Source organism: Columba livia, unplaced genomic scaffold (genome assembly GCF_036013475.1).
Source record: "Columba livia isolate bColLiv1 breed racing homer unplaced genomic scaffold, bColLiv1.pat.W.v2 Scaffold_134, whole genome shotgun sequence".
In the NCBI taxonomy this organism is placed as follows: Eukaryota; Metazoa; Chordata; class Aves; order Columbiformes; family Columbidae; genus Columba; species Columba livia.
In genome coordinates, this window is record NW_027043030.1 from 20,172 (window position 1) to 90,228 (window position 70,057).

General features: G+C 51.2%; 2 protein-coding genes and 1 long non-coding RNA gene across 3 annotated transcripts; 1 reads left to right on the forward strand and 2 right to left on the reverse strand.

Annotated features, from left to right (window-relative positions):
- Positions 1-8,037: 8,037 nt before the first annotated feature.
- Positions 8,038-9,826, reverse strand: LOC135577705 (uncharacterized). The gene is made up of 3 exons (XR_010469347.1): positions 9,412-9,826; positions 8,631-9,051; positions 8,038-8,543 (listed from the first exon to the last, which is right to left on the reverse strand). It is a non-coding gene; the product is annotated as an uncharacterized LOC135577705 (long non-coding RNA).
- Positions 9,827-12,594: 2,768 nt separating this feature from the next.
- On the reverse strand, positions 12,595-14,649 carry LOC135577712 (uncharacterized). The gene is made up of 6 exons (XM_065047829.1): positions 14,578-14,649; positions 14,357-14,436; positions 14,149-14,263; positions 13,735-13,824; positions 13,233-13,337; positions 12,595-13,000 (listed from the first exon to the last, which is right to left on the reverse strand). The coding sequence occupies exons 1-6, from the start codon at positions 14,626-14,628 to the stop codon at positions 12,719-12,721; spliced, it is 723 nt and encodes a 240-aa protein (XP_064903901.1). The 5' UTR covers positions 14,629-14,649; the 3' UTR covers positions 12,595-12,718.
- A 968-nt stretch (positions 14,650-15,617) lies between these two features.
- LOC135577688 (olfactory receptor 14J1-like) lies at positions 15,618-42,547 on the forward strand (the record flags this gene model as incomplete). The annotated part of the gene is made up of 2 exons (XM_065047809.1): positions 15,618-15,684; positions 41,820-42,547. Coding segments are annotated over exons 1-2 (795 nt in total), but the record flags the coding sequence as incomplete, so codon positions are not given.
- Between the last annotated feature and the right edge of the window lie 27,510 nt (positions 42,548-70,057).

Below are 70,057 nucleotides of genomic sequence, written 5' to 3' on the forward strand. Positions count from 1 at the left end.
TGCTCCAGCAGGGGGATTGCACTGGATGAGCTTTCAAGGTCTCTTCCAATCCCTGACATTCTGTGATTCTGTGATAATAACAGCCTTTCCATACCTTCTTGGACATCAGCAAGATATCGTCCCTGGCTTGAGTTTGGCTTCCTTTGTATTCTCATAAGACCTTTCTTAGCTTTTGACCATGGAGATTCCTTCCTTGGTCAACTATTCCATTGATCTAATACCTCCTTCTGTTATCTGGAGTGCCTTGTAATTCCTGATATTCTGATGTTGTCAGGGACACTACAAATCTGGTAGGCCATCTGTACAGACATGTTAATAGCTGTCCAAAGAGAGGTTCATTCCACGGGAACCTGGAGAAACTCTGGGATTTGTCAATAAAAGCCTCATGAAATTTTACAAGGAGAAGTTGCTAGTCCTTTACTGGGGGCAGAATAACCCCACACATGAGGGCAGGCTGGGACCTGAACAACCTAGGAGCAATTCTGAGGAGAAGGGGCTGGGTATTACGAGGGATGCCATACGAGCCAGTGGTGCATGCTCACCATGAGTAAGGCCAAGGGCATGTGGGGCTGCGTTAGGAAGAGTGTGACAAAGCAAACAAGGGAATTATCGTCCCCCTTGAATCAGTGCTCCAGTGGCCACATCTGGGCTAGTGTGTCTGGGTGTGGGACTCCCTGTTCTGGAGGAATGGAGAGGAACTACAGAGGTTCCAGAGATCTGCAAGGATGGGGTTTGGGGCCTTTGAGAGAGGCTGAGAAACCTGGGCTTCTTGAAACTGGTGAGGTGGAGGCTCAGGGCACTACAGCAGTAGCCTGCAACTGCTTGAAGTGTGGTTTCAGAGATAATGGAGCTTTTCTTTGTAGTAGGAAGAGAAGGAAACCTCCACAAATTGCAACTTGGAAGGCTGGAGGTTCAGAAAAAGACATCTCAGTCCAAGGGCAGTGCTGTGGTGCAAGAGGTCACCCAGAGGAAGTCTGGATCAGCCCATGGCTTTGGGCTTCAAGGAAAGACCAGAGAGGGTGGAGAGACATCAGTGAAAGTAGGAAATGCTGGGATGAGAGCTAGGTAGGAAAGCAAGATGGATGTCAACAGCCTGAAGGGACAAAGGTGACTAAAGGGGACAGTATCAGCAAACATGAAGTAGACATGGCCAAGGGCTCTGGTGAGGCTGAAAAGCCACACAGGACCGAGGTCTTTGTCCCCCTGGCTATGGCAGTTGTATGTGTCTCTGAGACCTAGCAGGATAAACTCTATTTTGGGGCTCTGGACTTTGATCCTCGTTGCCCCTTTTTGGGGAAGCCAGGAGGGGTTGTACAGTTTCCTGCACTTGGCCTTGCTCAAACTCACACCCCACTGCTCCAGGAAGAGCCCTGAGCCACGCATGAGGGATCTGCCTTCCCAGGGCCTGGGGTCAGGGTTTGGCCTTTAGCTGGTAAAACAAACCAAGGATTTTCTCCATAGCAGAATGACCTGTACAGTGCCTTTTCCTACCTGCAATCACAACCTTCAATTATCTTCTCTAACGAGTCCATGGAGAGGCTTTGTCAATAATGACCCTCAGTGGGGTCAATCAGTGTTTCAAGGTACTTTGAGCTGCGCTTCTGACTTCCACCTCCTGAGCGATTTGTTCATTCTCCTCTCAGTATCTGTAGTTCATGGACTAAGGGCCAAATACACCATGGGGCTCATTAAAATACAGAAAGTATTAATGAACTATTTCCCTTCCTGTAATTTTCTTCAAGTCTTCAAGACTAATTTGAGCTGTTTCATAATGTAGCAAAGAAGGAAGATTTCAAAATCACCTAGCAGAAATTATTCTGTATTTTGAAGGGCATATTATGTTCCTTTTTAGTTCAGTGAAGAAGTGGTAGTAGCATTCTCTCGTTGATAACGATCCAGAATGTCTCCTCAGTAGGTCTGGACAGGTAGGAAAAGCAGTCCCTTGAGGTTCAACATGGACAACGCTCCTCCTCACCTGCCCAACCTTACCCTTTCTCTCATTGCCCCCTGGGACTTGTTCTCACTTTTCTTTACATCAGATTTGACCACATTTCTCTGCAGCTGGATGTTACATCTCCTTTGCATCATCTCCCAAATGCTGTTCCTAGAAAGCTGGCTACACAGAGACAACGAATGATTTTTCCTAATTACAAAGAAAGAAAAGTGAAGCACAATTAAGCTTCAAAAATAATAAAACACACTCCTCCACCAAAAGTTAAGTACAAGCTGCCTCTAATGAGGTCATCTTTCAACAAGGGATAATCTTATGAGAAATGTTTTAGGTAAGCAAATGAAAGAATAAAGATACAAACATAATTAAAGAATTGACTAAGGAGACAATTAGACTACTGCAAAACAGGCAAACATTTAACTACCTGAAGTTCAAAACAGCAGCTGGCAAGTTGAGAGCAATCTGAATGAATAAAGAGTAAGAGAAAAAGAAAACTGGAGAATAATGAAAAGGGTCTTTGTCTAGAGAGTCTGCAACTGAAAACGGGACTTTAGAAACAGTCATTATATCAGGACAGGTGAAAATAGGTGAAAGATCACAGAAATTAAATACACCATATAACAGGCAGAATAGTGGCAAGGATGTTGCAGGAGATCAACACATCTTTGGAATATCCCCTTTGAAAGGTCACAGGATTGGTAGAGGTCTCTTGTGAGTGAGAAAAACCCAATGTTGCAGCCAAAAGTGCCAGCCAGGGAACCGCAAGCTGCACAAGAACACTTTGGTGAGGAGTGACCTGTCCAATGAGTCCTCTTGGGTGACATTTCTGGGCACCTAAAAGAGAAAAACGTGTCCGAAAGCCATCAGCATGGACTTAGCAAGGGTAATTAATGTCTCACAAACTTGATTGCCTTCATGATGAAGTAACTGCATTTCTGCGTGAGGGCAGAACAGTGGATGTCATTTACCTCAGCTTCAGCAAGGCTCTTGGCATGGCGTCCCTCAATGTTCTTGTACCCAGGGTAGGCCATTACAGTCGGATGGGCTGACAAACAGATGGGTGAAAAACAGTTGGATATCAGGCTGACAGAGCAGTGGTGAAGGGGTCTCATGCCCAACCTCGAGACCACTGGGACTTACCGGGGGCTTGTGGGGCAGCACAGGGGACTCTGCTGAGACCTGGGCAGTTTAATACTTCAATAATCTGTGACCTTGAGGAGACAACTCCCACCACATTTGTTGATGATGCTAAGTTGAGAAACCTCATAGGCAGGAGGGCTGTCCTGTCAGGAACATCAAGACAGAAAAGGACAAAGGGCAGGTCCTGCACTTGGCATAGACTAACCCCTGAAGATGTTGATAACTGGGAGGGAGTTCAGTGGAGGGCTGCTAAGATGCTCAGGGACTGGGACACTTGTTGGGAGGAGAAACTGAGGGAAAGGGCCTTGTTCAGCCTGGAGAAGAGAAGGCTTTGGGCATCTTGTAACAGCCTCTCTGTCCCTGCGGGGAGGTTCTACAAGCAGCTGGCAGATGTCTCAAAATCGACGACCCTTGTTCTTGTGGGTGACTTTAACCTGCCGGATATCTGCTGGGAGCTCAATACTGCACAGAAGAGGCAGTCTAGGAAGTTCCTAGAGTGTATAGAGGACAATTTCCTTCATCAGCTGGTAAATGAGCCCACCAGGGGCAAGACCCCGCTAGACCTCCTGTTTACAAACAGAGAAGGGCTGGTGGGAGATGTAGTGGCTGGAGGCCGCCTGGGGCATAGCGACCATGAAATAATAGAATTTTCAATACTCAGAGATGCAGGGAGAACCATTAACAAAACCTCTACGCTGGACTTCCGGAGGGCAGATTTTTGCCTATTCAGAAATCTAGTTCAGAGCATACCCTGGGAAACAATGCTTAAAAACAAGGGGGCCAGGAGGGTTGGACATGCTTCAAGCAGGAGGTTTGAGTGCACAGGAACAGGCTGTACCAGTGTGCCGAAAGGCTAGCCGGCGGGGAAGACAACCAGCGTGGCTAAACAGGGAGATTCTGAATGAAATCAGAAATAAAAAGAGACTTTACCGACTGTGGAAAAAAGGGCTGTCTACTTATGAAGAATTTATGGGAATAGCTAGATCATGCAGAAAAAAAATCAGGGAATCAAAAGTGCAATTTGAAGTTAACTTGGCCAGTTCTGTCAGGGATAATAAAAAGTCCTTCTTCAAATATGTTAATAACAAAAGGAGGGGCAAGGAAAACCTCCATTCTCTGTTGGACTCTGAGGGAAATATAGTTAACAAAGATGAGGAGAAAGCTGAGGTACTTAATACCTACTTTGCCTCAGTTTTTACCAGTAAGACAGGTGGCCCTCAGGACAACTCATCTCTGGAGATGGTTGGCAGAGATAGGAAGCCAAATAGGCCCCTTGTATTCCAGGAGGAAATAGTTGGTGATTTACTGAGCCATCTGGATCCTCACAAGTCTATGGGACCAGATGGGATCCATCCTAGGGTGATGAGGGAGCTAGCAGAAGAACTTGCCAAGCCGCTCTCCATCATCTTCCAACAGTCCTGGCTCACCGGGGAGGTGCCATATGATTGGAAATTGGCCAATGTTACCCCAGTCCACAAAAAGGGCTGCAGAGCTGACCCTGGCAACTCCAGGCCTGTCAGCCTGACCTCGGTGCCTGGCAGGGTTATGGAGCAGATCATCCTGAATGGAATCACACAGCACCTTCAGGATGGACAAGGGATCAGCCCCAGCCGGCATGGGTTTAGGAGGGGCAGGTCCTGTCTGACCAACCTGATCTCCTTTTATGATCAGGTGACTCACCTGGTGGGTGAGGGGAAAGCCGTGGATGTGGTCTATCTGGACTTCAGCAAGGCCTTTGACACTGTCCCCCACAATATACTCTTGCAAAAGCTGGTAGCCCATGGCTTGGACCAGTGTACTCTACGCTGGGTTAAGAACTGGCTGGAGGGCCGGGCCCAGAGAGTGCTGGTGAATGGGGCTGCATCCAGCTGGCGGCCAGTCACTAGTGGTGTCCCCAGGGGTCAGTGTTGGGTCCAGTCCTGTTTAACATCTTCATTGATGGTTTAGATGAGGGGATTGAGACCATCATCAGCAAATTTGCTGATGACACCAAGTTGGGAGGGAGTGTCGACCTGCTGGAAGGCAGGAGGGCTCTGCAGAGGGATCTGGATAGGCTGGAAAAATGGGCTGATTCCAATGGGATGAAGTTCAATAAGGCCAAATGCCGGGTGCTGCACTTTGGCCACAACAATCCCCTGCAGCGCTCCAGGCTGGGCACAGAGTGGCTGGAGAGCAGTCAGGCAGAAAGGGACCTGGGGGACTAATGGACAGGAAGCTCAACATGAGCCAACAGTGTGCCCAGGTGGCCAAGAAGGCCAACGGTATCCTGTCTTGTATCCAAACCAGCGTGGTCAGCAGGACAAGGGCAGTGATCCTTCCCCTGTACTCTGCATTGGGGAGGCCACACCTGGAGTATTGTGTTCAGTTCTGGGCCTCTCAGCTCAGGAAAGAGATTGAAGTGCTGGAGCGGGTCCAGAGAAGAGCAACAAGACTGGGGAAGGGACTGGAACACAAGACCTATGGGGAGAGGCTGAGGGAGCTGTGCTTGTTTAGTCTGGAGAAGAGGAGGCTTAGAGCTGAGCTCAGCACTCTCTAGAACTACCTGAAGGGCAGTTGTAGCCAGGTGGCGATTGGTCTCTTCTCCCAGGCAGTCAGCAGTGGGACAAGGAGCCATGGGCTTCAACTCTGCCAGGGGAAATTTAGGCTGGAGATTAGAAAGCAATTCTTTGCAGAGAGAGTGGTCAGGCATTGGAATGGCTGCCCAGGGAGGTGCTGGACTCGCCATCCCTGGACGGCTTTAAACTGAGATTGGACATGGCACTTAGTGCCATGATCTAGTAAACAGACTGGAGTTGGACCAAGGGTTGGACTTGATGATCTCTGAGGTCTTTTCCAACCCAGTCAATGGATTCTGTGATTCTGTAAAGGAGCATACGCAACCGCCCCCCGTTGCCTTTGTCCAGTTGCAGTGCATGTTGCACTGCCATCAGTAAACCAGGCATCCTTCTTGTGCTCTGCTGTTAACTCGTCGTAAGGAGGAGCCTCCTCCACAGGAGAGGTTGGGATGTCTCCTGGGGAAGAGTTTCCCCAAGTGCAGGCACATGATTAAATGATATTGTAGCAAGAAGGGTGGCATGTGGGGCAGTCACGTGAGTTTCCTGGTAAAAACCATTGCTGCAGAGAGTGTTCCACTTCCAGTGCGTAGCTGCCTGACCTACTCCTGCATGGGCCCTAACAGAGTCATCTGGTATGGGGGTGTGGACAGTCACACTATCTTGACCCATGATTTTTTTCAGTTTCCTGCAGTGCCCAAACAACAGCCAGAATCTGTTTTTCCATTGGGGTATAATGAGTAGCAGACCCTTGCAGTGCTTTAGACCAAAACCCTAGGGGTTCCTTCTGATTTTTTGGTCCAGTTGTCTGCCACAATCGCCAAGAGACTCCATCATCCAAGATCGTTACTTCTAGTTCAAAAGGATATCCTTGCCTGGGAGTATATGATCGGGCATGTTCAATCAAGGCACTTTGACAGGCATCAAAAGCTTCTTGTTGTTGTTGGTCACTGCCAACAGCCTTCTTTCTAGTTAGTTTCTGCAGAGGCCTCATTAAAATTGCCAAATACAAGATAAAGGTCCTCCAGTACCCCAGAAGTCCCACAAAGGCCTGTAACTGCGCTACCGTGGCTGGTGCAGGAAATTGCTGAACTGTCTGCTGCACTTTATTTGGTATTTCCTTAATCTGCCCATGCCAGACGACCCCCAAGAACTGTACAGTGGTACTAGGGCCATGTATTTTCCTTGGATTGATTGTCCAGGCCTGGTTCTGCAAATGTGACTGCAATGACTCAGCAGCTGCTTTAATTTCTTGTTGTGACTCTGCCATAAGCAAGACATCATCAGTATCATGTCGTACAGTAAGATACCTGACCATGATGCTACGTCAGCTGCTACCGTTTGATGGCATATAGAGGGGCTGTGCTTGTATCCTTGAATCCTGAAAGCTATATTGCTTTTGCTGCCAGGTGAAAGCAAACTGGTCCTGACTCTCTGGGGCAATGGCAATTGAAAAGAAAGCATTAGCAAGGTCTAGCACCATTTTCCATGGCAATAAGTTCTTGCCAGTTTTTTCTATGAGTGTAACCATATCTGGCACCATAACTGCAAGGTGTGGGGGGGTGACTTTATTCAATTCTCTATAGTCTACAGTCATTCTCCAAGTACCATCTGTTTTTCGAACAGGCCAGATAGGATTATTGAAAGCCGTCACAGTTTCTTTAATGATCCCCACTTGTCGGAGTGCCCAAATAGTCTCAGTAATTTCTTCCTCCCCCCTGGGATGTGATATTGTTTTATAGTCACCACCTTGGCAGGTGCAGGCAGCACAACAGGATCCCATTTTGGGAATCCACACAAGACAGTTACAGACCGGATAGCAAATCCTGTGCGCAGAGAGCCGAAAGCAAAATGACCATTTAAGGTTCCAACCGTCTGCCCTGGTAGGACATCAATACCCAGGATATATTCTTTAATTGGGGCAATCAACACTGTTCCAGTAGATGGCTTGGGATTTGCGATTGTGAGGGGAACAGCAGCTTGGAGAGCAGGGCTCAGACGTCCCCCCAGACCACAAATCTGCGATGTAGCATCTTTGTTCTTAATATCACTATGTAAAACTGTGACCTCAGCCCCCGTATCCACCAGAGCTAATGCATTCAAAATCCCCCCAGACTGCCACTCTAGAGTTAAAGGAACGTAAGGGCGTCGGTTCTTCCACAGTTCCCATACAGCAGGGGTGGCACTGGATGAGCTTTGAAGGTCCCTTCCAACCCAAACCGTCCTGTGACTCTGTGAACCCGCACTGCCCCGGTTCAGCCCGGCAGCGCCGCTGGGAACGCGGCTCCAGGACAGGGTGAAAGCGCCGGGCGGCAGCTGCTGGCGAGGAGGGGAGGGCAGCGTGAGAGATGAGGCCCGGCAGCCTGGAGCAGAGGGTCTCGCTGAAACGGCGCTGTGGAAACCCTCGGGGGATGGCGGGAGCTGAGGGCAAACAGTGGGAAACAGCTCCTGGGGCGCTGGGACCAGCCCTGCTGTATAACTGCGTGTCTTTGCTGCCCCCATGCCCGCACGGCCTTCTGCCTCCCCCTGCAGGGCAGGGCCTGGGGGCCAGCAAGCGCCCGCCCGCCGGCACCGTAACTACACCTGGAACCAGGCTGTGCTGAGGGACAGACGTCCTGCGGCAGCGGGAGAGCCCAGGAACGACACCGTCTGCTCAGCACGCTCAGGGCGCTGCACAGCTGAAGGACACCAGGGCTTTGGCATTCTCCTCCAGCTTTATTAAATCCAGCCCTCCTCCCGAGAAGAGCTGCACCTCCGCTGGGTTTAGCGGGGCCAGCAGCACAGGCCTCGCAGGGTCCATCGCGATCGTGGCTGCTCCCTTGGGTTGCCCAGGATGCGGATGGTCTGGGCTGCCAGGGAGCAGATGGAGGGTTCACTGTCCTGCTCCAAGGGCTGAAGGGCTGCAAGGGAAAGAAGCAGAACCCAGATGAGCTCCCATGTCTGCAGAGACCCCCGGGCATCCCCTCCCGACCACGCTCCCTACTCACCGCTGCAGATCTCAGCCAGCTCCTCCTCCTCCCTTCGGTCCCTCAGGGGCCGCGCAGCCAGCCCTGGGCACAGAGTTCCGTCAGCCCCTGCTCCCTCCCCTCACCAGGGCTGAGCCCAGGGGAGAGCAGGAGCCGAGATGGTGGCACCGGGCAAGGTGGCCACCAAGGCCACCTGCGTGGGCAGGGCTGGGAGGGGAGGCCAAGGCCCTGCACGGGGCAGCTGGGGCTCTGGCAGCCACAGGGCTGCTCCTTGTGCCAGAGCAGCGGCGGGGACTGGGGCCAGGCTGCCGAAAGAGGGACCTGGGGGCTGTGACTCACCGATGAACCTCACGGCCGCCTCTCGTGAGCTGGCCTGAGCATCCCTCAGGTACGGCAGGCTCTGACTCAAGAGCTCTTGAGCTCTGCTCCTGTCCCGCTCCAGCTGGAGAGAGCACAAGGGCATGGGCATGTCACTGTCCCTCCCCAGCTGGCCGGACCAGTCCCTCCTCCCATGAACCCACATTCCCCTTCCCCTCCGGCCATTCCCGTGTTACAGCCAGGAGCCCCGTGGGGCTGAGAGAGAGACACAGGCCGAGGGGTCCCAGGGGTGCTGAGAGCCCTCCCTCCCGCTGGCTGCGGGGCAGAGGGAAGAGCCCTAGGGGCTCTGTTCTTGAGGACAGGGAACAAGGATGCAGCTCGGGGCTGCAGCAGGACAGGCGAGGTACATCTGCAGAGCCCACAGGACAGACATGTGGGGCAGCCCCGTCCAGCCTGGGCCCTGGGCCTTGGGGGTTGTCCTCACCAAGCTCTCTCCAATCCGCCATGTCTGCTCTGTCTGCACCAGCTGTTTGAGCTGTTTCCACCTGAGCAGCTCTGCTGCACCGAGGAGGGCTTCCCCAGCGGCCTGTGGAACAGGAGAAGCTGGGAGATGGCACCACGGTTGGGGCAGGAGACCTGGTGTCCCCTTGCTCTGGGCTTTGTTCCTGGGGCGATTCTGCCCTTAGGGAGTGGGGACATGCCCTGGCCCAAACGCCCAGGGGTCTCTTCCCTGCATTACTGCTCAGCTTTGAAATCTGTACCTTGGCCACGCTCTGCACTTGGTCACTCATGCGGAAGAAGAGAGGGAGCAGGCCACATTGCACCGTGTTCTTCATCTCCCTCTTGTTGTTCCGCACCACCATCTTCATCAGGTCTCTGAAGAGGCTGATGGAGATCTTTCTCAGCTGGCTCAGTTCCTGGGAGGGAGCAGCACAGTAGGACCTGAGCACCAGCAGCTCTCTGCCCACGGGGAGCAGAAGCTCCTGCATGGCTGATGGGAGGGGAGACGCTCCAGGGCGGCATTGTGCACACTGCAGTTGTGGCCAGATCTGCGGCCCTGGGTCCATGAAAGGCCACTCGTGAGACTTGCTCAGGCAGTGCCTGTGCCTCAAAGTGCCGTCCCAGCATCTCCCACCAGCTTCAGCAGCCATGGTGGGGAGGAGCTGTGGGAGCAGCGGGCAGGGAGAAGCTGGGCTGGGCTGCAGAATGCAGAAACCATCCCACAAGAGCCCTGGGAGAAAGGAGAGAAGCCCCTGCTTTGAGTGGCTGGGCTGAAGGGCAGCTGTCATTGTCCAGTGCCCACCCGCGGGGCTCAGGCTTATCCATCAGCCTTGTACATCAGCCTTATACATCAGCCTTACGTCATCAAAGAGGGGCAGGAGAAATCCTGCCAGCGTCACGGCGATGGGGCTGGCCTCCTCCCTCTGCAGCTGAGCCATCACGGTTCTGAAGATGGCCAGAGCCTTGATCTTGGTGGCCTTGTTGCCGCACTGCAGGACCCACATCAGGTCTGGCAGCATGACCTTCATTTTCCTTGCCTGTACGAAGAAGAGAGTTGCCCTTTTGGGACCAGGTCCATGTGTGGAGAGCTCCCCAGGCAGCCCCCAGGCCCCACCATGGCAGGAAGGGCCTTTGGAGCAGCCACCATGGCTGCCCTTCGCAACACTCTGCTCACCATCTCGTCTGTCTGTGACAGCGTCATGATGCCCGTGAGCACCAGGGAGAGCATGGCCGGCCTTTCTTCCTTCAGAAACCTGAAGGCCATGTAGAGCAGAGCAAACTCCCGATCTCCCAGATCACTGCTGGCCAGCATCTGAAAGCAAGCCAGCAGTGAGCGACCGGCAGAGCCGCGGGGGCTCCTGGCACCGTGCAGCTCCTGGTTCCCAGGGCAGCCCAGGCCAAGGGCACCAGGGTGTTTTTCCGGTCACTCACAGCCAAGCTAACGAGGCAGTGGTCCTCCAGGTACGTGCAGAAGAGCCTGCTCTTTGGGTCCTGGAGTTGGATGAGCAGCTCCTTCAAAACGCTTTGCAGGGTCTGGGGCACGGAGAACATCACCTCCCACAGTGCCAGGGCAGTGCTGCAAGAGAGCGCTCTGTCAGCAGGGCAGCCTGGGCCACGGCAGCGTGTCCGGCTCCGCGCTGCAGGACGCTTGGGATGCCCTGGGCAGCAGCAGAGGCTGAGCTGGTGCTCCCGTGGGGCTGGCAGGAGCGCAGTGGGGGGCTCTGGGCTGGCTTGCTCAGCTGTGGCTGCTGCGGGCCTGGCTGACCCCCAGCACTGGAAAGCGTGGTGGGATGGAGGGTCCTGCTCCTCGGGGGTGTCCTGCAGGATTCCTTGGCGCTGGCAGCCAGAGCGTCTCTGGGCCCCTCTCCCCACAGGGAACAAGCCCTCATGGCTTTTGGAGCCAGTACCTGTCTCCTGGTGGTGCAATTGTCAGCAGCGTCGACACCACCTCCCCAGGGCATTTGTCAGCCATCCAGACAATTAGAGACTCCACGCTCTGTCGGGCTGGTGCCGTGTTGATGCACCCCAGGGTTTTGTGGATGCAGCTCGTGATCTTTGGCACCTGGAGGAGACACAGGTGAGGATGGTGCTGCCACTGGAGTGCAGCCATTTCCTCAGCTGTCCTTCCCATCCCTCTCTGCCGACTTCAGGTGGCTTCAGGTGTCCGAGACACCAGGATTTGAGAGGAAGAGATTGTTGGAGGGAGGAACAAGGCCTGACAGGGCCAAAGGGCAATCCAGCCAAAGGCCACTTACATCCACCAGCCAGAAATCACAGTTTCTCTTGACCACGTCCAGCATGTTTCTGGCCGCCTCCTTGTCAAAGGTGCTGGAGTCTGTCATTGCCTCAGTGAACACCAGGACCATGTCTGTCCTCTCGGAAGGCTGGAGGTATTCTTCAAAGAGCTAAGGGAGGAAGGGAGGCAGCGAAGCCAAGTCACACCGAGTGCCCCGGTGCTGCTGCGTAGGCGGGCAGTGCCAGCAGCCCTGCAGAGACGCCCGGCGGTGCTGCGGCAGTGCCCGCAGCAAAGCTGGCAGCAGGGGCGGCAGTGACTGCTGGGGAGGAGGAGAAGAGAGGCCCGGGGAGAGGGAGGAGGGTTGGGCTCATGGGCACAGGGTGCTGGCCCTGCCGCCAGCCAGGGCTTGCTGGTGGCCAGCAGGACTGGGGCTGCTGCTGGGACACTGGAGAGCAGCCCTCGCATCGTCCCTGCTCGGGGACAGCAGGAACCCTCTCAGCAGGGACAGGGAGGCCATGCCAGCCCCCTGATTGTGGAGGCCTTTGCTCACACAATTCCCCTGCTGGTGCCACCAACAAGAGTGCCCGCAAGAGCTCTTTACCATGATGTCGGGTTTTAGCCAATCCTCAGAGGAGCTGTCGGGATCTTCCAAGTGGGGCTGTCGTGCTTGATTGCTCCTGTCTAAACAGCGGGGAAACATAGAGAACTCAGTAAAGCACAGCAGCTTTGTCAGCAAGCTTCCCAAAGCACCCCAAGATCTGCCTTCATGATGGCAGGGCATAAGTGGTCAAGGAGAATTCTGGAGGGCATCAGGAACAGCTTCTTGCTCCAAGCACTGAAAGCTCTAGCCAGGAGGACTCAGAGATAGACCTGCTCTTCACTGGCAGGACAACCATGGCTTTGGGTCATGGCAATCAGCCGTATGTTTGGGTCTGGGAACCACGAAACAGCGGGCTTCAGGATCCCGAAAGGAGGGAGGAAGGAGAGCAGCAGAGAACAGATCCCAGACTTTGGGAGAGCGCTCAGCTGCTGCAGCAAAATGGCAGCTGGGATGCTATGGGAAGCAGCTGGGAAGGACAAAGGAGGTGAGGAACAGGAGCAGACCCATCGGGAGATGTCTGTGTGTAGAGGGATCGAGCCCAACACAACTTCTCTTACTGTTTTGTCCAGCCAGGAAGACAGCGAGGTGCTGCACTGCATCTCGAGCCAGAGTTCTTGCCTCTTCCCAGGAATGTTGGGAAAGGAGGAGATGCCCCAGCAGCTGTCCCAGCACTGGGATCTGGATGTCTCTATAGCTGACAGGGCCGTGTATGTCTGTCCTAGAGCGGCACCAGGCCTGGGCGAGGGAGACAGAAGAGCAGGAGGGTTGAGGGCAGGCGGCTGTGCCAAAGCCCTGAACCCAAGCGTGTGCCCAGGGCTCCGTGGGCAGGCAGGACTGTCCAGGGCCGTGCCGCTCACAGCTCCCAAAGCAGCTGGGTGGGCAACGGCCCCGCGTGGGGAGAGCTGCAGGCTGCTCTGGGGTGCAGGGAAGGGCAGACGCTCTAGCCGGAGGGTGCCTGGCTCCTTACCTCCAGTGTGGGATTCTCAGCCAACACGAAGCTCAGCCCCTCAATCCTCCCCACGGCCCTCTGCCGCACATGTTCTCTCTCGGAGCTGCTCAGAGTCAGGAGCATCTGGGGAGAGAGAAGCTGCTGGTGAGCCCTGGGAGCAGCCACCGCTCCAGCAGAAGCAGCACCGCTCAACGCCTGTGCTGGACTGGCCCACTCCATTAAAGATTCCCCAGGACTCAACCAAAGCCTGTAGTGAGGTTCTTGCCCTTGGGTCCCTGGCAGGTTTGGGACAAATGCCCTGGGCCCGCCCTGTGGCCAGGCAGGAAGGCAGATGCCACCCTCTGCGGCCACTGTGCTGCAGAAGAGCCTGGAGGGCAGCCCCTGGTTCCCCGGGGAGGTGGGCACCCTCCCGGCAGCGCTCTCTGCACGGCACGGGGTGGGACTGTCACCTCCAGAGTGGACACCCCATCCCCAGGGTGAGGAACAGCCCTTGTGAAGCCCAAACTTCGCACACCCAGACCTGGAAGATATTCTGCAGCAGCTCGCTGACTCTGGAGGCACGAGAGTTGAGGAGCAATGCCTGCAGCATGTTGTCCATGGACCGCATGGTCTGCAAGAAGACAACGGGTTGTGATCACGTTTCCAGCCATCCCTCTCATTCCCAGGAGACTGATCTGAACTCCCAGCACCGAGGGACGACTCCCGCGCTGCTGCGCTGTGCCTGGGAGAGACCCAGGGGCAAATAACCTGCTATGGGCAGAGCAGCCTGCGAAACTGGACGTGGCCAGACCCACAGGCAGGGGACAAAGGGATGACGGTGGGACAGCAGAGCTGAGAACCTGCCCTGCCTTGGGTCTCTGGTTATATCACGACACGGGGTGGTTGGGGAGCAGACAGAGGGACCGGGGGCTCCTGTAGCTCACGCAGCACTTACTTCTAAGTAGAGGTAACGGTCCATGTCCTCCACTTCTGGTGGAAGCGAGAAGACACTGGAGAAGCAGGCTTGGAGCAGCCTTGTCTCCTTGCCCTCCAGCACCCTCTCCACTGCGCTGCAAAGAGAGAGAGCAGCCAGCCGCACGCTGGTACCTGGAGCAGCGCCTCGAGGCCTCGTGCAGGTGACCCCAGGAGGGATGGGCAGGTACCTCAGTTCGGCAATGGCACGCATGGCGATCTGCCGCAGCGCCGTGCGCAGTTGGTCCCTGGGCTCCTCTTCCAGCAGCACCTGCAGAGCACAGCTGGGATGGGACCTGCAGCTGCCAGAGCCCAGCGCCACCAGCCCCCGGCCCTGCCCAGCACTGTCCTCACAGGGTGCCGGTGCCGGAGTCCTCGACCCCTTCCCCAGCGCTGCTGGGTATCCCCTCACCTCGATATTCTCCGCCAGCTCGTATCTCTGGCAGAAGACATCTAGGCCCATTGGGGAGCGCTGGCGCCTGCTGGTGTCGCACAGGTCACGGATGTCCATGAGAAACCCGATCTTGTGGCTCTCCTCCTGGCAGCCAGGGAGCAGAGAGGCAAACAGGGAGCGTGAGATGGGGACACGCGGCCAGCGGCACCGCAGCATGGGGGTGCAGTGCCCTTTAGAGACCTGGGAGCAGCAGCTCTGCCCAGCCAGCACCCTCCAGCACCCGCAGCAGAGCCCCTGTCAGCAGACGCCGGCACAGCCGCCTTTAAAGCGGCTGCGGTTACCTTTTCTGGGCTGCCGAGAAAGGACACAATGGAGTCCATGTATCCCCTTAGAAATCCATTCACGGGTAACGAATCGGCATCTAATAAAGGGGGAGAGCAGGGAGGGCTGCAGAGAGGGTTTGCAGGCAGGACAGAGCAGAAGGAGCTCTGCCCCATGTCCATCCCAGTGCCCGCTGCCCCGGCACAGTCTCCCCGTGCGTGTCAGGGCTGCAGGGTGCCCGGCAGACGGGCTGCGATGCTGGAGCCAGGCAGGATGGGGAAAGCGCCCAGTGCAGCGGGTGAGGAACTCGCTTCAGACGGGCAGGAAAGGTCCCCGTCCCGCAGCACGGCTGCCTCCTGCCCGCCCAGCTGCCTCTCGCTGCCCGTGCCCTGCAGCAGGAGCTGGGTCCCCTCTGCCCGCAGAGGCTGTGCTGGGGCCGGCTCCCAGCTCCGAGCAGCCCTGGGCTTCAGGCAGTATAATCACCACCCATGGAACCCCCTGCCAGCGTGTGGGGAAACGTGATCCCGGTGTGGAGCAGAGAGCGATAGCTGGGCCCCACCCTGGCCAGACAATCAGGGCCCCTGACTCACCGATCTGCAGTGGCTGGACCACATCCACGTGCTTGGGGTCCAGTGGAGATCTGAGCTCCTGGGGAGCCCCAACCTCCTCCTGCCAAGCCACCCTGGGGCGGCTGGGGGGTCTCTCCGCCATTTTGCAGTCAAAGGCTAGCACTAAGGATGGGGAAGGCGGATGCTTCTGCAAAACGCCTTGGTGCTGCAGCTCTGCCAGAGGCAGCGATGAAAGGTGTGGGCTGCGCTCGTGTGCTCCTCGTTGGGGAAAGACGTGAGCTCAGGAGCTCCTTGCTCCAAGTCTGCCAGGGGCAGCAGAGAGTCTGCCGGGGGCAGCTAGAGCTGGGCTGTGGTTGGACTCGATGATCTTAAGGGTCGCTTCCAACCAAGAAGATTCTCTGGTTCTCTGACAGACGTGGGCTACGCTCGGGGCTCTCGCCAGCTCCGTGCTCGCACCCTGTCTCGTCACCGTCCTGTCGGACAGTGTGGGCTGGGCCCGCAGCTGCACCGATCACATGCGGGGCAGTGGGTGTCACCAAGTGAGGTCACAAAGGGCCCCACTGTGACCCCGTGCCTGGGTGGGGAGGGTCAGGAGGTCCCCTTGGGAGGCTTAGGCCAGCTCAGCCCTGGCCACCTGTCTGATTCAAGTTTCAATCTGTTTCTAAAAGTTCCAGCACCCATTGCTCTGAGCATAGTCCTGAACCGTCCATTGCACTGCTCCATTTTCCCAGCGACTGGTGCATGGTGGGGATGTCACAGACCTACTCAATGCCATCTCCTTGCTCCAGGAGCATCCATCTATGGGGATGTTGCGGAAAGGAGTCCCATTGTCTGGCTCAGTTCTCTCTGGGCTGCCAGGGGTGGCAGATGCACTCGATCCCCCAATCACCCCCGGCCAAACCCACAGCAGTTTGGTCCAGGCTCCGGAGGAGGGAAGGGCCTGAGCCGTACCCAGGCCAAGAACTCCTGCCAGGAGACCCACAGGGAAGCAGAAGAGCAGATGAACACCAGGAACTTGTGGGCGTACAAGTCTCAGACACTTTTCCTACTGTGTGCAATGTGACTACGAGTCTATCACTTCATTCACAACAGCCTGGATGAGCCACTGTGAGCTCTCCCTGCTAAATAAGTGTAAGCACAGAGCTCTCGCCGTGGTGAGATTGTGGATCTGTGATATAGACACTTCAGTCATCATCCCCCATATCACACAGGCTTTGACTGCTTGGCTTGCTTGATCGTAGCGCATGTTTCACAATGGTGGATAACCTGTTAAGTCCATGGTCAAGTCCACCCCTCAACCACGAGCCCATCTATGTGTTGCATCTCTTCCTCGATGACCTGGGGCCCAATGAGCCACCAATAATTCACCTTCATCTTGCCAGTGCAAATCTATCTCAGCCACTTTAACCTGGGCAGCTCGATCCCCCCCGCTGGTTGTTCGATCGGGTTCTTCACTGGACCGACTCTCGGGCACATGGCTTCTCCGTGGCAAACTCTCACAGGCAGGTTCTCCAGACGGTTCAGTTCTGACAGGAGCGGGTCTCGCAGTCCTCTCTGCAAGGGAAGGAATCCTTCACCACAGAACGACGGGAAAGGTACAGGAACACGTTACTCTCAGATAACAGACTCTGTCACCACTCTTCCTCTTGCTGACCAAAGTTCAGATGGTGTTGGAAAACAACAAAAAAGCAAGATGTGCTCCTCAGGGAGCACATTATATCAGCCCTTCAACAGTAAGTCCAACTCCCGTCTGAACCTCAGGATAAGAAATGCTGGCTTAAATTTCCAGGAGAAGGAAGGGCTGTGAAATGGCAAGACCAGAAAACGTTCATGAAAGCACGGCCATTCAAGTCCACAGCCCTGATCACAGACCACCTGCCCTGGTACCTAAGGCAGTGATGTTCTCAGCTGATCCGCAGCCACTGACGTCCGAAAAACAGCACGAAGTCTCATGTTTTTTAGTGCCAAACATGTAGTTTGGAACTGAAACAGGGAAGAAAACCATCTACCGTCAGTCTGGTTTCATTCGAGGCCATCAGGACAAGTTGAGTTCACATTCACCAGAAGTCACAGCAGGTCCCACCCGTCCCTGCAGACCCCAACAGCGCTCCTGTGCAGGGTCCTGAGGAGCAGTAAGCACAGAACAAGAAACCTCCCGTCCAAAGAAGCCCCCAGCTGGCTCTTGAACCAAGCTGCACAGAGCAGCAGCTGAGAACAACCTCTGCCAACAACCTTTTAAAATTCTCACTAAAATTTCCCTAATCCCCTTCAAAATTTTTACAATTTCATGTCAAAATTTCTAAAATTCCAGTTGAAATTTGTAAAATTAATGCTGAAATTTTTCAAATTCCCTTCAAAATTTTTCAATTCCCGTCCAAATTGTTCATATTCCCATTGAAATTTTTCAAATTCCTCTCAAAATTTTTCAAATCCTGTTGAAACTTTTAAAATTCTCACTAAAATTTTTCAATTCCCATCCAAATTGTTCAAATTCCCTTTGAAATTTTTAGATTCTCAACAAAAATATTAAAATCCTGCTGAAACTTTTAAAATTCTCACTAAAATTTTCCTAATCCCCATCAAAATTTTTATAATTTCACGTCAAAATTTCTAAAATTCCAGTTGAAATTCTTAAAATTAATGTTGAAATTTTTAAAGTTTCCTTCCTCCCAGGGCCCTGAAAGAGGCTGAGGCCTTTTCTTGGAGTTGCATCCGGCAAAAGTTCAGTTTCAATAATTCGAGCATGAAACCATCCTGACACGAAGCACAGCGCTGGCCATTCCCGACTTCCATCACCAAAAGCAAAAGGCAGACCAGCTGCTTCTTTAAGGCAGCATAGACAAAATAAAGATGCTTAGAACCACAGCAACTCTTCTGTGCAAAACCTGATCATTTGATTGCTATGGAGAAATTCAGCCTCCCTGGAAAAGAAGTTGGAATTTTGGGAAATGACTTACCCAAGGCCTTGTTGGAGGAAGGTTACGTTTGAATCCCATTTGACTATCCAAACCAGCCTTTAAAGCTTGGTGTAGGAAAGAAGCAAACAGATTGATGTCTCCGGGAGCTCTGCGGTGCGATCAGACCAACTCTCTGGGCACTACCCAGCGAGACACATAAACCTTCCCGCACGGACACAGCTCCCGAGCACGACTCCAGCCCTCCCTCATTGCTCCCTTGCATTTGTCAGCATGGCTTTTGCTGTTAATTTAGCAAGAACTCCTCCTCTTGGCAAATTACTGTTGGTAAACTACTGTCAACAAGTCCAATGGCTGCGTAGCCTACACTGGGACGGGGGTGCTGGGGAAGAGGAGGATGCTGCAAAGGCTGCAGCCCCGGGCATGCAGCAGCCACAGACAGCCATGGCTGGTTTGCAATGCGCCACACAGGGATCAGCAGCTGCTGCGGCTCTTGGCTGACTGGGTTTATACCTGAGCCTCCCTTCATTTCTGGGCCCCAGAAACCCAGGGCAGAGTAACTCGCATCTGAGACGAAGCTCTGAGCGGGTGGATTTCTTGTCAAGACCAGCACTGTTTGCGGCGCTTCTCCCCGGTGTCTCAGGCCTGAACGTGCTCTCGTGACGCTGGCAGCCTTGTGCATCAGAGCCTTGTGCAGAGATGGGTCATGGCTCAGACTTCCAGCAAGGGAGCGAGCAGCCGGCTCTTCCTGACTTGGAAGACCGTCGGTGGAGGAGAGGGACCACATGTGGGTTTGGAGGGTCTCGCCTGTATCAGCTCATGCAGGTGCTCCGAAACACCCCTGCAATGGGCAGGTTCCTTGTGAGACGAAGGGGATGCCGTACGGTGCAGGTCAACCAGGCCAAGTCGGCAATAGATCTCAAATGTTCCAAGTCCTGGACTGGAACGGGAGACAGGCGGGTGGGAAGGGAGCTTGAGGGGGATCCAGCCAGACTGCCGGCTTGCGGCAGCACCAGCCCAGGGCTTCCGGCAACCAAGGCCGGGACACCCCGAGGACAGAGATTTCCTGCAGCCTTCTTTGTCCCGAGGTGGAGCAGGAACAGAGGAGCACAGGGGGAAAACTTGCCATTTTTTTTTAATTGGCTTTATTGCTTTTGAAAACAATCCAAGGCCGAGCAGGTGAACGCCACGGTCGCGGCTCTACTCCTCTTGCTGTGCCGCGGTGCAGCTGCAGCGGAAAGCCCTGCGCAGAGCCCGGAGCGCCCTCCTGAACCGGGAAGGCCGTCGCCGTGGAGCTGGGCCCTGCGCTGGGCAGGCGATGTCTGCACTGGTCTCTAACCCATGCTCTGCAGACATTGGAGAAAGCGTGTTCTCTTCTTCCTCCTTTGCAGCTGGGACGAGAGCGGCTGTGCTGGCCTGTCCCTCATCCTCTCCTGCCAAATGAGCCTCAATGGCTTCAAGTCCTGCAGGTGCTGGTGCTGCCATTGGACCATCCGTGCATTGGGCCAGGTCCTGCTGTTCCAGCGGTTGCTGGCCAGGTCCCTGGATCTCAGCCTCAGCCCTGCGCACCGCCTCACTGACGATGTACTCCACAATGTCTGACAGGTCCACATCGTCCTCTGTGGGGCTGTGCTGGGCAGGTGCCGGGCGCTCTGCCTCTGCTGCCGCCTGCGTGTCTGTGCTGGTCAAGCCAGACCCCTCCTGGGGACCTGCAGGGGCGTCCTGCAGGTGCTCCTGGACCGAGGGGTTGATCCAGGTGCTGTGGATGCTGTCTCCGCCTTGGCACCCCTCTTTGCTGTTCTCATCTTGCAAGTCCATGCGCTGGGCCAGGTCCTGCTGTTCCTCTGGTTCCTGGCCAGCTGCCACGATCTGAGCCACAGCCCTGCGCACGGCCTCACTGACGATGCGCTGGGCTGTGTCCCACAGAGCCGCGTCATCGGCTGTGGCGCCCTGTGGGGCAGGTGCCGGGCACTCTGCCTCTGCTGCTGCCTCGCTGTTGGTGCTGCGAGGCCAGCCAGACCCCTCCTGGGGACCTTTATGGTGGTCCTGCAAGTGCTCCTGGACCGAGGGGGCGACCCAGGTGCTCTGGAGGGTGTGCTGGCCCAGGCTGTGGCCAATCTGCGGGCAGGAGGAGGAGCAGGACACCTCCTTGTCAGTTGGCATCTTGGGTCTCCTCTATCAAAGAGCCGCAACGGGCACCCAGGGGAGATGCTGCCTCCTGAGAAGCTGCTGCTCCTGAGAAGCTGCTGCTCCTGAGAAGCTGCTCTCCTGGGAGTGAGCACCCCAGGGCTCTCGCTCCTTAAATACCCCCACGGTCAGGGCGGGGACCCCCGTGTCACAATGGCCTCTGGTGATGTCGACCCCGTGTCACAATGGCCTCTGGTTATGACGTCACAGAGCCCGGGCGGTTGTCATGGAGACACCCACCTCAGGCCTGGCTGGGACTGGCTGTGCGCGGCGTGGGGCAGCCCCTGCTTGAAGGAGGAGGGAGCAGAGAATGGCGAGGGAAACTGTCCCCAGCACACAGGACCCCGTCCCCCAGAGCTTTACTCAGATGCTGCTGCCTGCTCCGCTACACCTGCAAGAATCCGCATTCAGAGCTTGTTTGCAAGGGCCACTCGACAGCCTCACCACACTGATTCTTTGTTTTTGTCATGGTTTGATCATGGGGAGACAATCAAAACTGTGGGAGTAGGTTTCCCTTCACCATTTTTCCCCCTTCCCCCTTCAGGCCACAGTAGTCTACAGTTAATCTCCACTCATCGCTAGACTTACGCACTGGCCAAATTGGGCTATTGAAAGGTGAGCGAGTCTTACTGATCACACCCTGGCTTTCCAGTTGACGAATCAATTTCCGAATAGGAATCCAAGATTCCCGATTGGTGCGATACTGTCGGCGATGCACCGTTGTGGTAGCAATTGGCACCTGCTGATCATCAGCCATCAGCAGTCCTACAACAGAAGGGTCATCTGAAAGACCAGGAAAATCAGACAGCTGTTCAATTCTCTCGTGTCCACAGATGCTGTACCAAATGCCCACCTATACCCTTTTGGGTCCTTAAAATACCCTCTCTTAAGGTAGTCTATGCCAAGGATGCACGGAGCATCTGGGCCAGTCACAATGGGATGCTTTTGCCAGGTTTTTCCAGTTAGGCTCATTTCAGCCTCTACAACAGTCAGCTCTTGGGATCCCCCAAGTCACTCCAAAAATACTGATGAGTTGTGTCCCCTTACAGCCTGAAGGTATTATGGTGCACTGAGCAGCAGTGTCCACCAAAGCCTTGTACTCCTGGGGGTGTGTTGTACCAGGCCATCCTATCTGTACCGTCCAGTAAACTCTGTTATCCCTTTCCTCCGCCTGGCTGGAGGCAGGGCACCTCTAATCTCGGTCTTCCACCATCACTCGGTGTGAATTAGAGGTTCCTTCACGAGCACCAGATTCTCTTTTGTAAACCGGGGCAGCCCTTTTCCTAGAAGCCTGCCCTGTTAACTCATGCACTCGTTCTTGAAGTTCCCCAGTAGGTTTACTGTGCCACTTACTCATATCTTCTCCCTGCTCACGTAGGAAGGACCACAGCGAACCTCTGCTGGTGGCCTGCCTGTGTTCTCTCTCTGGAGATTGGGAACGCCTTCTCTCTCTCTCTGGGGACTGGAAACGCTTTCTCTCTCTCTCTGGATATTGGAAATGCTTTCTCCTAATAGCTGAAGCATTGGTTCGTACAAATCGAGAGCCACGTGTGTGTTCCCTGAGTGCTTTCATTTCTCTCAACAGCTTTTCAAAACAGTCAACAGTCGTTTCACTCAGTTTCTCCACCCTAGAGACATAAGCCCCCAGGGGATCAGAAAGGTTTTCCTCAAATTCCCGGAGCAGCTCAGTCATGTCATTAACACTTTGTCTACCGCCAGTTGACACGAACATTCCTGCCAATATCTTAGCATATGGAGCTGGTGCACTCTGTGAGAATCTGCGCCACATAGACCGTGTACACTCAACTCTATCTGGATTCACCCCCTCCTGGCTATCTGGCCCAAAACAGATAATCTCTCGCACAGCTAACTCTCTCAGGAACTGGATACCTCGCTCCATAGCATTCCATTTCCTTGATGTGCATTGACAGTCATCCTTGTTACGAAATCTTGTTTTCATGGCTGTCAAGAGTCGGGTCCAGAGGGCCGTGGGGTTGGGCTCACTGGCAATTGCCCCATCAAGGGTGGAATCCCTTGACAGAGATCCCAACTGTTTGGCTTCTCCGCCCTCCAGTTCTCTTTTGTCAGCCCCATTATCCCAGCATCGGAGCATCCAGGTTAACACATTCTCACCATCTTTACGAGTATAGTCTTTTCGCAACTCTCTCAGCTCACTTGGAGAAAAAGACCGGGTAACGGTCACTTCCTCCCCTGATGATGCCCCTGGGGATGAATGCAGCCCCTTGCCATCATCTGCACCCCGATTAGTCTTCTTAGCCGCTTCTTACAACCAGCTACTGATGCCAATATGGGCTTAAGATTATCGCTGGGCTTGTTTTTGCTACAACAGGAACAATGCCCCTTTGCAGCAGAGGATCTGCCCATGGGCATGTCTTTACTCTTCTGCAGTTAATGAAGCGCTTCCAACACGGCACCACCTTGCATTACCCCGAGTGCTTGAATTAGGGATAATTACCATGTCTGAGCTGTCAGGCAGCCATTTGCCAGCCCACAGAACCTGGTGCCTGAGCCCAGAGGCTATGCCTATGCTTTCACAACTATGCTTTCCATAGCAGGTGCCCTGGGGTTTAGCTGAGACCTGCTCCCCCACCTGTTTTCCTACCTGGACATCTAGGAGGTGAGAGAGGCCACATACCAAACACATGGAGCCGGCACCAAAATGTTGAGATTCTTTAATGGAATAGACGTAGGCTGGCAGGTTCCTGCACCCATGGCAGCACTTTCGCAGAGCAATTCATTACCATCATGTACTAGAGGATTGTTTTTCATAGTTTCTTTTAGTAACTTTAAAGGCAAAGAGAAGAAGTTCCTTTGTATCTGAATAACCTCCTCAGTAATTTCATGCCACCGCCATTCCCAGGTGGTTTCAGCCATGCCCAGTGCGTGACCACCAAGAGCAGGGACAGCGCCCTGGGCCTCCTGGGCACAAGGACAGCCTCGGGGCCAGCAGCACCCCGAAGTCCTTCCTCCAAAGAGTGCTAGGTACATGGGTGGGGTGGGACACTGGGGGCCCATGTCACCTCCATGTCACAATGCGACCACGGGGCAATGCTGATGTCACAATGCCCCGGGGCAGTATAAAAGGGAGCAGCGTCCCGTGTCTGCTGCCAGAGCTGGCCTGGAGGCAGCCTGAAGACATCGGAGAGGAAGTCTTTGAGGAGCCAGTGGAATCCCTTGACAGGGGCTGAAGGAGGAAGAGCTGGACGAGGCAGCTGGAGTTTCTCCGCTGCAAGGCCATCTCCCAGCAGGACAACCTTCCAGGTTCATCTGATGGATGATCATCCTTTTCAGCTGGATAGCAGTAGCCAAATGAAGGGAATGCCTTCTTGAGGAGCACTGCAGAGCTCACGGTCCTGATGGAGTGGGGAGCTAGGGTCAGCAGCTGTAGGAAGTGGAATGCAGAGTGGTTTGAAGGGCGTGCGGTGCTCTCCCGGCCACCAGAAGGTAGATGCGTCGTTGGCATAAGGTGATGGAGCGAATGGGTAAACTGGGCAAGGTTCCAAGTGTTTGTCAGGGATTTCCCCAGCATGCACTGGTAGTGAAAGGAGGGGGAAGGAAAAGAGGGAGAGAGAAGAAGAGGGAGAGGGAGAGAGAGAGAGGGAAGAGGTGAAGCAAGAGGAGAAGAGAGAGAAGAGAGAAGAGAGAAGAGAAAAGAGAGAAGAGAGAAGAGAGAAGAGAGAAGAGAGAAGAGAGGAAGAGGAGGAAGATGAAGAGGAGAGGGAGGAGGAGGAGGAGGAGGAGGAGGAAGAGGAAGAAGAAGAGGAGGAGGAAGAGGAGGAGGAAGAGGAGGAGGAGGAAGAGGAAGAGGAAGAGGAACATCCTTTTCAGCTGAATAGCAGCAGCAAAATGAAGGGAATAACTTCTTGAGGAGCACTGCAGAGCTCACCGTCCTGATGGAGTGGGGAGCTAGGGTCAGCAGCTGTAGGAAGTGGAATGCAGAGTGGTTTAAGGGGGCACGGTGCTCTCCCGGCCACCAGAAGGTACATGCGTCCTTTGCACAAGGTGATGGAGCGAATGGCTAATCTGAGCAAGGTTACAAGTGTTTGTCAGCAATTTCCTCAGCATGTACTGCTAGTGAAAGGAGGGAGAAGGAGAAGAAGGAGAGAGAAGAGGGAGAGGGAAGAGGTGAAGAAAGGAGGAGAGGAGAGGAGAGGAGAGGAGAGGAGAGGAGAGGAGAGGAGAGGAGAGGAGAGGAGAGGAGAGGAGAGGAGAGGAGAGGAGAGGAGAGGAGAGGAGAGGAGAGGAGAGGAGAGGAGAGGAGAGGAGAGGAGAGGAGAGGAGAGGAGAGGAGAGGAGAGGAGAGGAGATAGGAGAAGAGAGAGAAGAGAAGAGGAGGAGAGAAGAGAGAAGACATCATCATCATCCTATCATTCTATCCTTCTATTATTCTGTGGTCTCCTGGGAGGCATGACCAGCCTGTGGATCGAGGAGCCAGGTCTCGCTCAAATGCTCAGGGAACAGCCGATCGCCAGTGTTGGGGTCAGGAAGGAATTTTCCCCCGGGGCAGACTGGCCCTGGTCCCCGGGGTTTTTTTGCCTTCCTCTGCAGCATTGAGCATGACCACCTGTCAGAGCTCCTCTGGACCCTTTTGGCTCGGTTCATGCCCACTGCTCTTGCCCTCCAAGGCACCACTTGTGCCCTGGCTTTCTCGGGTCCTTTCTCCAAGGGCAAGCTTGCAGCAGGAGCCAGCTCTCCTCCTTCTCCTTCTTCTGTTAAAATTTGTAATTTTAATAAAATAAATATAAATATAAATAAAAAAATAAAATAAAATTCTGTTTCCAGTTGTATCCTTTGTGTATGTGTCCCTGAAATATTATTTGGTTCTAAAACCTCTCTGGCATTTCAGTCACTGGTGGCTTCCATGAAGAATTTTTTCCTCACATCCAATCTAAACCTCTCCGTGTGCAACTTGAGGCCATTTCCTCTTGTCCTATCACTTGCTACTTGGGACAAGAAACCAACACCCTCCATGATAAAACTTCCTTTCAGGCAGCTGTAGAGAGTAATAAGGTCTCCCCTCAGCCTCCTGTTCTCAAGGCTGAACAGCCCCAGCTCCCTCAACCGCTCCTCGTCAGACTGGTGCTCCAGACCCTTCATCAGCCTTGTCACCCTCCTCTGAACTCTCTCCAGCACCTCAATGTCTTTCCTGCCATGAGGGGCCTAAAAATGACCCCAGGATTCAAGGTGCAGCCTCACCAGTGCCCAGTACAAAGGGATGATCACTTCTCTAGTCCTGCTAAAGCTCTGATTGAATCAAGGCTTGAACACCTTTGTGTGACCAGTTGGTGACAGGTTGGACTGCAGACTCCTGAGGTCCCTTCAACCTCAGTTCTCTCATGATCCCATTGTGATGTTGGGCTCTGTTTCAGACTGGAGCAGAGCAGGCGATGATGGGGCAGGATCCACCTGTGCTGTAGGTGACCATCTGAACCAACATCTCAGCCAGTGAACCAGCCAACCCCTCAGTATGACTCGCTCTGGGCAACGTGTGAGGAGTCCTGGGCAGGGAAGGTTCAGAGGGCATGGGGCGCTGTGCAAGACACAACATGATCTTGGTTCATGCCTGCAGGCCCATCAGATGTCAGTTGATGTCAATGGATATTAAAATAAGAAGAAATGAAGACAAAGATCCAAAGCAAAGGAAGGTGTCAACATACTTTCTTTCTTTCTTTCTTTTTCTTTCTTTCTTTCTTTCTTATTTTCTTTTTATGTATGTATGTATTTATTTATTTATGTATTTATTTACTTATTTACTTGCTTTTATTTATTTATTTATTCACGTATTTACTTACTTTTTTATTTACTTATTTATTTACTTATTTACTTGCTTACTTACTTACTTATTTATTTAAAAGTCTTTGTAGGGGAGTTTCTTTTCTTTGAAAGGAAAGAGTTCTCCAGAACTGGGGATGGATTTAGGACACAAATGTCTTCAGCTCCAGGGACACAAACACCTGGTGCCAGTGTAGATGCCCCGGGAACCCCTGCCCAGGCTCCACCTGCACTGCAAGGTGCTCTGGTCTCCCCAGGTCCTGTGTGAGAGATGCCAATCCCAGGCCAGCACCTCAGGTACACTGGGCCCCTAAAATGGCCCTGGCTGTTTATGGTGAGACAGCTGATGAAAGATGTACTAAGGGAAGGAGAAGAAATATTGGTCTTCCCCTGTACTTCTATTACCAACACTCTATTATTTCATCTCCCTCGTCATTCAGGAGTTCCCACCTCTCCTGATTAAATGTCCCTGTCCAAGGACAACTTTCCAGCACTGTCTGGACATTTGCCCTTCCCAGTGCTCTCAGGTTTCTCCTCCACTTGCTCTTTGGTCATTCAGTGGCCTCTCAGCTGTCTGGTTTCTGCTTTGAGCTTCAGGGAGTTACAAACTTGCCCCATTCTTCAGAGCTCTAATTAACATGGCAGTCAACACGTTTATTGTGTTTATTTCTATCCTCTCCTGTCTCTCTGTCTAAACCAGTTCTTGTGTGGGTGTCCCTTGTGGATGCTGGACCTCACCAGATCCAGCTTACACACACAGCTGAGGAAAGTGTTCTGCTGTTTATTAAACTGATGTAGGAAAAGTGATGCAGTCTCTGGTGGCCAATGAGGGAACCGGCAGACTGGGGGTGGGGGTGAGGAGCCAGGTTGTCCATAGTGTTCCTTCCCTTTCTCCTGCTCCCTTCGCTTTCTCCCTCTGTCCCATACCTTTCGTCCCGACTTGTCTCTTGGAGACTTTGTTCCACGTTGGCCCCAAGTCTGGCCATGGTTTGACCAGTTTTCAGAGGCCTGGCTGGTGACAGCAGGGACAGCAGGCAGTGACAGGCCCGGGGCTGACAGGCTCCCCCTCCCCTAGGGGGCGCTCGGCTGCCACACCCAGCTGACATTGACCCTTTGTCACAATGCCCGCTACCGTGGCGAGGATGCGGTGACTCTGCAGGTGACAGGGACACTGCAAGACTTGGTGGCAGCTCCGCAATTTCTCAGTTCCCCAAAGAAGCAGAATTCTGCAAATTGCTGCCTTTGCTCTTGAAACAATGTCATCAGGTGGGTGTTTTGATGTAATACACTGGAAACCAGAGCAGAAATGGGGAAATATTCCCATGAGATGCATGATCCCTGCACCAAACCACCATGACGAATGTATTGCACATACAACGCCTATCCCAAATTCTGAGTACTGCCTCACAGTCATGAATAAACAAACTCTCGCAATTACTCTCAGCTAATGTTACCCTGACAACAGTATATGTAACAAAATTCAGTAACCTCTGCCAACAAAACCCCCAATACAGCTAATGCTTCTGTTTGCCAGGATGAAATGCTTTCATTGAGTATTAAATCAACTCCAAATCATAAGTTCTGCTTTAATATTAGGATCAAAACTAATCGGTAAATTGTAATTATTCTTTCCAGTATCTGGAGAGAAGTTTGCTTTGAGTTCCCTATTTATAAAAGAGTGATATGTGAAACAAGAAACTGGAGCTTTTTACCAGTATATAGTGGTGGGTATATCCCTTGGCATTGTTCTGGCCAGCACAGCAAACACAGTTCCCCGATGATTTTTGGTGCAAGTTTCTGCTCTCTCAGTTTTGCCGGTTGTGTGCGTGCTGCTGATCTGGATGTCGGAGGGTTGAGGGACAAGCAGCTCCTGGGGGAGCAGGAAAGCAAATTGGAAATATTTTTTGATTTAACTTACTAAGAGGTAAAAATTGTGCAATCCAGTACTTAGAAACAGCAGGTTACAACGTGGTGCGAACAGGGTTCTGCTCTGAAATGGTGATACATTAAGTGTCAATTTAAACAAATTATTGGTTTCTTGCTTCCCCTGTGCGATGATCTGCTGCGTAGCCTCTGTGATAGTCTCTGTGATGATGAGCTTCTGTGGATATTAGTTTTTATCTTCAAATTTTGTTTACTTTTAAGGAATCTTTTAATGTCACAAACCCCATTGGACAGCGTGTGTGTCAAAAACTTATGGGATAGTGTGTGTGTCACAAACCCCACTGGACAGCGTGTGTGTCACAAACCCCCCTGGCCAGCGTGTGTGTCAAAAACTTATGGGATAGTGTGTGCGTCACAAACTCCATTGGACAGCGTGTGTGTCACAAACACCCCTGGACTGTGTGTGTGTCACAAACCCCATTGGACAGGGTGTGTGTCACAAACCCCATTGGACAGTGTGTGTGTCACAAACCCCATTGGACAGTGTGTGTGTGACAAACCCCCTGGACAGCGTGTGTATCACAAACCCCATTGGACAGCCTGTGTGTCACAAACCCCCTCGACTGCGTGTGTGTCAGAAACCCCGTTGGACAGCTTGTATGTCACAAACCCCCTGAACAGTGTGAGTGTCACAAACCCCATTGGACAGCGTGTGTGTCACAAACCGCCCTGGACTGCATGTGTGAGTGTCACAATCCCCATTGGACAGCGTGTGTTCCACAAACCCCATTGGACAGTGTGTGTGTCACAAACCCCAATGGAATCAGGTGTTCACTTAAAGCAGTAACAGCCACAAAAGAAATGAAATGCTTGAAGAGAATTGTTACTGAACGCCAGGTCCACCCGTGAGCTCTGCAAGAGACTCATCGTGTCACCAGCGCTGTGGCTCATTTACCCGCAGCCTGTCTGAACTCACACGCTGCCCGCGGTGCCTCAGCTTCCCTCTGACAAACCGGAGGCGCCAGCCCCGCCGCTCCCCTTCCCGCACTCCCTGCCCGCACAGCCGCTCTCTGCTCGGCAGGGCGACCCTCGTCCGGCCCGCCCGCACCCCGAAACCATTGTGTCTCCTCGCCAACGCCCCCGCACAACAACGCACTCGAACCCCTCACTGCGCCCGGCAGCCAATCAGCGCTGAGCTCCCGCCCCGCCCGCCAGGCGGGCGGCGTGGCTGGCCAATGAGAAGCGGCGTAAGCGCGGCGGGGCGGGCGGCAGGCGGGTGGGGGCGGGGCCGTCCGCAGCGGGGACCAATGGGCGGGCCGCGCGTTCCTGCCGAGGGGCGGGTTTGAAGGCGGCGGCGGGGATCGGGGACAGCGGGTCCGGGGAGCAGGGGTCCCTTGGTGGGGGCGCGGGTGTTACTTGGGGGTCCCTGGACGCCTGTGTCCCACGGGAGGGTCCTCGGGGGCCCCCAGGGTGTGTGTGGGGGTTCCCGCAGCTGAGCCTGCCCCACCAGGAGCTGCGCCCCTGCAGCCCATTGCCCTGCAGGCCTCTCCCCCGCCCAGTGAGTGACGGTGGGGGCGGAACTGGGGGGCCTGGGGGTAACAGGGACCCCTGGGGGGATGTGGGACCCTGGAGACCCTGGGGGGATGGGGGAGTGGGTGCCAGGGACCCACTGGGTGGCACTGGGGGATGCCAGTTACCCCCTGGTGACAGCGGGGGGCTCCTGGGGATCTTCCGGGGACCACAGTGTGGGGTCCCAGAGACTCCGTGGGTGTTGGGGGGAAGGGAGCCCTGGGGCCCCCTGGGGTGATGGTGGGTGGCACTGAGGGGACCCTGGGGTAATGAGCATGGCTCCTGGGATCCGTGGGGTGACAGTGGGGAGGTCCTGAGGTCCTGTGGTCCATGGGGGCGTCCTGGGAACCCAAGTATCATAAGTGGGGGGGTCCCAGAGACCCCCTGGGTGGTGGTGGGCGGCACTGTGGGGTGTCCTGAGGACCCTGAGGTGATCGTGTGGGGTCCAACGACACCTTGAGTGGCACTGGGGGGCCCAGTTACCCCCAGTATGACAGTGGGGGCCATCCCTGAGACCCCATGGGTGACAGTGCGGTGGTCCTGTGACCCCTGGGCATTGGTGGGTGACACCAGGGTTGGTGTTGACTATGTGTGGGCGCAGGCGCTGGGTGTCCCCCTATGATGGGGTGTCCCCGCTATGATGGGGTGTCCCCCTATGATGGGGTGTCCCCCTATGATGGGGTGCCCCCGCCATCGTGTGTCTCTGCCCCCCGCCCTGCAGACGGACCTTCACGCTGGATGACTTTGAGACTGGGTGGCCGCTGGGGAAGGGCAAGTTTGGGAGTGTCTACCTGGCATGGGAAGCATGAAGCAAAGAGTATATTAAAAATCCTACAGCCTTATATCTCTAAAGAATTCATTATATTTAGCGTTCATCTACTTAAGTTAAATGGTTAATATTAGACTGAAATTGGGATCATCCGCTGAGCTGTGAGTAGTAAAACCATTGCCATACAGCTCACTGATTTAGCAGGGAGAGCTCACAGTGGCTCACCCAGACTGTCGTGTTTATAGAATAAAGTGGTTGGCTCGCAGTCAAGTTGCACACAACAGGAAAAGTCTGCACAGAACCCCCTGCGCCAACAAACACCCTGCGCCAGGGGGTTTGTGACACACACGCTGTCCGGGGGAGTTTGTGACACACACACTCTCCAATGGGGTTTGTGACACACACACTGTCCAATGGGGTTTGTGACACACACGCTATCCAATGGGGTTTGTGACACACACGCTGTCCAGGGGGGTTTGTGACACACACACTGTCCAATGGGGTTTGTGACACACACACTGTCCAATGGGGTTTGTGACACACACGCTATCCAATGGGGTTTGTGACACACACGCTGTCCAGGGGGGTTTGTGACACACACGCTGTTCAGAGGGGTTTGTGACACACACGCTGTCCAATGGGGTTTGTGACACACACGCTGTCCAGGGGGGTTTGTGACACACACACTGTCCAATGGGGTTTGTGACACACACACTGTCCAGGGGGTTTGTGACACACACACTGTCCAATGGGGTTTGTGACACACACACTGTCTGGGGGGTTTGTGACACACACACTGTCCAATGGGATTTGTGACACACACACTGTCCAATGGGGTTTGTGACACACACACTGTCCAATGGGATTTGTGACACACACTGTCCAATGGGGTTTGTGACACACAGACTGTCCAGGGGGGTTTGTGACACACACGCTGTCCAATGGGGTTTGTGACACACACACTGTCCGGGGGAGTTTGTGACACGCACACTGTCCAGGGGGGTTTGTGACACACACAATGTCCAATAGGGTTTGTGACACACACGCTGTCCAATGGGGTTTGTGACACACACACTGTCCAATGGGGTTTGTGACACACACAATGTCCAATAGGGTTTGTGACACACACGCTGTCCAATGGGGTTTGTGACACACACGCTGTCCAGGGGGGTTTGTGACACACACGCTGTCCGGGGGGGTTTGTGACACATACATGTCCAGGGGGGTTTGTGACACACACGCTCTCCAGGGGGTTTTGTGTCGTGGTTGAGACGGACAAACGACATGGACCAAGTTCTTTCAAGATGAAAGTAATAGATGCCATTTATTGCTACAAGTGCATTTTTATACAATTCTACCAGTTCATGTGTCTTTTCACCATTGGTTACAAGTTACAGCACTAACATCTCATTGGTTAATTTTTCTATCGTCCATGTTATTCTTCTATCCCCTTCTCTCTCACGGGTACATCTCTCCTCTCTCCGGATACTCCTTTACTCCCATCCTTCTCAAGGGTAAATCTTAATATCTCAAGGCTGATCTCTACTCTCACATTTTCTGTCAAGGATTCCACAGATCCGCTGCAATTTCCCACAATCCCCCCTTTTTTTATTTGTGCTAAAAATGCTGCCCTCATTGTCCGCTGCAGGGCCCTTTGCAGCAGAGAAATCATGATGGCAACAACTGCAGTCATGGCAGAAACCAGCCCTGCAACCAAGAGAAGAGCCCTGGTAGCTGTCCCCTCTCTGCACCAGAGCTGATGTCCATGAGGCCCCACAGCGAGGAGGACCAGGGTCACAAAGCCTTTTCTGAGGGGATAACAGGATGGTTTCAACCACTGCAGCGTGGAGAAAATCCCCAGTGTGACCAGAGCCATAGGCTGCGCTGGACAGTGCCAACAGACCGCCATGGAAATAAGACTCGCTTTGAATCCATTCCCAAAGCACAGCCAGGCAAATGATGACTCTTCCCAAATGAGCAAAAAGAGTCCATTGCTGCTACTGCAGTCATGTTTCCTTTTCTACCCAAACCAAGATCCACAGTTGGCCATCTGTACAGGGGATGCAAAATGCACGTCAGCCGCAGGGTAAACCTTCCACACCTCCTGTGTGACTTGCACCTTTCTCGGAGTTATTTGCCTACCTTGATTGGTGGGAAGAGGTTCAGAACTTATGGAAAGCCTTTAAGAGATACTCTTTTGAGTACTCAAAGAGTAAGGAAGCTGCTGCCATTTTGGACATTTGCGTCAAAACTCACACACACATGGGATAGTGTGTGGTGTGTGACATGGATTTCTTCTTCTCCTTGTTCTCCTTTTTAGTAATGCCTGAGATCTTTGCTTTGGAAAAAACATACCTAAACAAAAGAATCTGAGAACAAAAGTCCTGATCAGAGAGAAGGTCCATCTGGGCCAAGACTCAGTCTCCAAAGCTGCCAGCCATCCGTGTCTACAGGGTCTTGGGGTGCTCAAAGGCCTCAGTGGCTGGGACCGGCCTCCCTGGGGACCAGCTCCTGCAGGGGCCCAGGGGCCGTGTCTCAGCTCAGCCTGGGACCTCTGGTGCCTGCCTGAGCCATGTTGTAGGTGTGTGTGCCTGTCTCTGCCCCATCTCCTGGACGGGCCTGGGCCCTGCCCTGCAGAGAGCGGCTCTCCTGGATGGAGTCCTCAGGCCTGGCTCAGAGCTCATCGTGCTCCAGGCACAGCTACTGAGCACAACCATGCTGTGCTGTGCTGTGCTGCTCTATTCTGTACTCTCACAAGGAGTCCAATAAAGATGTGACTGTTCGACTGAAATGCCAGAGAGGTTTTAGATCCAAAAACAGTTTCAGGGACACATACACAAAGGATACAACTGGAAACAGATTTTTAAAATTTTTTTTTAATATTTATATTTATTTCATTAAAATTACAAATGTTAATAGAAGAAGGAGAAGGAGGAGAGCTGGCTCCTGCTGCAAGCTTGCCCTGGGAGAAAGAACCCGAGCAAGCCAGGGCACGAGTGGTGCCTTGGAGGGTAAGAGCAGTGGGCATGAACCGAGCCAAAAAGGCCCAGAGGAGCTCTGACAGGTGGTCATGCTCAATGCTGCAGAGGAAGGCAAAAAAACCCCGGGGACCAGGGCCAGTCTGCCCCGGGGGGAAAATTCCTTCCTGACCCCAACACTGGCGATCGGCTGTTCCCTGAGCATTTGAGCAAGACCTGGCTCCTTGGCCCACAGGCTGTCATGCCTCCCAGAAGACCACAGAATAATAGAAGGATAGAATGATAGGATGATGATGTCTTCTTTCTTCTCTTCTCTTCTCTTCTCTTCTCTTCTCTTCTCTTCTCTTCTCTTCTCTTCTCTTCTCTTCGCTTCGCTTCGCTTCGCTTCGCTTCGCTTCGCTTCGCTTTGCTTCGCTTCTCTTCGCTTCCTCTTCGCTTCTCCTCTTTCTTCACCTCTTCCCTCTCCCTCTTTTCCTTCTATCTCCTTTCACTAGCACTACATGCTGAGGAAATTCCTGACAAACACTTGGAACCTTGCCCAGCTTAGCCATTCGCTTCATCACCTTGTGCCAAGGACGCATCTACCTTCTGGTGACCGTGAGAGCACCGGGCCCTCTTCAAACCACTCTGCATTCCGCTTCCTACAGCTGCTGACCCTAGCTCCCCACTCCATCAGGACGGTGAGCTCTGCAGTGCTCCTCAAGAAGGCATTCCCTTCATTTTACTACTGCTATCCAGCTGAAAAGGATGATCATCCATCAGATGAACCTGGAAGGTTGCCCTGCTGGGAGATGGCCTTGCAGCGGAGAAACTCCAGCTGCCTCGTCCAGCTCTTCCTCCTTCAGCCCCTGTCAAGGGATTCCACCAGCTCCTCAAGGACTTCCTCTCCGATGTCTTCAGGCTGCCTCCAGGCCAGCTCTGGCAGCAGACACGGGACGCTGCTCCCTTTTATACTGCCCCGGGGCATTGTGACATCAGCATTGCCCCGTGGTCGCATTGTGACGTGGAGGTGACATGGGCCCCCAGTGTCCCACCCCATCCACTGCCCATGCACCCAGCACTCTTTGGAGGAAGGACTTCGGGGTGCTGCTGGCCCCGAGGCTGTCCTTGTGCCCAGGAGGCCCAGGGCGCTGTCCCTGCTCTTGGTGGTCACGCACTGGGCATGGCTGAAACCACCTGGGAATGGCGGTGGCATGAAATTACTAAGGAGGTTATTCAGATACAAAGGAACTTCTTCTCTTTGCCTTTAAGGTTACTAAAAGAAACTATGAAAAACAATCCTCTAGTACATGATGGTAATGAATTGCTCTGCGAAAGTGCTGCCATGGGTGCAGGAACCTGCCAGCCTACGTCTATTCCATTAAAGAATCTCAACCTTTTGGTGCCGGCTCCATGTGTTTGGCATGTGGCCTCTCTCACCTCCTAGATGTCCAGGTAGGAAAACAGGCGGGGGAGCAGGTCTCAGCTAAACCCCAGGGCACCTGCTATGGAAAGCATAGGTGTGAAAGCATAGGCATAGCCTCTGGGCTCAGGCACCAGGTTCTGTGGGCTGGCAAATGGCTGCCTGACAGCTCAGACATGGTAATTATCCCTAACTCAAGCACTCGGGATAATGCAAGGTGGTGCCGTGTTGGAAGCGCTTCATTAACTGCAGAAGAGTAAAGACATGCCCATGGGCAGATCCTCTGCTGCAAAGGATCTTCACATCCTTTGGTCTCACCGTGAACCTGTGCCCTCACATTCTGGATTTAAGTAACTCTAATTAGACTTAGCTTAATTCTCCCTAGAAACAAAGTAAGACCCTACCCAGTCTACTCAGCCAGTTCCGCTGTCCTAAAAGTCCCCAGGCACATGAATCTCCAAAACCAGAACATGGGTGGCTGCACATCCTGTTGGTTATTTTTCTATCACATGCCATTTATTGAGTGTTATTGACAACAAGGACATTTTTGCCCCCAGCAGTGGGAACAGAAGCAGTGAACAGTGTGAACCTTACAAATCCTCTTCCCAAATTGCTGCCAAACTGATTCCCAATTTACATTCTCACTTAGTGATGTCCAGAGTTGACTAATTCCTAAACCAAAATTGAGATGGTGTGGTCAGTTCTTGCAATACTATCATGCATCGCGACATAACTTGTGATTTCCCTCCGGTTCATATCGTTACAAAACCAAGCATCTCTGTTTTCCTTACAAATGTGTTGCTTCCATGCTCACCGAGAGAACTTGCAAGTGTAACACTTTAATTTTTTTAAGTGAGTGGGAAAATGAAAACCAACTGCATTTCTTATATGTCTTATTTTTAACTTCAGGGGGATGATTTTTTAAGCTCCTCCTTTAGTGCATTCACTAATGACAGATATGGACTCACCTTGATGTGCTGATCAGGTGCTGGAAAAATTTTCAGCAATAGCACAAAACTTGGGGTTACACCCTCTGCTGTGTCTGCCTGCAAAGTGTCCTTTTTTTCCAATGAAAACTGCCCTGTGCTTGCACTAGATCTGACTTTTAATAGACCTATTTTCCCCTCCCCAGGCCAAAGGAGGACATTAACCCACCTCCCCCTGAGCAGCCTGGTTTAGAGCTCCAACAACCCCTCAGCTGGTCTGTTTAGGAGACACCCCAGCCGCGATTCACCACCCTCTATGAGGAGGAGATTTGCACTTGCTGAGATAAGTGCCTCTCACAAGCAAGCAAATCACTTTCTCTAGGAACTTTCTATAGATCAAAACACTTGAGGTGAGTCCTGAGAACATAAGACACAAAGCAAGACAAAGCGCCTGGGCTAATCCTGACGAGCAAGAGTTGCTCTCCACGGAGTAGTCTCTTCTGTCTTCGAGCCAAGAAAAACCCTACATAATATCAGCCTCATCCTAGACACTGGCCAACACTTTGCCAATCAAAAGCATGCTTCTGTAGATCCTTTCAGCATTTCTTCTTCCACCAATAATGCAACTTCCGTCAGGTAACTTGCTTATGCCGACTGTGCACAGGGTTGCCTGGGGCTTTCCATACTGAGCAAACAAAAGGACATTCCTATTTCCATTTCCAGCAGCTGTGCAGACTCATGACAATGATCAAAACGTTCACAAGTTAAACTGTCAATTTTGAGATGTGAAAGATCTGCCTGGTTTAGATTTTTGTGATTTTTGTGGGGTTTTTGAGGGCGTATCGTATTTTCATAACACCCCCCCTGGCTCAACTGACGCAGTTGCGGGTGGAAATGGATCTGTGAATCTGATCCTAGATGTAACACACTGGATCTCCAGAAAACAAGGCACTGGCAACCAGAAGTCACGGGGAGGACTGAGACAAGCCAAGGCTCTGTGCAGCATTTTCCTAAAGGCTTCAAGTCAGGTGTGGAGATTTCAGGAATAGCCAAACAGAGAGCATTTCCATAATAAATAGCAATAAAGCCCAATTTCTTCTGTTTCATTCCCTGCTCTCCCTTCCCTCCCTTTCCAGAACAGGCGGCATCAGCAGCCTCCAGTTCATATTAATGTTTTGCATCTCCTGATAAAGACTGAATATGTCAGAAAAGTGGGTGCCTAAATCACCATGTGATTGAGGAGACAGGCCAGGACACCTCAAGAGGAGTCACACTCCTCTGGACCAAGAGGTGGGTGTTCCTGGCAATCTCAGGTGCCACAGCACAGCGATACTTGTGTTCAGGGAGCCGGTCAAGTGACCCATCTCCTGTTCTGTAACGGTGTCTGAGTTTGCTCAGGTCACCCCTGACTTGATCCCCATCCACTGCTGGGTGTTCTCCAGACTCCTGCCTTCAGGAACAAAGTCCCAGGAGACCTTGCTGGTGAAGATGGAGGCAAAGAAGCCATGAAGAACCTCAGTCCCGTCTGATTCTACTCTTATGAAGTTCAGCAGCAGGCTCACGTTCACCCTGTATATTCTCTTACTGCAAGTTAAGCTCTGTCAGCTCATCTTGCTGCCATTCCTGTGCAGGTATCAAGTCCAGGGCAGCTTTGTCATCATCCCCACGTCCATGGACAAGATTTCTAAATTCCTCCTTTGCAGCTTCCCCTGATTCCACATCCTGTGTGCTGCCTTTGTGCCCTGGAGCTCCATCAGTTCAGAGGAGCAGCCTCACAAGATAAATGCTTTTGTTCATGGGTACTTGGAGAGATCATTCTTGTGCTTGGAGCAGCCTGTCCTGTAAGGATTATCAGATTTCCTGAGCTCCTTCACCCTCCAGATCTACTTCCATGGCACCATGTTACCCACCATCCCCCAGTATGTCAAAGTCTCCTCCTCTGGATTCTACCAGCCTGTGCTCTGCTGCTGGCCTTCCTCTCTCCCCTCTGGTGCCTGGGACCCCACTGTGTCCTGGTCACAACAGCCAAGGTGGACACTCATGTTCAGATCCCTCACCAGCTCTTCCTTGTTTCCCAGTTCCAGATTCAGGTGAACATCACCCTTGTTGGCCCACAATGCAGACATGTTGTGCAGTTGGCCCAAGATCCTTTGGACTGATGGCACCTGCCACTTTGCCAGGCCAGTTAATGTCAGAGCAATTACAGTTCCCCATGGGAACCTGCTCATTGACTGGTGACTTCCTCATGTTGCTGACAGAAGATCTTGTCCATTTCTTCTACATGATCATGTAGTTTGTAACATCCAACACATTGTCACTCTCTATTGGGTGTACATGACAAACCCTTGGAACTGGGGATGACTGTGGGTGTGCTACAGTTGTCACCTCTCCGGGAAGACAACAGGAGTTTGACCAATGTCAGACAGAGCTGATTTCAGCTGCTCCAAGATGGACCCACTCCTTGCCAAATCTGAGACACTCAGTGATGTTGGCAGCACCTCTGGGATATTGTATTTAAGAAAGGATAAAAAATGCTGCACAACAGCAGGTGGGAGAGAGGAGGGAGATGTGAGAGAAAAGCACTGCAGACACCAAGGTCATATCCCATAGGACCCAAGCAGGTCCCTCAGCAGGCCAAAGCTTGCTCTCCTGAAATCCTGCTCTTGGCCTTGTTCTCATCTCCCAGGAGCCTCAGCTCCACTTTCCATCCCTGACTGTTCCATCCTGACCAACTCTTTCTGGTTTGTAAGTGTGAAGTCCCACAGGGCACCTCACCCCACTGACTCCTCAGTCACCCGTGTCAGGAAATGTTGTCAATGAGCTCCAAACCCTCCTTGTCCCCAGCCAGGAACCTGGGAGGTGTGGGACCATAGTCCTGCCCTTGGCCTTGCACAGCCCCACATCACACTGTCCCAGGAAGGGCCCTGGGCAATGTGGGAGGGACAGGATCTGCGTTCCCAGGGCTGGGGGTCAGATCTTGGCCCTTTGGTTAATGAAACACATCCAGGTTTACTCAGCATCAGAGATACCTTTACTTTGCTTTTCCTGACCTGTCATCATTGCCTCCAGTTTTCTTCTCTAACCAAACCTGAGTATTGTTTATCAGTAGTGTCCCTCAGTGTGACCCATAAACCTTACAATAAACTTTGGAGTTTGAACCTGACTTTGACTTCTTGAGAGGTTTCATCAACTTCCTCCAGGGTCTGAGGTCCATGGACTCAGCACAAAAGCCACCAGAGGGGTCATTAAAGTGCCTTGGGCTGCTCCTGTGCTGCTGAGCTGGGCTGGGCTCCTGGGACACAGGGAGCTCATGGCAGCGGCAGCGCTGCAGAGAGACAGCTCTGCCCAGGAGCAGCTCCTCTGCACACGCAGCAGGGCTGAGGGCTCTGCCTGCAGCACCGAGGGCACAGGAGCCGGGCAGAGAGAAGGAAACACAGTCTGGGGTGGAAGGATGCTGAGAGGTCACTTGGAGAGAAATCTTCAGAGATATAAAGCCTGTGGCTACAGGGCATTGCATCTGCAAATCTTGGTAGGATCTCAGACAGCTGTCACGTTGCAGAGCCTGCGAGAGGTGTAAGTACAGCTCTCAGAGATTCTCTGATCAGAGGAGAGGATGTGCTGCAGAGCAGGGATTGCCTTCTGCACTGTCAGAGTGACAAGACGTGAATGCTGCGTTCTCCCCAGGATGGCTGTGGGGTGTAAATGTAAATGTGCAGGCAGGGGTGCCCAGGGCTGTCCTGCAGAGCAGGGTCCCTGCACCCCAGGGCTGTGCCGGGCAGGGACTCTGCCGCCTGCCAGGGTCAGCGCTCAGCCTGCCCGGGAGAGCCCAACAACACTGAGGGGAGAAGCTGTGGGGGGAAGGAGTGACCCCCGGCAGGGCAGGGTCCTTCTGCTGCTGGGTTCTCCGTGGGTCGGGGCTGCTCACAGCTCCAGCTCATTCCAGAATATTGACAAGAGGAGGTTTCAAGGAGAAGAAGACAAAGAGTACTACAAAGATAAGGGACCTCCCTGAATCTGTGTTTTCAGTCTCCTACTCTGGGGAATGGGTGGTGATTAAGGCCGTTCTTAATTTTAAACAAACACTTGAGACACATGAACTGCAGTAGGTCTTCAAGAGAATCCTGACATGCCTTGCCTCTCCTCTGCCTATGCAGAACCAGCATCACCTTGGCTGGACACCTTACACTTAATCTGACCTGTCCTGTTTTCCAGCCTGCAGACAGGAAGATGCCCCCAGGCAGTGCCCTGTGAACAGGCAGGATCTGTAGGGCCAGGGGGAGGGCACAGAGGGTGGGATGGTCTGTGAGCACTGACAGGGAAGAGACATGGACAGGGAAACACCTGCCAGGGGAGAATCTCCATGCAGCAAGGAAATGGTCAGAAATGAGAGGAAACCAAACCCGGAATGGTTATGGGAGGGAGAACAGAGAAAAGTGCCTGTGACCCCCTGCAGTGCAGATCCCTCCTGTGAGCAGCCCCCTGGCCTCCTGTCCCACCCAGCAAAGCCTCTGCCCTCAGGGCCGGGGGCTCCAAGGCGTGAAGCAGCTCCTGTGCAGCCAGAGCTCCAGTTCCTCTGCAGAGCACAGGGGCTGAGAGCAGCTGCCCGGCAGTGTTGGTGTCTGGGAGGTGGCTGCACAGCTGGGGAAGGGTGACGCTGTCTGAGTGCCCGGCTGCCTCTGCCCTGGCCTCTCTCACACCCACCCTCACCGCATTCTCCTTCTTGCTCCCCTGCTCTGGGTCACTGCTGTTGGGATCTTGTTCTTGCTGTCAGGCTCTCTGGGGATGGCAGTTTCAGCTGCAGAGTCACAGCCTGATCTTATGGGTCCTTTCCTGCAGGTGTGTCCATGGGCACACGTGTCCCAGCTTTGCTCTGACCTGTGGGGTGTGGGCAATGCAGTCTGTGGGGCTGGGGAATGAGCTGAGTCTCCCTCAATAAAATGCCATCATCAGGACTGTTGATTGTTTCCTTGACTTTTCTTTCCAAGCTGTGAGCTTCCTTCCAGGATGCAAACCTGTCCTATAGCATCCCTGTGTTATCTGAAAGTCCCATGGAGAAGTGCAGAGATGCTGTGACAGAGAAATTACTTTTGAGTTTGTGAAATGAGCTCTGTGTGTCCTGGACTCAATGTGGGGTGGTGAGACCTTAGGGAAGGCTGACACATGTCATGGTCTGAGGTGGATGCCTCTGCTCTCAGCAGTGCCTGGTGGCTTTTCAGGGTAACATGGGAGTGTGATCAGCCTCCATCTCAGAAAGGTGCCAGCCCAGGGCAGCTGGAGCAAGACAGAGGGACAGAGCAGCTGCCCTCACTCTGCACTGACCCACAGGCACCCTCTGGTCTCGCAGGACTCGCTCTGTTCTCCCTGAGTGCAGCAGAAATGCTGAGGATTTCTGACACCCAGCAACACTCTGCAGTGAATACGGGGGGAGGTGTAAAAAAACCTGGAACTCCTAAACTGCCTTCACCTTCTCTGTTCCTTATGAATGGGAAAGCAAGTGCTGACAGCCCTTCTGTGTTAGCAGAACCAGGACAGTCCCCACCGTTCCTGTGGCCCCACTTGTGCAGAGCTGGGCTGACTTATCGACGGCCCATGGGCAGAGGCCCTGCTCTTGGTTGCATATTTTCCAGCCCCCAGCAGGGCTGCAGCCACAGTGCTGGAAAAGGTACTCCTAGAAAAATACAAGAGTGTCTGAGTGTGACAGGAGAGGGTCTATGGGAGTGGGTTTGATTTTTGTCAGAGAACTGCCCTGGATTCTCAATGTGTTTATTTTTTCTCATGACAGCGCCCCGTGCCCAGGAAAAGCAAATGTCCAACAGCAGCTCCATCACCCAATTCCTCCTCCTGCCGTTCACAGACACACGGGAGCTGCAGCTCTTGCACTTCTGGCTCTTCCTGGGCATCTACCTGGCTGCCCTCCTGGGCAACGGCCTCATCATCACCACCATAGCCTGGGACCAGCACCTCCACACCCCCATGTACTTCTTCCTGCTCAACCTCGCCCTCTTTGACATGGGCTCCATCTCCACCATTCTCCCCAAGTCCATGGCCAATTCCCTCTGGGATTCCAGGGCCATCTCATACTTGGGATGTGCGGCACAGCTCTTTTTGTTTCTCTTCTTGATCACAGCAGAGTATTGTCTCCTCACAGTTATGTCCTACGACCGCTACGTTGCCATCTGCAAACCCCTGCACTACGGGACCCTCCTGGGCAGCAGAGCTTGTGTCCACATGGCAGCAGCTGCCTGGGCCACTGGGTTTCTCTATTCTCTGCTGCACACGGCCAATACATTTTCACTGCCCCTGTGCAAGGGCGATGCCCTGGGCCAGTTCTTCTGTGAAATCCCCCAGATCCTCAAGCTCTACTGCTCACACTCCTACCTCAGGGAACTTGGGCTTATGGTGGTCAGTGCCTGTTTAGCTTTTATGTGTTTTGTGTCCATTGTGGTGTCCTATGTGCAGATCTTGAGGGCCGTGCTGAGGATCCCCTCTGAGCAGGGACGGCACAAAGCCTTTTCCACCTGCCTCCCTCACCTGGCCGTGGTCTCCCTGTTTGTCAGCACTGCCATGTTTGCCTACCTGAAGCCCCCCTCCATCTCCTCCCCATCGCTGGACCTGGTGGTGTCAGTTCTGTACTCAGTGGTGCCTCCAGCAGTGAACCCCCTCATCTACAGCATGAGGAACCAGGAGCTCAAGGATGCCCTCTGGAAACTCATATCTTAGTGTTTTCTGAAGCAATAAATTGCCCATCTGCTTCTACTTAGCAGTTTTAATGTAACTAGTTACACGTCCAGCCTCTCATCTCTATTTTCTGTTGTTATTGACATTGGTTTTGATGCGATAATGTTGTCATCCCCTTTCTAAATCACTGTCTGCTTTTATTTTATAACCACTGGTTGTGTAAATGAGGAGCCATGATCTGTGTGTATTTAAACAAAATAAAGGGTTCTGTAGTGACACTGTATCACTATGTCCTTCACTATATCCTTCCTGCAAGGCCTTTTGGATCTGCAGGGACAGTTTCTGTGATGGAAGGAGAAGAAAAGAGTCCATCATGGCAGCCCTGCCAGGGAGCAGCAGCGCTTGTTCTTCCAGAGCTGTTCTGGTTCCACTCGCACACTCTCCTTCTCATCCCTGGTGTTGGTGCAAGGCCTGAGTGCTCTGGCAGCTTGGTCACCGTCCTGCTGTGTGTCAGTGCTGTGAGCGCAGGCAGGGACAGGCAATGGGCACTGCTGTGACAGAGCTGGCCTCACAACAGCCTTTCTACAGAGAAAGGTGATCTCCTCAGGGCAATACACCATGGTTTATATCTTCAAGCAAATGTTTACCATAGTGTCCCACAGATTCAAACTCCAGGGAACATCTGAACATTGTGTGTGTGCAGGGCTGGCACCCAGCAGTGTCCTCTCACAGCCAGGCTTCTGCCAGAGACCTGCAGCACCAGCAGAGCAGGGGCTGGGCTGTGCCCCTGTGCACTGGACACCCCATGGAAGGAGCCCCAGGTCAATCACCACGGACTGGCCCCTCACAACCACCATTTCCAGCACTGGCCTCTCACCCCAGCTCAGAGTTCTTTGTGCCTCCATGGAATTACACTGGATGAGTAGGTGATAGGTTCATGTTTGCTTTGTACAGATGAGATGTGAGCATGCACATCATGTATGTGAGGTGACATGAACCTCAGTCAGCAAAAACACCATCCTACAATTGCTAAACTAAAATATGTAAATCCTCTCAGTTTTGGTCAGTCTGCTGCTTGAGCAAAGATAAAAGTGACATTTAAAACACCTAATTGGAACCTGCAAAGAATACTGTCCTTGCAGCGTAGACACTCTGGAGCCTGCACAATTAGCTGAGTCTTGTTTTATCATCTGTCTCAAGACGGTTACATAAAGTGTCCTTTAGCTGAGCTTTGCTCCTTTTACGCTCATTATAGTACTAAAACACACATCCCCAGGAGGGGAGCCCCAGGCTCAGCCCGGGACCCTCTCTCAACAAGCATGTGTAGTGGTAAAATGATTATGTAACCAGTATGCCAATGTGTAAGCACTTGGCTCTTTAGGACTGCCGGGAGGGTGTGAATGTAGGGATAAGATTTGTATATAATAGATGTTCCTTCTCTATCTGTTGTGCTGGTTTCATTCCAGCACCCAGACTTGCACAGCTCTGTAATAAACAAGATCTCATCTCTGGGTGTGGGATTGGCTTTGCACTTCAGGTAGCGAATTCACCATGAGCAACCAGGAAGAAGGAAAACAATAAAAAGTAAAAGAGGAAGGAGAGGACATAGAAAAGGTTTCAACATTTCACATTCCTGTCAAGAATGCTTCTCCTCTCAGATTTTTAGCAGGAAATAGATTTGATCAGTTTGAGAAAACAAGCATAGCTTTATCTAGTCAGGTCACGGCCCATAAGGAGGGGGATGGATGGGTGTGGGATTATGATGGCAGTTGAGTCTCCAGAACTCATAACTGAGTGGAAAGACTTTGGCTGTGAAGGGGACAGTGGGGTCAGTTCTGTGTCTGGAGGTGACAGCCCAGCAGCAGGGACATGGCTGGGAAAGAACCTCTGCCCAAGGGCCCACAGGTCTTACCCAGGAAGAGAGACGGGTTGTCATGTCCATCCTACCTGAGAACATGACGGGACATCGGCAGGACATGGTCGTGTCTGTCAGAGAAGCTGAAAGGCCTGCAGCACTCATGGGATTTAGAAGATCATGGTGAGGTGACTTCTCTCTGGTCAGGTAAAAGACCACAAGAAGCCTGACGGGTTGGGTTCCCTGCATGAAGGGCAGTTTGTGAGATGGTCGAGCTTTTCTTGATAGTGGGAATAAGCAGGAAAGAGAAAAAAGAAGTCTACTTGGAAAGTGAGGAATGGATATGAGGAGGAAGAAATGTGACTGGATGGGCAGTGCTGTGGTGCAAGAGGTGACCCAGAGGGAGCTGGATCAGCCCATGGTTTGTGTTCCAAAGAGCAGCCAGTGAGGGTGCAGACACAGCAGTGAAGGTGCAGAAATGCTGGGGTGAGAGCAGGTGGGGAAGTGAGATCGATGTCTGCAGCCTGCAGGGAAAGAGGCTGGATGTCATGGCTTCTCCTTTCTGCTTCAGAAAGCAAACCAAGGGGTTTCTCAGCATCAGAGCTGAAGAAAAGACTCAAAGGAGACCTCATGGTGGCTACAGCTTCATCACAAGGGGAGAAGGAAGGGTAGGTGCTGATGTCTTCTCTCTGGTGACTAGTGAAGGAGCCCAATTTAATGGTGGAATATGTGTCAGGGGAGGTTCAGGTTCAACGTGAGGAAAAGGTTCTTCCCCCAGAGGTGGTGGACACTGAACAGGCTCCCCAGGGAGGTGTCACAGCCCCAAACTGACAGTGTTCAAAAAGAGACTGGACAACGTCCTCAGACACACGGGGTGACCTGTGGGGTGTCCTGTGGACTCTATGATCCTTCCAACTCAGGACATTCCAATATTCTATGAAATACTAGGTCAAAAGTCCTTGTTTTCATGGTACAGATGAGTTGTAAACATACACATCATGTGCATGTCCAGTGTGTGCATGTGGTGAGATGAACCCAAGGGAGCACAAATGCCATCAGCTATCCCTTGGGGTGCCATAAAGGTCAGTGGGACAGAGATGGTGTTCAGGGGTCTTTTCCAACCTGTGTTATTGTAGGATTCCATGAATCTTTTCCTTGTAGAGCTTTTCATATCAGAAAAGACAGAGAAAGAAGAAGAAAATTAGGTGCAGAAGCAGAGATGTAAAATGCCCCAGAGCAAATACAGCAGCTCCTCTGAGGAACGTTTCTCCACTCAAACAGTTGATAGGAAATCTATTGGATAAATTTGATGAAAGCAGCTCAGTTTGATTTACTCACACACTGGACCACAAGGAGGGTGATGGTGGGTACGATGCCATGTGGTCACTTGTGTCTCAGGAACTCATAGTCCAGTAGGAAGCCAATGGCTGTGGAGGGGACTGTGAGGTCACTTCTGCCTCTGCAGGGGATTGGCCAACAGCAGAAACAGGGCTGGGAAAGGACTGTGAGGTCACACACACCAGACAAGCAATCGGGCCCAATCAGCATGGCTGGATGAAAGGCAGGTCCTGCTTGACCAGCCTGATCTCCTTCTGTGACAAGGTGACCGCTGAGCAGATGAGGGAAAGTCTGTAGTGGGGAGTGAATCCGCCACACGGGCTGTGGGTGTTGTGTCCTTAGACTGCAGTAAAGCCTTTGACACCATATCCCACAGCATCTCCTGGAGAAGCGGCAGTTCGTGGCCTGGATGGTGTATGTGCGATGGGTAAAGAACTGGCTGGAGGGCCGGGCCCAAAGAGTTGTGGTGAATGGAGCCAAATCCAGTCGGTGGCCGGTCATGAGTGGTGTCCCCAGGGCTCAGTATTGGGGCAAGTTCTCTCTCATCTCTTTATCAATGATCTGGATGAGGGGATCGGGTGCACCCTGACTATGTTTTCAGATGACACCAAATTGGGTGGGAGTGTTGATCTGCTGGAGGGTACGAAGGCTCTACAGAGGGATCTAGAGCTGCTGCTTTATTAGGCTGAGGCCATTTGTCTGAGATTTAACAAGGCCAAGTGTCAGGTCCTGCACTTTGGTCATAACAATGCCCTGCAACACTACAGGCTTGGGGAAGAGTAGCTGGGAAGCTGCCTGGTGGAAAAGGACCTGGGGTTGTTGATTGACAGCAGCTGAACATGAGCCAGCGTGTGCCCAGGTTGCCAAAAAGGCCAATGGCTTGATGTGCATCAAGAATAGTGTAGTGGGCAGAACCGGAGCAGCGATCATCCCCTTGTACTCGGCACTGGTGAGGCCACAACTCAAATCCTTGGTTCAGTTTTGGGCCCATCACTGTAGGAAAGACCTTGGGGTGTTGGAGTGAGTGCAGAGGAGGGGGACAAGGCTGTTGAGGGTCTGGACCACAAGTATGCTGAGGAGCAGTTGGGGGTTCTGTGGCTGTTTATCCTGGAGAAAAGGAGGCTGAGCGGAGACCTTTTTGCTCTCTACAACCATCTGAAAAGAGGTTGTAGCATGGAGGGTGTTGGTCTTCTCCTGAGTAGCAAGTGAGAGGATGAGAGGAAATGGACTCAGCTTGTACCAGAGAAAGTTCAGAATTGATATTAGGAAACATTTCGTCATGGAAAGGGTTGTGAAGCAGTGGAACAGGCTGCTCAGGGAAGTGGTTGAGTCACCATTCTCTGTTCCTTAGCACAGCTTCTAGGAGGATCTGTTCCATCATCTTCCCAGGCACAGGTAAGAGGCTGACAGGTCAGTAGTTTTCAGGGTCCTTCTTTCTACAGCAGAGAGAAACACTGCCACACAGCGCAGCTTGGAAGGTGGAGACTGGACATGAGGAGGAAGAAATGTCATTCAAAGGGCAGTGCTGTGGTACGAGAAATCATCCAGAAGGAGCAGGAGATCAGTCCATGTACTTGTGTTTCCAGGAACAGAGCATGAGAGTGGAGACACATCAGTCAATCTATGGAAATACCAGGGTGAGAGCAAGGGGAGGAAGCGAGATGGGTGTCTACAGCCTGCAGGGAAACAGAAGCAGCTGAGGGACAGTGTAGGACAACCTGTGGTGGAGATGGCAAAGGGCACTGGCAAGGCTGGATGTCACCAAGAGAACTCAAGTCTTTGTCCCCTTGGCTATGGCAATGGCCTCTGCCACCAAGGCCTGTGAGGAGACGTGTTGTCCTCAGGCACTGGGGCACCTCGTGGCCTCCTTGCACACGCCAGTAAGGCTGGGAACGGTCACACCATTGTCCTTCACTCAGCACCACACAGCCCACATCCCCTGCCCCAGGAAGAGCCCTGAGCAACGTGTGAGGGACAGGATCTGCCTTCCCAGGGGCTGGGGGTCAGGCCTTGGCCTCTCTGCTTCATCCAACTAAACCAGGGTTTTCTCAGCACCTCAGCTGCCTGCACGTTTCCCTTTGTTTATCTGCCATCATGGCCTCCAATTCTCTGCTCTAACGAGTCCCTGGGGAGGCTCTGCTGGTACTTGCCCTCAGTGGAACTCATTAATACTTCAAGGAACTTAGTGCTTTTTTCTTCTGGCTTTGACTTCTGGAAAGGTTTGTGCAGTCTCCTCTCAGCACCTGAGTAATGTTCAAGGACTCAGCACCCAATGCACCATGGGGCTCATTACACTCAAGAAAGCTCTAACAAACCATGTCTCTTCTTGTAATTTCCTTCCAATCTTGTATAGTTAATTAGAGAGTTTTCTTTGTGTAATTATGGAGAAAGATTTCAAAAAGCTTCTGATAAAAAAGTCTTTCTATTGTAAAGGGTGTATTTTAATCCTTTTCAGTTTGGAGAAGATGTGATTGCAGCATTATCTGATGTTGATCCAGGGTCTCTCCTAAGGAGGTCTGGACTGGCTGGAGAAGCTGTCCCTTGAGGTCTCACACCGTGTGGACAACCTTGCTCCTCACCTCCCCAACCCCATCGTTTCTCTCATTGGCCCCCTGGGCCTTGCATCCCTTTTCCTCACACCAGACTTCACTGCAGTCTGCAGCTGGATGTGCCAGCTCCTTTGCACCAGCTCCCACCTGCTCTCCTTGCAGACCCAAGTGCACACAGGAAACAGGGACTTTGCTTTACCCTTGAACAAACAAAACACACCTGATGAGAGTCATGATTAAAAGAAAACACACTCCTCAACTGTACACCAAGGACAAGCTGCCACCACTGAGGTTCACCTTCTCCAAGGCAGAACCATGCAAGAAATGTTTTAGACAGAAAGGAAATTATAAAATAAACACAATAAAAGAGTTGGCTAAAGACAGAATTAGACAGACTACTGAAAGACAAGGAAGCTTTTAACTCCTTGAAGCTGAAAGCAGCAACCGGGTTGTTGACAAGTGTCTGAGTGATCAAACAGTAAGAGGAAGGGAAACCCAGAGAGCAATCGCAAGTGTTGTGTGCAGATCAGCTGCTGGAAATGGGACTTCAGACATGGTCAGTTTAGTCAGGGCAGGAGGAAATACCTGGAGGATGAGGGAGATGAGATGCACAGATAACAGAGAGAGTGCTGAGAAGGCAAATGTAGTGGAAGATCAGAAGTTCTCCTCTTGCTCTTAATGCACATCCTGAAAAGTCTCATTTTGATCTAATGGGAAAACACTGATATTTAAAGTATTCAAAAGAAAGAAAGGAGAATTACAACACCAACAGTGTTTGATGTTTAAAGTTGCAAGAACACATTTCCTTCACTCTACATATTTCAATTGGTTTCTTTTTCCCTCCATTTTTAAAAAAGGTTCTCTAGATTTCTCTCCTACCAAAGCCTCCAGCATTCAGAAAGATAATCCTTGTGTCTTGTACAGAGCCGAAGGCACCAAAGAATGCACAGCCATGGCCTGTCAGTGCCACTTTTTACCCTTGGCACACAGTGAGTCATGCTGGAAGCTGTTGGCCACTCTTGCCTGATGGAGGAAAGAGGGATAAAAAGGTTAATTGAACTGTTCTCTTTTTAGATGGCCATGTTGACAGTGATCTCAACAGACCTGTGTTGTCTGTCTTTCTATGTGATCATAAGGAAAATATTATATTTATGTGTTGGTAAATATATAGTAAAATGTATAAGTGTGTCCAGTTATATTTCCTACCAGCACTCTCCAAGGAAGAATCTTTCTTCAGATAAATTGCTGTTTTGATATTGTCTTTGTCACCCGTCCCCTGCCCCACTGGCCACAGGGACCAGGGTGCCCTCAGCTGCCTTCCTTGTGCTGACCACATCTTTGGAGAAGCCCTCCTGGGTGCCCTCCCCTTGCACGGCCATTTCAGCCACTGCTCAGCGTTGACTTTGCTGGCTCCATCCCTGCACCCCCAGGCCAGGTGTCTGTCTGTCTGTCTGTCTCCTGGGCAGCCTGCTCCCCTCCAGCCTCCCTGCACGTCCTTCTGCTGTTTGGTCTCCTAAGTCAGGGGGTCCCTGTTCATCCATGCTGACCTCTTGCCAGGCCCTGCTGGACTCCCTGGCCATCAGGTTGGTTTCTTCCTGGGCTCTGAGGACATCGCCCCTGAACAAGGACTCACAGCCTGTTTGTTCTCCAGGACAGCCAAAGCAGATCCTCCAGTAATGAAATCAGCTCTCCTGCAGGACTGCACTCTTGTTCTGCAGTTGTCCCGCTTCTCCACTGTGGACGGGCTTTGATAGATAAAGATTTGTTGCTGAATTAGTCTGGCTCAAAGGAATCTCAAGGCCTCTTAGAGAAGCTGAGAACAGAATCTGCTGTGAGAAAGAGGGGTGTTCCTCAGTCAGCGGGGTCCTGGCGTGGCGTGAATCATCAGACGCATCATCAGTGAGACTCCAGCGCATGGACAGCCCACGATACTCATTTAGCGAATCCATGCTTGGAGCGTGGACGCATGATTAGAATATAGTTACGTATATAAGGAGACTTGTTTCTGTAGTAAATGGCTTAGCGTGATTCACATTGAATCGACTTGTTTTGCTGAGTCCCTATTTCGTTCCTACAAATGGTGACTCCGACGTGATACTCTGAACGGCGTACCACTGAGGTCGGGAAAAAGCCTGGAGCGGCCCAGCCAGAGGCGGATCAGCTGGACTGAAGACCGGGCGGAGGCGTACGGACGTTCCACATTTTTTTGAATACATCACCGTAAAGGGTGAGCGGCTGGGAGCGGGAGGAGGGAAGAGTGAAGTTATGGGGCAAAATATATCCTCTGAGGAAGAAGCCATAGTTAAACTCCTCCTGCATATTCTCTCTATGAGAGGACTTTAGGAAGAAAGTAACATCTGTAGACTGTTGGTTTGGTGTAGAACTAACGGCTACCCGACAGAAGCTGAAAAAGCTTTAAAAATTGGACTTTGGGATGATATAGGGCAGAAGTTATGGGATCAGGTTAGCAACGGAGATAAAAAAGCTAAATCACTAGTGACCACTTGGAAGCTTATACTGTCCGCTTTAAAAGAACTTAAGGCCGAATGGGCTGCGGTTTCTGGAATTTTTACAGCGTTACAGCCTGATAAGAACTCTAAAAATAACTGTGAAGCTTATCCAGTTCGTGTCTTTGACCCCTCCCTCCCCCAACCCCTGTCGTGCCATTGGCACCCCCGATCATACAGCAGTCTGGGGCGGGGGGAGGAAAATCATTCAGCAGATGGGCTCCGATACCATCACACGACCCTAAAGAGACCAAGCAGTCCAAGGAACTGGAGTCAGATAATTCGTCAAAAGAACTGTTGAAAGCTGAGAATGCTAAAGCCGTAAATAAGTGTAATATCAGTCCTGTTACTGAGTCGTGTCCGCCTTTACCGCCTCCTACCCCTCTAACTCCTGCACCGGAGGAGAAGGAGTCGCCGGAAAAAAACTGGACTAAAGAACTGTGTGAAAGAATAGACCAGCTATCACTAAAAGAAACTAGCACTCGGGAAGGCCATTATTTTGATGGTGACGAGAAGGGGGGTGCAACGGGGGGTGCAACGGGGGGTGCATCGGGGAGTTCAGGCTCTACGAATGATTATGACGTTAAAAGACATTGGCGAGGGATTATCAGAAATGCGATGATAGAAGGTGAAATAATGAGTGCATACCCAGTCATTTACCAGCAAGACGAACAAGTTAATCAGAATCCTGGGTGGACTGGGTTGCGTTGGGAGGAGATAAAAGAGGCTAGAAAAGCTGTGCAGCAGTATGGATTGCATGGAAAATATACACAAGGCTTTATTAATACTCTTTTTGATGGGCAAATACTAACTCCTTACGATTGTCGTCAGCTGGCTACGTTGCTACTAACACCAATGCAAAATAAAAGGGGGAATTAGGGGAAACACCACAAAACCAATTGTCAAAAGCATTGTATGTGATGAAATACTTTGCAAGTATGACCCAAAACCATGCTAAATCAGAAATAACCTACATTATTAGTTATGGTCAAATTACTAGTCAATGAAAAAGGCCTTTCCAATTAATAACTTGGGGAAAGGGTTATGCTTGTGTCATTACAGACCAAGGATCAAAACGGATTCCTGTGAAATGGATCAAGCCATGGCTGAACAAAGATAACAAAGATTCAACAGATGCAGAGGGGCAGGAGGGAGATAAGTTGTGAGAATTGTCTTAAATGCAAACCATTAATTCCTATTCAGTGTTATAGATGCTCCTAGACCTAAAAGCTTATTAGTAAACAAATAAGGTACCTTCTATAGAGAATGCTAATTTGAATAGATAGTAAGAGTTCCAAAAGGGTGATATTACTATTAGATAATCTATGCATAGATAAGATAAAAGTATAAGATATTTCTACCATGGTAACTTAACTTAGCATCTGATAAGGTTTTAAAAGAAGTATTAAGATTAAGCTATAGATCTTTTAAGTATAAGTTTAAATATAAGATTATAAGTTAATAAGTTTATAAGTTAAATATAAGTTTAAGTTTTAGGATATTAAGTCAATAATTAGCATATGCTGATGATATTAAGTACAATACTCTATAAACTGCGCAGTTATAGATATTTAGGAGGTTAAGAGAAAATATTGTATTAACTTGTCTGGTTATTTTTAATCTATTAAAATAGTGTGTTAATAAGGTTGTCATAATAGAATTAAGGTTTTAAGAATAGGCAGGTATTTGTTTGATCTTAGTAAGTAAGGTTTAACTGTATTATATGTAATTGTAATTATGTTGTTAATCACGTGTTCTGTGTTGCCGTCTGTTTCAAAAATGATTCGCCGTGCGGTTGATGGGGTCTGACTAATTCAAGAACAGAAAGGGGGAAGTGTGGAGGGGGTTTTGGCAAATAAAGACTTTGTTGATGAATTAGACTGGCTCAAAGGAATCTCAAGGCCGCTTCGGGGAGCTGAGAGCAGAGTCCGCTGTGAGAAAGAGGGGCGTTCCTCAATCACCGGGGTCCTGGAGAGGCGTGAATCATCGAACGTATCATCAGTGAGACTCCAGCGCATGGACAGCCCACAATACTCATTTAGCGAATCCATGCTTGGAGCATGGACGCGTGATTAGAATATAGTTACGTATATAAGGAGACTTGTTTCTGTAATAAATGGCTTAGCGTGATTCACATTGAATCGACTTGTTTTGCTGAGTCCCTATTTCGTTCCTACACACCATCTAGTCCAATCCCCCCATGGAGCAGGAACGCCCAGGTGAGGTTGCACAGGAACATGTCCAGGCGGGTTTTGAATGTCTCCAGGGAAGGAGACTCCACAACCCCGTAGGCAGCCTGTTCCAGTGTTTGTCACCCTCACTGAGAAGAAGTTTCTTCTCAAATTTAAGTGGAACCTCTTGTGTTCCAGCTTGATCCCATTACCCCTTGTCCTATCATTGTTTGCCACCGAGAAGAGCCTGGCTCCATCCTCATGGCACTCACCCTTTATATATTTATAAACATTAATAAGGTCACCCCTCAGTCTCCTCTTCTCCAAACTAAAGAGACACTGTTCCTTTGCCCTTTCTCTGTCACTCTGTCCCAGATCTGGTGTATTTTTTTAAATTGTTTTCATCTCATTCCCAACTTATTACTTTTTTTCTCCTTTTATTTTTTTCTTCTTTCATCCCTTTTTCCTCATTTCTCTGCCAGTGTCTTGATATCTTCTTCAATTTCTTCTGCTGCAGCATGCAGTTCGTGTGGCACCGGGGGTGAACCGACACCCTCAGTTTGGTATCTGGACCCGTGCTGGGCTCGCACATGGACTAAGCCCCAGCTCAGAGCACAAATTGCTCTTCCCAGCCCCGGCTGCCAAGCGCTGGTCCTGCTCTCTCCTCCCTGGTGCGGCCCGAGCGCACGACTGCCCTGTGGCCTCTAAGGGTCTCTATGCTCTCTATGGGTCTCCATGGGTCTCTATGGCCTCTATGGGTCTCTATGGTCTCTATGGGTCTCTATGGGTCTCTAAGGTCTCTATGGGTCTCTATGGTCTCTATGGTCCCTATGGGTAGTCTATGGTCTCCGTGGGTCACTATGGGTCTCCATGGTCTCTATGGGACTCTGTGGGTCTCTAAGGGTCTCCATGGTCCCCATGGGTCTCTATGGGTCTCTATGGTCTCCATGGTCGCTATAGGTCTCTATGGTCTCTATGGTCACGGTGGGTCTCTATGGTCTCTGTGGTCTCTATGGTCTCTGTGGGTCTCTATGATCTCTGTGGGTCTCTATGGGTCTCTATGGCCTCTATGGGTCTCTATGGTCTCTACGGGTCTCTATGGTCTCTATAGTCTCTATGGTCTCTGTGGGTCTCTAAGGTCTCTGTGGTCCCTGTGGTCTCTGTGGGTCTCTATGGTCTCTATGGTCTCTATGGTCCCTATGGTCTCTATGGTCTCTGTGGGTCTCTATGGTCTCTGTGGATCTCTATGGGTCTCTATAGTCTCTATGGGTCTCTATGGTCTCTATGGTCTCTATGGGTCTCTATGGTCTCTATGGGTCTCTATGGGTCTCTATGGTCTCTATGGGTCTCTGTGGTCTCTATGGTCCCTATGGGTAGTCTATGGTCTCCGTGGGTCACTATGGGTCTCCATGGTCTCTATGGGACTCTGTGGGTCTCTAAGGGTCTCCATGGTCCCCATGGGTCTCTATGGGTCTCTATGGTCTCCATGGTCGCTATAGGTCTCTATGGTCTCTATGGTCACGGTGGGTCTCTATGGTCTCTGTGGTCTCTATGGTCTCTGTGGGTCTCTATGATCTCTGTGGGTCTCTATGGGTCTCTATGGCCTCTATGGGTCTCTATGGTCTCTACGGGTCTCTATGGTCTCTATAGTCTCTATGGTCTCTGTGGGTCTCTAAGGTCTCTGTGGTCCCTGTGGTCTCTGTGGGTCTCTATGGTCTCTATGGTCTCTATGGTCCCTATGGTCTCTATGGTCTCTGTGGGTCTCTATGGTCTCTGTGGATCTCTATGGGTCTCTATAGTCTCTATGGGTCTCTATGGTCTCTATGGTCTCTATGGTCTCTATGGGTCTCTATGGTCTCTGTGGTCTCTATGGTCTCTATGGTCCCTATGGGTCTCTATGGGCTCTGTGGGTCTCTGTGGGTCTCTGTGGGTCTCTATGGTCTCTGTGGGTCTCTAAGGTCTCTATGGGTCTCTATGGGTCTCTATGGTCTCCATGGTCTCTATGGGTCTCTATGGTCTCTATGGTCTCTATGGTCTCTGTGGGTCTCTGTGGTCTCTGTGGGTCTCTATGGGTCTCTATGGTCTCTATGGTCCCTAAGGGTCTCTATGGTCTCTATGGTCTCTATAGGTCTCTATGGGTCTCTATGGTCTCCATGGTCGCAATAGGTCTCTATGGTCCTTATGGTCCCTATGGGTCTCTATGGTCTCTGTGGGTCTCTGTGGGTCTCTATGGGTCTCTATGGTCTCTATGGGTCTCTATGGTCTCTGTGGGTCTCTATGGTCTCCATGGTCTCTATGGTCTCTATGGGTCTCTATGGTCTCTATGGTCCCTACGGTCTCTATGGTCTCTATGGGCTCTGTGGGTCCCGATGGTCTCTATGGTCTCTATGGTCTCTGTGGGTCTCTATGGTCTCTGTGTGTCTCTATGGGTCTCTATGGTCTCTATGGGTCTCTATGGTCTCTATGGTCTCTATGGTCCCTATGGGTGTCTATGGTCTCTGTGGGTCTCTGCGGGTCTCCATGGGTCTCTATGGTCTCCAAGGTCTCTATGGTCTCTATGGTCTCTAAGGTCTCTATGGGTCTCTATGGTCTCTATGGTATCTATGCGTCTCTTTGGTCTCTATGGTCTCTACAGTCTCTATGGTCCCTATGGGTCTCTATGGTCTCTGTGGGTCTCTGTGGGTCTCTATGGGTCTCTATGGTCTCTATGATCTCTAAGGTCTCTGTGGTTCTCTATGGGACTCTATGGTCTCCATGGTCTCTATGGGTCTCTATGGTCTCTATGGTCTCTATGGTCTCTGTGGGTCTCTGTGGTCTCTGTGGGTCTCTATGGGTCTCTATAGTCTCTATGGTCTCTGTAAGTCTCTATGGGTCTCTATGGTCTCTGTGGGTCTCTATGGTCTCCATGGTCTCTATGGTCTCTATGGGTCTCTATGGGTCTCTATGGTCTCTATGGTCCCTATGGGTCTCTATGGTCTCTATGGTCTCTATAGTTCTCTATGGGTCTCTATGGTCTCCATGGTCGCTATAGGTCTCTATGGTCCTTATGGTCCCTATGGGTGTCTATGGTCTCTGTGGGTCTCTGTGGGTCTCTATGGGTCTCTATGGTCTCTAAGGTCTCTATGGGTCATTATGGTCTCTATGGTCTCTATGGGTCTCTATGGTCTCTATGGTCTCTAGAGTCTCTATGGTCCCTATGGGTCTCTATGGTTACTGTGGGTCTCTGTGTGTCTCTATGGGTCTCTATGGTCTCTATGGTCTCTAAGGTCTCTATGGTCTCTATTGGTCTCTATGGTCTCCATGGTCCCTATGAATCTCTATGGTCTCTGTGGCTCTATGGATCTCTATGCTCTCTATGGTCTCTATGGTCTCTGTGGGTCTCTATGGAACTCTATGGTCTCTATGGTCTCTATGGGTCTCTATAAATCTCTATGGTCTCTATGGTCTCTATGGTCTCTGTGGGTCCCTATGGATCTCTATGGTCTCTATGGTCTCTATGGTCACTATGGGTCTCTATGGATCTCTATGGTCTCTACGGTCTCTGTGGATCTCTATGGGTCTCTATGGTATCTGTGGATCTCTATGGGTCTCTATGGTCTCTATGGGTCTCTATGGTTTGTATGGTCTCTATGATCTCTAAGGGTCTCTATGGTCTCTGTGGTCTCTATGGTCTCTATGGTCTCTGTAGGTCTCTATCGTCTCTATGGTCTCTGTGGGTCTCTATGGTCTCTGTGGGTCACTATGGGTCTCTATGGGTCTCTATGGTCTCTATGGTCTCTGTGGTCTCTGTGGGTCTCTATGGATGTCTATGGTCTCTATGGTCTCCATGGTCTCTGTGGGTCTGTATGGATCTCTATGGTCTCTATGGTCTCTATGGTCTCTATGGTCTCTGTGGGTCCCTATGGTCTCTATGGTCTCTATGGTCTCTGTGGTCTCTATGGTCTCTATGGTCTCTGTAGGTCTCTATGGTCTCTATGGTCTCTGTGGGTCTCTATGGCCTCCGTGGGTCTCTATGGGTCTCTATGGTCTCTATGGTCTCTGTGGGTCTCTATGGTCTCTGTGGGTCTCTGGGTCTTTATGGTCTCTATGGGTCCCTATGGTCTCTATGGTCTCTATGGGCTCTGTGGGTCCCGATGGTCTCTATGGTCTCTATGGTCTCTGTGGGTCTCTATGGTCTCTGTTGGTCTCTATGGGTCTCTATGGTCTCTATGGGTCTCTATGGTCTCTATGGTCTCTATGGTCCCTATGGGTGTCTATGCTCTCTGTGGGTCTCTGAGGGTCTCCATAGGCGTCTATGGTCTCTAAGGTCTCTATGGTCTCTATGGTCTCTATGGGTCTCTATGGTCTCTAAGGTCTCTATGGGTCTCTTTGGTCTCTATGGTCTCTAGAGTCTCTATGGTCCCTATGGGTCTCTATGGTCTCTGTGGGTCTCTATGGTCTCTGTGGTCTCTATGGTCTCTATGGTCTCTGTGGGTCTCTATGGTCTCTATGGTCTCTACGGTGTCTGTGGGTCTTTATGGTCACTGTGCGTCTCTATGGGTCTCTATGGTCTCTATGATCTCTAAGGTCTCTGTGGTTCTCTGTGGGTCTCTATGGTCTACATGGTCTCCATGGGTCTCTATGGTCTCTATGGTCTCTATGGTCTCTGTGGGTCTCTGTGGGTCTCTATGGTCTCTATGGTCTCTATGGGTCTCTATGGGTCTCTATGGGTCTCCATGGTCTCTATGAGTCTCTATGGTCTCTATGGTCTCTGTGGGTCTCTATGGTCTCCATGGTCTCTATGGTCTCTATGGCTCTCTATGGGTCTCTATGTTCTCTATGGTCCCTATGGGTCTCTATGGTCTCTATGGTCTCTATAGGTCTCTATGGGTCTCTATGGTCTCCATGGTCGCTATAGGTCTCTATGGTCCTTATGGTCCCTATGGGTGTCTATTGTCTCTCTGGGTCTCTGTGGGTCTCTATGGGTCTCTATGGTCTCTAAGGTCTCTATGGGTCTCTATGGTCTCTATGGGTCTCTATGGTCTCTATGGTCTCTAGAGTCTCTATGGTCGCTATGGGTCTCTATGGTTTCTGTGGGTCTCTGTGTGTCTCTATGGGTCTCTATGGTCTCTAAGGTCTCTATGGGTCTCTATGGTCTCTATGGTCTCTTTGGTCTCTATGGGTCTCTATGGTCTATAGAGTCTCTATGGTCCCTATGGGTCTCTATGGTCTCTGTGGGTCTCTGTATGTCTCTATGGGTCTCTATGGTCTCTATTGGTCTCTATGGTCTCCATGGTCCCTATGGGTCTCTATGGTCTCTGTGGGTCTCTATTCGTCTCTATGATCTCTGTGGGTCTCTATGGGTCTCTATGGTCTCTATGGATCTCTATGGTCTCTATGGTTTCTATGGTCTCTGTGGGTCTCTATGGTCTCTGTGGATCTCTATGGCTCTCTATGGTCTCTGTGGGTCTCTATGGTCTCTATGGGTCTCTATGGTCTGTATGGTCTCTGTGGGTCTCTATGGTCTCTGTGGTCTCTATGGTCTCTATGGTCTCTGTAGGTCTCTATGGTCTCTATGGTCTCTGTGGGTCACTATGGGTCTCTATGGTCTCTATGCGTCTCTGTGGTCTCTATGGTCTCTGTGGGTCCCTATGGTCTCTATGGTCTCTATGGTCTCTGTGGTCTCTATGGTCTCTATGGTCTCTGAAGGTCTCTATGGCATCTATGGTCTCTGTGGGTCTCTATGGATCTCTATGGTCTCTATGGTCTCTGTGGTCTCTGTGGGTCTCTATGGAACTCTATGGTCTCTATGGTCTCTATGGTCTCTGTGGGTCTCTATAAATCTCTATGGTCTCTATGGTCTCTATGGTCTCTGTGGGTCTCTATGGATCTCTATGGTCTCTATGGTCTCTATGGTCACTATGGGTCTCTATGGATCTCTATGGTCTCCACGGTCTCTGTGGATCTCTATGGGTCTCTATGGTATCTGTGGATCTCTATGGGTCTCTATGTTCTCTATGGGTCTCTATGGTTTGTATGGTCTCTATGATCTCTAAGGGTCTCTATGGTCTCTGTGGTCTCTATGGTCTCTATGGTCTCTGTAGGTCTCTATCGTCTCTATGGTCTCTGTGGGTCTCTATGGTCTCTGTGGGTCACTATGGGTCTCTATAGGTCTCTATGGTCTCTATGGTCTCTATGGTCTCTGTGGGTCTCTATGGATCTCTATGGTCTCTATGGTCTCTATGGTCTCTGTGGGTCTGTATGGATCTCTATGGTCTCTATGGTCTCTATGGTCTCTATGGTCTCTGTGGGTCCCTATGGTCTCTATGGTCTCTGTGGGTCTCTACGGTCTCTATGGTCTCTACTGTCTCTGTGGGTCTTTATGGTCACTGTGCGTCTCTATGGGTCTCTATGGTCTCTATGATCTCTAAGGTCTCTGTGGTTCTCTGTGGGTCTCTATGGTCTACATGGTCTCCATGGGTCTCTATGGTCTCTATGGTCTCTATGGTCTCTGTGGGTCTCTGTGGGTCTCTATGGTCTCTATGGTCTCTATGGGTCTCTATGGGTCTCTATGGTCTCCATGGTCTCTATGAGTCTCTATGGTCTCTATGGTCTCTGTGGGTCTCTATGGTCTCCATGGTCTCTATGGTCTCTATGGCTCTCTATTGGTCTCTATGTTCTCTATGGTCCCTATGGGTCTCTATGGTCTCTATGGTCTCTATAGGTCTCTATGGGTCTCTATGGTCTCCATGGTCGCTATAGGTCTCTATGGTCCTTATGGTCCCTATGGGTGTCTATCGTGTCTCTGGGTCTCTGTGGGTCTCTATGGGTCTCTATGGTCTCTAAGGTCTCTATGGGTCTCTATGGTCTCTATGGTCTCTATGGGTCTCTATGGTCTCTATGGTCTCTAAGGTCTCTATGGGTCTCTATGGTCTCTATGGTTTCTGTGGGTCTCTGTGCGTCTCTATGGGTCTCTATGGTCTCTATGGTCTCTAAGGTCTCTATGGTCTCTATTGGTCTCTATGGTCTCCATGGTCCCTATGAGTCTCTATGGTCTCTGTGGGTCTCTATGGGTCTCTATGGTCTCTGTGGGTCTCTATTGGTCTCTATGGTCTCTGTGGGTCTCTATGGGTCTCTATGGTCTCTATGGATCTCTATGGTCTCTATGGTTTCTATGGTCTCTGTGGGTCTCTATGGTCTCCATGGTCTCTATGGTCTCTATGGGTCTCTATGGGTCTCTATGGTCTCTATGGTCCCTATGGGTCTCTATGGTCTCTATGGTCTCTATAGTTCTCTATGGGTCTCTATGGTCTCCATGGTCGCTATAGGTCTCTATGGTCCTTATGGTCCCTATGGGTGTCTATGGTCTCTGTGGGTCTCTATGGGTCTCTATGGTCTCTGTGGATCTCTATGGGTCTCTATGGTCTCTATGGGTCTCTATGGTCTGTATGGTCTCTGTGGGTCTCTATGGTCTCTGTGGTCTCTATGGTCTCTATGGTCTCTGTAGGTCTCTATGGTCTCTATGGTCTCTGTGGGTCAATATGGGTCTCTATGGTCTCTATGCGTCTCTGTGGTCTCTATGGTCTCTATGGGTCCCTATGGTCTCTATGGTCTCTATGGTCTCTGTGGTCTCTATGGTCTCTATGGTCTCTGAAGGTCTCTATGGCCTCTATGGTCTCTGTGGGTCTCTATGGATCTCTATGGTCTCTATGGTCTCTGTGGTCTCTGTGGGTCTCTATGGAACTCTATGGTCTCTATGGTCTCTATGGTCTCTGTGGGTCTCTATGGATCTCTAGGGTCTCTATGGTCTCTGTGGGTCTCTATGGATCTCTATGGTCTCTATGGTCTCTATGGTCACTATGGGTCTCTATGGATCTCTATGGTCTCTACGGTCTCTGTGGATCTCTATGGGTCTCTATGGTATCTGTGGATCTCTATGGGTCTCTGTGTTCTCTATGGGTCTCTATGGTTTGTATGGTCTCTATGATCTCTAAGGGTCTCTATGGTCTCTGTGGTCTCTGTGGTCTCTATGGTCTCTGTAGGTCTCTATCGTCTCTATGGTCTCTGTGGGTCTCTATGGATCTCTAGGGTCTCTATGTTCTCTATGGTCTCTGTGGGTCTCTATGGATCTCTATGGTATCTGTGGATCTCTATGGGTCTGTATGGTCTCTATGGGTCTCTATGGTCTCTGTGGTCTCTATGGTCTCTATGATCTCTGTAGGTCTCTATGGTCTCTATGGTCTCTGTGGGTGTCTATGGTCTCTGTGGGTCACTATGGGTCTCTATGGTCTCTATGGATCTCTATGGTCTCTACGGTCTCTGTGGGTCCCTATGGTCTCTATGGTCTCTGTGGGTCTCCATGGGTGTCTATGGTCTCTAAGGTCTCTATTGTCTCTATGGTCTCTATGGGTCTCTATGGTCTCTAAGGTCTCTATGGGTCTCTTTGGTCTCTATGGTCTCTAGAGTCTCTATGGTCCCTATGGGTCTCTATGGTCTCTGTGGGTCTCTATGGTCTCTGTGGTCTCTATGGTCTCTATGGTCTCTGTGGGTCTCTACGGTCTCTGTGGTCTCTACGGTCTCTGTGGGTCTCTATGGTCACTGTGCATCTCTATGGGTCTCTATGGTCTCTATGATCTCTAAGGTCTCTATGGTTCTCTTCGGGTCTCTATGGTCTCCACGGTCTCTATGGGTCTCTATGGTCTCTATGGTCTCTGTGGGTCTCTGTGGTCTCTGTGGGTCTCTATGGGTCTCTATGGTCTCTATGGGTCTCTATGGTCTCTGTGGTCTCAATGCATCTCTATGGTCTCTTTGGTTTCTATGGTCTCTGTGGGTCTCTATGGTCTCTGTGGATCTCTATGGGTCTCTATGGTCTCTGTGGATCTCTATGGGTCTCTATGGTCTCTATGGGTCTCTATGGTCCGTATGGTCTCTGTGGGTCTCTATGGTCTCTGTGGTCTCTATGGTCTCTATGGTCTCTGTAGGTCTCTATGGTCTCTGTGGGTCACTATGGGTCTCTATGGTCTCTATGCGTCTCTATGGTCTCTATGGTCTCTGTGGGTCCCTATGGTCTCTATGGTCTCTATGGTCTCTGTGGTCTCTATGGTCTCTATGGTCTCTGAAGGTCTCTATGGCCTCTATGGTCTCTGTGGGTTTCTATGGATCTCTATGGTCTCTATGGTCTCTGTGGTCTCTGTGGGTCTCTATGGAACTCTATGGTCTCTATGGTCTCTATGGTCTCTGTGGGTCTCTATAAATCTCTATGGTCTCTATGGTCTCTATGGTCTCTGTGGGTCTCTATGGATCTCTATGGTCTCTATGGTCTCTGTGGTCACTATGGGTCTCTATGGATCTCTATGGTCTCTACGGTCTCTGTGGATCTCTATGGGTCTCTATGGTATCTGTGGATCTCTATGGGTCTCTATGGTCTCTGTGGGTCTCTATGGGTCTCTATGGTCTCTATGGATCTCTATGGTCTCTATGGTTTCTATGGTCTCTGTGGGTCTCTATGGTCTCCATGGTCTCTATGGTCTCTATGGGTCTCTATGGGTCTCTATGGTCTCTATGGTCCCTATGGGTCTCTATGGTCTCTATGGTCTCTATAGTTCTCTATGGGTCTCTATGGTCTCCATGGTCGCTATAGGTCTCTATGGTCCTTATGGTCCCTATGGGTGTCTATGGTCTCTGTGGGTCTCTATGGGTCTCTATGGTCTCTGTGGATCTCTATGGGTCTCTATGGTCTCTATGGGTCTCTATGGTCTGTATGGTCTCTGTGGGTCTCTATGGTCTCTGTGGTCTCTATGGTCTCTATGGTCTCTGTAGGTCTCTATGGTCTCTATGGTCTCTGTGGGTCAATATGGGTCTCTATGGTCTCTATGCGTCTCTGTGGTCTCTATGGTCTCTATGGGTCCCTATGGTCTCTATGGTCTCTATGGTCTCTGTGGTCTCTATGGTCTCTATGGTCTCTGAAGGTCTCTATGGCCTCTATGGTCTCTGTGGGTCTCTATGGATCTCTATGGTCTCTATGGTCTCTGTGGTCTCTGTGGGTCTCTATGGAACTCTATGGTCTCTATGGTCTCTATGGTCTCTGTGGGTCTCTATGGATCTCTAGGGTCTCTATGGTCTCTGTGGGTCTCTATGGATCTCTATGGTCTCTATGGTCTCTATGGTCACTATGGGTCTCTATGGATCTCTATGGTCTCTACGGTCTCTGTGGATCTCTATGGGTCTCTATGGTATCTGTGGATCTCTATGGGTCTCTGTGTTCTCTATGGGTCTCTATGGTTTGTATGGTCTCTATGATCTCTAAGGGTCTCTATGGTCTCTGTGGTCTCTGTGGTCTCTATGGTCTCTGTAGGTCTCTATCGTCTCTATGGTCTCTGTGGGTCTCTATGGATCTCTAGGGTCTCTATGTTCTCTATGGTCTCTGTGGGTCTCTATGGATCTCTATGGTATCTGTGGATCTCTATGGGTCTGTATGGTCTCTATGGGTCTCTATGGTCTCTGTGGTCTCTATGGTCTCTATGATCTCTGTAGGTCTCTATGGTCTCTATGGTCTCTGTGGGTGTCTATGGTCTCTGTGGGTCACTATGGGTCTCTATGGTCTCTATGGATCTCTATGGTCTCTACGGTCTCTGTGGGTCCCTATGGTCTCTATGGTCTCTGTGGGTCTCCATGGGTGTCTATGGTCTCTAAGGTCTCTATTGTCTCTATGGTCTCTATGGGTCTCTATGGTCTCTAAGGTCTCTATGGGTCTCTTTGGTCTCTATGGTCTCTAGAGTCTCTATGGTCCCTATGGGTCTCTATGGTCTCTGTGGGTCTCTATGGTCTCTGTGGTCTCTATGGTCTCTATGGTCTCTGTGGGTCTCTACGGTCTCTGTGGTCTCTACGGTCTCTGTGGGTCTCTATGGTCACTGTGCATCTCTATGGGTCTCTATGGTCTCTATGATCTCTAAGGTCTCTATGGTTCTCTTCGGGTCTCTATGGTCTCCACGGTCTCTATGGGTCTCTATGGTCTCTATGGTCTCTGTGGGTCTCTGTGGTCTCTGTGGGTCTCTATGGGTCTCTATGGTCTCTATGGGTCTCTATGGTCTCTGTGGTCTCAATGCATCTCTATGGTCTCTTTGGTTTCTATGGTCTCTGTGGGTCTCTATGGTCTCTGTGGATCTCTATGGGTCTCTATGGTCTCTGTGGATCTCTATGGGTCTCTATGGTCTCTATGGGTCTCTATGGTCCGTATGGTCTCTGTGGGTCTCTATGGTCTCTGTGGTCTCTATGGTCTCTATGGTCTCTGTAGGTCTCTATGGTCTCTGTGGGTCACTATGGGTCTCTATGGTCTCTATGCGTCTCTATGGTCTCTATGGTCTCTGTGGGTCCCTATGGTCTCTATGGTCTCTATGGTCTCTGTGGTCTCTATGGTCTCTATGGTCTCTGAAGGTCTCTATGGCCTCTATGGTCTCTGTGGGTTTCTATGGATCTCTATGGTCTCTATGGTCTCTGTGGTCTCTGTGGGTCTCTATGGAACTCTATGGTCTCTATGGTCTCTATGGTCTCTGTGGGTCTCTATAAATCTCTATGGTCTCTATGGTCTCTATGGTCTCTGTGGGTCTCTATGGATCTCTATGGTCTCTATGGTCTCTGTGGTCACTATGGGTCTCTATGGATCTCTATGGTCTCTACGGTCTCTGTGGATCTCTATGGGTCTCTATGGTATCTGTGGATCTCTATGGGTCTCTATGGTCTCTATGGGTCTCTATGGTTTGTATGGTCTCTATGATCTCTAAGGGTCTCTATGCTCTCTGTGGTCTCTATGGTCTCTATGGTCTCTGTAGGTCTCTATCGTCTCTATGGTATCTGTGGGTCTCTATGGTCTCTGTGGGTCTCTATGGATCTCTATGGTCTCTATGGTCTCTATGGTCTCTGTGGGTCTGTATGGATCTCTATGGTCTCTATGGTCTCTATGGTCTCTATGGTCTCTGTGGGTCCCTATGGTCTCTATGGTCTCTATGGTCTCTGTGGTCTCTATGGTCTCTATGGTCTCTGTAGGTCTCTATGGTCTCTATGGTCTCTGTGGGTCTCTATGGCCTCCGTGGGTCTCTATGGGTCTCTATGGTCTCTATGGTCTCTGTGGGTCTCTATGGTCTCTGTGGGTCTCTATGGGTCTCTATGGTCTCTATGGGTCCCTATGGTCTCTATGGTCTCTATGGGCTCTGTGGGTCCCGATGGTCTCTATGGTCTCTATGGTCTCTGTGGGTCTCTATGGTCTCTGTTGGTCTCTATGGGTCTCTATGGTCTCTATGGGTCTCTATGGTCTCTATGGTCTCTATGGTCCCTATGGGTGTCTATGCTCTCTGTGGGTCTCTGAGGGTCTCCATAGGTGTCTATGGTCTCTAGGGTCTCTTTGGTCTCTATGGTCTCTAGAGTCTCTATGGTCCCTATGGGTCTCTATGGTCTCTGTGGGTCTCTACGGTCTCTATGGTCTCTACGGTCTCTGTGGGTCTTTATGGTCACTGTGCGTCTCTATGGGTCTCTATGGTCTCTATGGTCTCTATGGTCTCTGTGGGTCTCTGTGGGTCTCTATGGTCTCTATGGTCTCTATGGGTCTCTATGGGTCTCTATGGTCTCCATGGTCTCTATGAGTCTCTATGGTCTCTATGGTCTCTGTGGGTCTCTATGGTCTCCATGGTCTCTATGGTCTCTATGGCTCTCTATGGGTCTCTATGTTCTCTATGGTCCCTATGGGTCTCTATGGTCTTTATGGTCTCTATAGGTCTCTATGGGTCTCTATGGTCTCCATGGTCGCTATAGGTCTCTATGGTCCTTATGGTCCCTATGGGTGTCTATCGTCTCTCTGGGTCTCTGTGGGCCTCTATGGGTCTCTATGGTCTCTAAGGTCTCTATGGGTCTCTATGGTCTCTATGGTCTCTATGGGTCTCTATGTTCTCTATGGGTCTCTATGGTTTGTATGGTCTCTATGATCTCTAAGGGTCTCTATGGTCTCTGTGGTCTCTATGGTCTCTATGGTCTCTGTAGGTCTCTATCGTCTCTATGGTCTCTGTGGGTCTCTATGGTCTCTGTGGGTCACTATGTGTCTCTATGGGTCTCTATGTTCTCTATGGTCTCTATGGTCTCTGTGGGTCTCTATGGATCTCTATGGTCTCTATGGTCTCTATGGTCTCTGTGGGTCTGTATGGATCTCTATGGTCTCTATGGTCTCTGTGGGTCTCTACGGTCTCTATGGTCTCTACGGTCTCTGTGGGTCTTTATGGTCACTGTGCGTCTCTATGGGTCTCTATGGTCTCTATGATCTCTAAGGTCTCTGTGGTTCTCTGTGGGTCTCTATGGTCTACATGGTCTCCATGGGTCTCTATGGTCTCTATGGTCTCTGTGGTCTCTGTTGGTCTCTGTGGGTCTCTATGGTCTCTATGGTCTCTATGGGTCTCTATGGGTCTCTATGGTCTCCATGGTCTCTATGAGTCTCTATGGTCTCTATGGTCTCTGTGGGTCTCTATGGTCTCCATGGTCTCTATGGTCTCTATGGCTCTCTATTGGTCTCTATGTTCTCTATGGTCCCTATGGGTCTCTATGGTCTCTATGGTCTCTATAGGTCTCTATGGGTCTCTATGGTCTCCATGGTCGCTATAGGTCTCTATGGTCCTTATGGTCCCTATGGGTGTCTATCGTGTCTCTGGGTCTCTGTGGGTCTCTATGGGTCTCTATGGTCTCTAAGGTCTCTATGGGTCTCTATGGTCTCTATGGTCTCTATGGGTCTCTATGGTCTCTATGGTCTCTAGAGTCTCTATGGTCCCTATGGGTCTCTATGGTTTCTGTGGGTCTCTGTGTGTCTCTATGGGTCTCTATGGTCTCTATGGTCTCTAATGTCTCTATGGTCTCTATTGGTCTCTATGGTCTCCATGGTCCCTACGAGTCTCTATGGTCTCTGTGGGTCTCTATGGGTCTCTATGGTCTCTGTGGGTCTCTATGGGTCTCTATGGTCTCTATGGTCTCTATGGTCTCTGAAGGTCTCTATGGATCTCTATGGTCTCTATGGTCTCTATGGTCTCTGTGGGTCTCTATGGATCTCTAGGGTCTCTATGTTCTCTATGGTCTCTGTGGGTCTCTATGGATCTCTATGGTCTCTACGGTCTCTATGGTCTCTGTGGATCTCTATGGGTCTCTATGGTATCTGTGGATCTCTATGGGTCTGTATGGTCTCTATGGGTCTCTATGGTCTCTGTGGTCTCTATGGTCTCTATGGTCTCTGTAGGTCTCTATAGTCTCTATGGTCTCTGTGGGTCTCTATGGTCTCTGTGGGTTACTATGTGTCTCTATGGTCTCTATGGGTCTCTATGGTCTCTATGGTCTCTGTGGGTCCCTATGGTCTCTATGGTCTCTATGGTCTCTGTGGTCTCTATGGTCTCTGTAGGTCTCTATGGTCTCTATGGTCTCTGTGGGTGTCTATGGTCTCTGTGGGTCACTATGGGTCTCTATGGTCTCTATGGATCTCTATGGTCTCTACGGTCTCTGTGGGTCCCTATGGTCTCTATGGTCTCTGTGGGTCTCCATGGGTGTCTATGGTCTCTAAGGTCTCTATTGTCTCTATGGTCTCTATGGGTCTCTATGGTCTCTAAGGTCTCTATGGGTCTCTTTGGTCTCTATGGTCTCTAGAGTCTCTATGGTCCCTATGGGTCTCTATGGTCTCTGTGGGTCTCTATGGTCTCTGTGGTCTCTATGATCTCTATGGTCTCTGTGGGTCTCTACGGTCTCTGTGGTCTCTACAGTCTCTGTGGGTCTCTATGGTCACTGTGCATCTCTATGGGTCTCTATGATCTCTATGATCTCTAAGGTCTCTATGGTTCTCTTCGGGTCTCTATGGTCTCCACGGTCTCTATGGGTCTCTATGGTCTCTATGGTCTCTGTGGGTCTCTGTGGTCTCTGTGGGTCTCTATGGGTCTCTATGGTCTCTATGGGTCTCTATGGTCTCTGTGGTCTCTATGGATCTCTATGGTCTCTATGGTTTCTATGGTCTCTGTGGGTCTCTATGGTCTCTGTGGATCTCTATGGGTCTCTATGGTCTCTGTGGATCTCTATGGGTCTCTATGGTCTCTATGGGTCTCTATGGTCCGTATGGTCTCTGTGGGTCTCTATGGTCTCTGTGGTCTCTATGGTCTCTATGGTCTCTGTAGGTCTCTATGGTCTCTATGGTCTCTGTGGGTCACTATGGGTCTCTATGGTCTCTATGCGTCTCTATGGTCTCTATGGTCTCTGTGGGTCCCTATGGTCTCTATGGTCTCTATGGTCTCTGTGGTCTCTATGGTCTCTATGGTCTCTGAAGGTCTCTATGGCCTCTATGGTCTCTGTGGGTTTCTATGGATCTCTATGGTCTCTATGGTCTCTGTGGTCTCTGTGGGTCTCTATGGAACTCTATGGTCTCTATGGTCTCTATGGTCTCTATGGTCTCTGTGGGTCTCTATAAATCTCTATGGTCTCTATGGTCTCTATGGTCTCTGTGGGTCTCTATGGATCTCTATGGTCTCTATGGTCTCTGTGGTCACTATGGGTCTCTATGGATCTCTATGGTCTCTACGGTCTCTGTGGATCTCCATGGGTCTCTATGGTATCTGTGGATCTCTATGGGTCTCTATGGTCTCTATGGGTCTCTATGGTCTCTATGGTCTCTGTGGGTCTCTATGGTCTCTATGGTCTCTATAGGTCTCTATGGGTCTCTATGGTCTCCATGGTCGCTATAGGTCTCTATGGTCCTTATGGTCCCTATGGGTGTCTATCGTGTCTCTGGGTCTCTGTGGGTCTCTATGGGTCTCTATGGTCTCTAAGGTCTCTATGGGTCTCTATGGTCTCTATGGTCTCTATGGGTCTCTATGGTCTCTATGGTCTCTAGAGTCTCTATGGTCCCTATGGGTCTCTATGGTTTCTGTGGGTCTCTGTGTGTCTCTATGGGTCTCTATGGTCTCTATGGTCTCTAATGTCTCTATGGTCTCTATTGGTCTCTATGGTCTCCATGGTCCCTATGAGTCTCTATGGTCTCTGTGGGTCTCTATGGGTCTCTATGGTCTCTGTGGGTCTCTATGGGTCTCTATGGTCTCTATGGTCTCTATGGTCTCTGAAGGTCTCTATGGATCTCTATGGTCTCTATGGTCTCTATGGTCTCTGTGGGTCTCTATGGATCTCTAGGGTCTCTATGTTCTCTATGGTCTCTGTGGGTCTCTATGGATCTCTATGGTCTCTACGGTCTCTATGGTCTCTGTGGATCTCTATGGGTCTCTATGGTATCTGTGGATCTCTATGGGTCTGTATGGTCTCTATGGGTCTCTATGGTCTCTGTGGTCTCTATGGTCTCTATGGTCTCTGTAGGTCTCTATAGTCTCTATGGTCTCTGTGGGTCTCTATGGTCTCTGTGGGTTACTATGTGTCTCTATGGTCTCTATGGGTCTCTATGGTCTCTATGGTCTCTGTGGGTCCCTATGGTCTCTATGGTCTCTATGGTCTCTGTGGTCTCTATGGTCTCTGTAGGTCTCTATGGTCTCTATGGTCTCTGTGGGTGTCTATGGTCTCTGTGGGTCACTATGGGTCTCTATGGTCTCTATGGATCTCTATGGTCTCTACGGTCTCTGTGGGTCCCTATGGTCTCTATGGTCTCTGTGGGTCTCCATGGGTGTCTATGGTCTCTAAGGTCTCTATTGTCTCTATGGTCTCTATGGGTCTCTATGGTCTCTAAGGTCTCTATGGGTCTCTTTGGTCTCTATGGTCTCTAGAGTCTCTATGGTCCCTATGGGTCTCTATGGTCTCTGTGGGTCTCTATGGTCTCTGTGGTCTCTATGATCTCTATGGTCTCTGTGGGTCTCTACGGTCTCTGTGGTCTCTACAGTCTCTGTGGGTCTCTATGGTCACTGTGCATCTCTATGGGTCTCTATGATCTCTATGATCTCTAAGGTCTCTATGGTTCTCTTCGGGTCTCTATGGTCTCCACGGTCTCTATGGGTCTCTATGGTCTCTATGGTCTCTGTGGGTCTCTGTGGTCTCTGTGGGTCTCTATGGGTCTCTATGGTCTCTATGGGTCTCTATGGTCTCTGTGGTCTCTATGGATCTCTATG

Excerpts from the sequence above, each read along its gene's own strand:
- LOC135577712 (XM_065047829.1), bottom strand. The coding sequence starts at position 14,628 with ATGGGCCTAGATGTCTTCTGCCAGAGATACGAGCTGGCGGAGAATATC. Across the intron at positions 14,437-14,577 it reads AGCTGGCGGAGAATATCGAG|GTGCTGCTGGAAGAGGAGCC; the intron begins GTGAGGGGATAC and ends TGTGCTCTGCAG. Across the intron at positions 13,001-13,232 it reads CTGAGAATCCCACACTGGAG|GCCTGGTGCCGCTCTAGGAC; the intron begins GTAAGGAGCCAG and ends TCCCTCGCCCAG.